General features: G+C 39.4%; 3 protein-coding genes across 3 annotated transcripts; all 3 read left to right on the top strand.

Moving 5' to 3' along the window:
- The first annotated feature begins 26,462 nt into the window (after window positions 1–26,462).
- Window positions 26,463–39,114, top strand: LOC127788116 (uncharacterized). The gene is made up of 3 exons (XM_052316228.1): window positions 26,463–27,827; window positions 28,176–28,274; window positions 38,524–39,114. Exons 1-3 carry the CDS (start codon window positions 26,463–26,465, stop codon window positions 39,112–39,114), a joined length of 2,055 nt encoding a protein of 684 aa, XP_052172188.1.
- Window positions 39,115–40,182: 1,068 nt separating this feature from the next.
- On the top strand, window positions 40,183–40,569 carry LOC127788115 (uncharacterized). The gene is made up of 2 exons (XM_052316227.1): window positions 40,183–40,378; window positions 40,442–40,569. Exons 1-2 carry the CDS (start codon window positions 40,183–40,185, stop codon window positions 40,567–40,569), a joined length of 324 nt encoding a protein of 107 aa, XP_052172187.1.
- Window positions 40,570–56,352: 15,783 nt separating this feature from the next.
- Window positions 56,353–63,400, top strand: LOC127788114 (receptor-like protein 19). Its single transcript, XM_052316226.1, has 2 exons — window positions 56,353–60,116; window positions 63,198–63,400. The coding sequence occupies exons 1-2, from the start codon at window positions 56,353–56,355 to the stop codon at window positions 63,250–63,252; spliced, it is 3,819 nt and encodes a 1,272-aa protein (XP_052172186.1). The 3' UTR covers window positions 63,253–63,400.
- The last annotated feature ends 8,689 nt before the right edge of the window (window positions 63,401–72,089 follow it).

Genomic DNA, 72,089 nt, shown 5'->3' with positions numbered 1-72,089 from the left:
TCAGGGTCTTTCAGGGTACAATGAGGAGATAGAGAGATCATCGTCATGGATCAAAGTATTTGGTCAACGTCAATTGACGTGTCTCAATTGCTGCTTAGTAGTGAACCTATAAGGTCTCACGCATATTCAGCTGTAGTGGTTGACTAAGCGATGAAAGCTGTAATCATCATTAAGAGTTGATGATGCCACCATTAAAAGTTAACTAAATGAATTAGAGCAATTGTTAAGAGTTGAGAGGCATGTCGTTAGGAGTTAACAAGGGCCTCACTTTCATCATGAGATGATGAAAGGGTCATTAAGAGTTAATGGCAAGCCTAAATGAAATTGTAGAAACTTAACAAAACTTATCAACAGGTTAAAGAACCAGTTGACCAGTTAGTGCAAAGCAGTCGATAGTTTTAAGCCATTTCTATTATAGAGGGTCATGAATCTCATGACCCATTTTGTTGCTTCTGCTTTGAAAGGAAAAGAAGGACGGTGGGAAAATTATTAAGCAGATGGAGTGCGTTCTTTATGATGTGGGCTTGTCTCCCACTTGTCCCCTTTCTTTCTCCTTGGCTATTAACCGTTCATTGAGAATTTAGGATTTCTAGGGCTTCATATATAAAGGAATGAGAAAGAAGAAGGAAAGAGGCTTGGTTGCATTTGATGCTTAGCCATTTTCTTGGCCAGAGCTTCTTCTCTTCCTTCTTCTAGAGCCTACAACCCTTCCTATTGCTCCCCTTCTTGCTCCACTCATCTCTTGATTGCTAGAGTAGCAATTCCATCCAAATAGATTGTCCATTGGATTGGGTATTCTTTCTTTGAACCCATTTCTAGCTTGAATCACCAACAAGAATCTTGGCTAGCACATAGGTATCCTTGTTGGTTTCATCCTCTACTTGGAGCATTGGCTAACTAGGTCCCTTGTACTTTCGGGGATTGAGTAGTCATCTGATTTTCTATTCGAAGCAGTAGGTGATAGCTTGGTGAAGTTGTTCGAGAGTTGTTGGTGCGCAAGTGTTATTGTCTTGGGAGAAGTTTCAGCTTCCACATCAGATTTAAAATTTTCAAAGGTATATTGCTGAACGGCTTATGGAATGGTTTCATTTATAATGCATATGATCACTTGATGTCTTGCAAGGTGATTCTCGCTTTTATTTCCACTACGTTTATATGATTTTTTGAAAAAAAAAATTGAAAACCTATAAAACCCTTACATTGATACACCAAATGTTGGCATAACCCTTCATCAAAGAGTAGAAACCGTACCCTATTGGATATGGTATGCTTTATGACTGGTCATATCGATCTGCCCATTTCACTGTGTCATGCTCTCTCTATTTCCATGGGACACTGACTAAATCTGTCAAGATAATGCCACATGAGATATGAGTTGGGTAATGACCTAGTCTTAAGTATGTTAAGATTTGGGGTCATGTCGCTCTTTTCGAAAAGCTCATAATAGATAAGTTAGAGTCCATATTAGTAACAGGTAGATTTATGAGGTATTTTAAAGGCTATTTAGGATACCATTTCTACTTTCCCACTGATCATAGAGTTTTAATTAGTTGAGATGCTGCAGTCTTGGTAAAGGTGTTTACTTAGGAAGGTGGTGTTGAATAGAAAATGGAATTAGAGGAGGTGTCCTCAGAACCATAAATCAATCCTAGTTAAGAAGTCGATCATAATCCTGTTGGTTCTAGTAATGTCATCACACAAGGACTTCATAGATCAGGTAGAGTATCTCGTACTCCAGAACGATTTTAATCTATTATGGATGAAATATAAGAAATGTTCTTGTATGGAGATAGTGATCAATTTGACTAATTCTACTAGCTATGAGAGGGAATATTTGTTTTGACAATTATTTCAAAGATTTTGATTTAATTGGAAATTCGGATAGACCTTGTGTATACAAAAGATAAGTGGGAGTGCGTGAGCATTTCTTATCTTGTATGTGGATGACGTTCTCGTTATGGGGAACAATGTTGGCATGGTGATGTCAATCAGATTGTGGTTGTCTAATAAATTCTCCATACAAGATTTGGGAGAGGTAACCTACGTATTGGGAATCTGCTTCTATAGAGATAGAGTGAAGAGATTAATAGGTTCTTCCCAAAGCTAGTACATAGAGAATATGCTAACATAGTGTAGTATGGGGAATTCCAAGAAGGGTCTCGTGCTAATTTTGGATGGAATTCCACTCTCCAAATGGAATGTTTCTCAAGGCTTTGCTATGTATTGTGCCTGATATCACATATACTGTAAGTGTTACTAGAAAATATCAGTCTAATCCAGGTTTGAAACATGTCCTAAAGTACCTGTGAAGCACTAAGGATGTGATTTTAGCATATGGAAAAGATGAGCTCTGTATTGACAAGTTCATAGATTCATACTTCTAATCTGATGTGGATGATAGAGAGTCTACTGTTAGTGTTAGTGCCTTAATGCTAGTTTACATGACGCCTAGCAATTGTAATAATGAGACTAATGATGTAATTATTACAAATATAATAAAATATATTTTCATATTTTAAGGTTATATCTTCATTCATAGCTCTCCAATCAATTCATATGAATAAGCCCTTAGATTTCCTGACGATAGTCTTATTCTTAAGTGTTAAGAATATGTGACAAGGACATTCGGGTTAAGGATTTCTTAAAAGTATTCATAGTTCTTAGATTTCTCAAAAGTGTGTTATGATTAATTGATTATGGATTGGTACATGAGTTACTACCTTTGATTAGAATGAGATACTAATAATAAAGGATGGTGAGTTGCATGCAATAATCTATGAGATGAATATAGTAAACATGTGGGTAAATGTTAGTGGAACATCTGCTGAATGTGACGCACGTAATAGATCACATGGTTGAGAGGATCTATGATCCATCATAAGTTTCGATTGCATTACTGGTCCTTAGACTAGATGTAACATAGTTGTCTTGTATATCGGTGTAAAGGATTTGCCATTGCTAAGAACCATCAGATTACCAGGTGGGAGATGCATTATGGGGTCCATATGCAGTGGTGTATAGAGGCAGATGATTACTAATGGGATCTGTTGACCTCCGACTTGAGGTAAACATCATATGTGATTAGCGGTGATTTTGATTTAAGAAACCCCTAGGCAGAGTACACATGATTGGAAAGTGTTTCCAATGTCGGAAAGAATTCCAATGTATCATCTCAATCTCACCACACTGATCTTGGCAAGTTGTCGAGTTAGTGATTTTCTTCAGTCTATGACTCTCACTCCATCAGGATGTCAGTTAATGGAGGGATTAATGTAATTTTATACTCGAGTGAAAACTCCTTTTAGTCGAGTAAAGATAGGTTGGATGCTAGCTAAGTTTGTGGTCTTAAGATAATCAAGTATCAAGTGTTTGTACTCGAGTCAAGATGTATATTAGTCGAGTCGTCTTAACCCTATAATCGAGTAAGTAATGCAAGTTTCTCTGGCTTTTGTGGTAATTGGGTAATGTCTTGAATATACTCGAGTAAGCCTTTCATATAACTGATTACATAGTATATCCAATCAAGTAAAGTGCTATACGAGCCGAGTATCAATTGACAGATCTTGAAAAATCTAGTTGTTAAACACATTAAATGTTGCCAATTTCATCTTTTCAATGCATTAATTGCATTTAAGACAACATAAACGTACTTTTGTGAATTTATATCTATTGTTTAATGCTATTAGAGACAAAGGTTGTAGTTGTGAGACAATTGATTCATTCCAATTGTCATTTGTCATGTTAGTTAACATTCAATGCAAGAAATCTATAAATATGAAATGAAGTTACATGAAGGACGTTAGAAGAATTGAACACAAACTCAAGAACTATCTTTGAAGGCTTCTTGATGTGTAATTTATGCACAATTAATTCGGGTAAGTGTACCCTAGTCAAATATGCATATAGTGATGAAAAGAGTGTCGATCTCACGAGCACTAGAACACAATACCAAAACAATTTTAATTAGCCTAAGTTGAACTAATTAATTAATTGGATAAATAAAAAGAAAAAATAAATGAAAAACTAATTTTTTTATGAGAAAAATTAATTAATGAATGCACTAGGGTTTAGATTTTATTTAATCTTGGTTATGTAATTATTTATTCAAGCCGATTCAAAACCACAAATACCCTTATAGTATTTTATAATTATTTGCATGTGATTGTGGATTTCCCTCAATTAATTAATAAACTTTTTCAAGTTATATTAATCATTTATTAATTTAATTTCACTGTCATATTTCTGAACAGATATCAACGAAATAAATAAGCATTAAGTTTTTTGGAAACCTCTAATCTTGGAAGGGGATTTGACTCACTAAGCTTCCTCGATTCCCACATATGAGCTAATCATCTTTCGATCTCATAGTTTACCATGTGATTTATATTGCCTATAAATCTAATTTATAACAATCCTTTAGTCAGTCATGCATAAATTATTAAAAGGTGGCCAATCTTTTAAAACATTAAACACAACAATGTAAATTCCTCACGCAAATAATAATTGGGTTTTAAATCGAACTAAACAAATAATCACATAATCTCAAAATAAAAATCCATCAAAATCCTAGCTAAAATAATTTATCTAAACATTATTAAAATAAAAATAAAAAAAACTAAAATTTAAATGGAGAAGAAAGAAGTTGTCTGCCTAGATCTGAAACAGATCTAGGTGCGGCTATTGCTGGGTGCGAAGTGGGCTCGTGCGGCCGTGTTGTCTTCTCTTCAGTTTCTCCCTCACTGTGCGTTTCAGAAGCTACCCCTTCTCTTCTTCTTCACTGCGTCGCGGAAAAGTCCCCTGATCCTCAATTCCTTGTCCTTTCTTGGCGCCGCTTTCTTTCCCCCTCCTTTCTCCCTTTTATCTTATAATATATATATATGGGCATGGACTTAGCCTAGCTTGAGTCCTCCAATTTCACGCCACTGCCATAGACTTATTTAATAATATATATATATATATATTAGTGTATACCCGTGCCTGAAGGCACGGTGTAAATAATATTAAGATTAAAATATAATAATGTTCATTAATATAGCAAAAAAAATTGTAAATACTGAATAAAAAACATAAATTAAAGTTATTATAGAGTTGTTAACATTTTATAATAAATTTTTTTTATTACATCTATATAATAAAGCACATTAGTAAGTGTTCTACAATTTGAATACATTAAATTAAAAATTAAATATCAAACAATACATACCAATCATCATCAAGGACCTTTGGAGCCCCCGACAGCGGCCGGTCGGGGACCCGTGGGTCATCTTGAACCTCCATCGCCCCCTGCCAAACCTCGCAACGCCTCGCCCCCATTCGTCGGCCCCCCACGGGCCGTAGACCCCCCTTCCCCCCCTCATGTTGTCGTACCCATCGATAATATGGGTGGGTGGGTTTGTGAGAAGAAAAGAAAAAAAAGAAGGAGAGGGAGTCAGGCAGTCAGTGAGGGAATGGGAGAAAGGGTGCAATAGATGGGGGGAAAGAGGTAATGAAAGAGGGAGTGAGTGGCCGTCGCACCCGTCGGCCCCCCACATGTTGTCGTCCCTCCCGCCTCTCTTACCACCATCACATTCGTCGGCCCCCCACCCACCGTCGACCCTCCCTTACCCCACTACCGTCGCACTTGCTGATGGCATAGATAGGTGGGTCTATGAGAGAGAGAAAGGGAGAGGGAGAGAGAGTGAGGCAATAAGTGAGGGAGTGAGTGATTGTCGCACTCGCCGGCCCCCCCACCCACAGTCGGCCCTCCTTTCCCCCCCACCGTCATTGCACTTGTCGATGGCATGGGTGGGTGGGTTTGTGACAGAGAGAAAAAGAGAGAAAGTGAGTGAGGGGTGGGGTAAGTGGATTTGGGAGAGAGAGAAGAAATACAAAGGGAAGTAGAGACAGTGAGTGAGGGAGTGAATGGATGGGAACATCATTCATCTCAGCCAGTCTCAACCATTGATATATATTTAAAATTCATCTCAGCCATTGAAATGTGTCTTTAAAATATTTTACATATTTTTATATATTCTTCTGCTTTACAATATAGATGATAATTATAATAATAATGTTATTTTTAACATAAAATAGTGATATTTTAAATTTGAAATAAGAAATCAAAAAATAGAGGAATCGTCCTATAGAAATTATGAGGGTTTTTTTATATTTAATTTTATCTTTATTTTATGAAAAGATTGTTTTTAGTTATTTACAATCATTTTATATGATAAATTTAATTTTTTATTAAACAGTAAATCATAATTGAACTCAATGTCATACTTATTTTCTTTGCTTCATCACTAACGTATTCTATCATAAAATTTGATTGATTGCGTGATACATTTTAGTTACATAATAAATTAAATATTTTTTTATTGGGTTAAGAGGGCTTTTGGGCAAAGGATTTGTTTGGTTTTGTCTTTGAAGTTTTTAAGATATATGATAATAGATAATTACGAAAAATTCCATAAAATATAGTGATATTTTAAAATAAAAAATCAAAAAATAGAAAAATCGTCCTATAGAAATAAAAAAATAAGATTATTTTTAGTTATTTATAATTGTCCTAAATAATAAATTTAATTTTTTATTAATTAATAAATCATAATTAACATATTCTATCATAAAATTTGATTGACAGTTTACGTGATACATACACAAAAAAAAAGAGTTACACGAAATATATGAAATAGAGTTACACACGAAGAATATATATACATACACAGAATACATAAATATACACACACACACACAAAATATATTTAATTAATCCAATACATTAACATACATACACAAAGGGAATACAACTATAAATATACATACACATAAAAAATACATTTAATTAATGGAACATGCAACTATAAAAATACACATAAAAAATACATTTCGTGCACAGCAACGCAACGCAATGCATGTATTAATTAATTTGGAGTCTGTAAACAGCAATGTATTAATTAAAAAAATACATATTTCTTTTATTTTTTTCTCCTTTACTGTTCATCTTCTTCCTCCCGATTCTTCTTCCTGCAACGCAACGCATAGCACCGGCCATCGCCCGCGCAACCTCCGTCGTGGCCAATGCCATCTCCGCTAGTCGTCCTCAGTCGTCGCCCCACCGCAGCCATTAGTCGTTCGCTGCTGCGGGCTACCATCGCCGTTCGACCCTGCTGCTGCATCGTCCGACCACCATCGGCCGCGCCTCCGATCGCCGCACCTAGCCGCTGCATCGTCCGGCACCGGCCACTGTTCAGCCTTCAACTCCCTCGCCTACTACTTGCTCTCTGTATATATATATATAGAGAAAGAGAGTCGGTTGTGTGTGGGCGGTTGCGTTGTGAGTGTGTATATAGATGTATGTGAGTGTGTGCCTGTGTATATAACCGAGTGTATATAGATGTGAGTGTGTATATATATATGTGTGTGTGTGGGTGGGTGGCTGCACTGTGATGTGAATGTGTATATATATATGCGTGTGTGTGGGTGGCTACGCTGTGGGTGGAAGATGGCTACGTGACTTTGGGCGGGAAAACTTTTAATCCCAGCCATCAAATCTTCACAAATTGATCCAAGCCATTAAAATGTCTTCCTCTTTAGACATTTTCAAAAACTGTTGTGTTTTATTATATAGATATATATATATATAAATATGCACATGGCGATTCACGCCATTTATTTAGTATAATATATAATAGTTATATGTAAATATTATAATTTAATATATAATATAATATATATTTAATTATTAATAAATAAATATTTTTTAATTATATTATAATATTAATTATATTATAATATTAACTTTACTAATTACTTTATAATATTTGCTTTTTTCTTTCATTTTACGTCCAAATCTTCAAAATAATATCCTTTGCTGGGTTCCTACAAAAAGAGATTAAAATAATGTAAAATCTATATAAACATACATTTGTGTAGAAAAAATAGCACAAGATTAAGATAAAAATTAAATAAAAATATGTATACAATTAACCCCTATCAAATACCCCCACACTTAACCTTTTGCTTGTACTCAAGCAAAGCAAATAAAAAATTAAAAAATAAACATTTCATTTTCTTGCATGGCTAAAATCAAGGAATCCAATAACATATCAATGCACAATTAATCAAAAAATTGGTTACCATCCATATGATCATTTCAACTCTAAATCCAAAAGCATTAATTGAAAGAATTAGTCATGCAAAATCATCACTTTTGACTCCATGCATACTTCAAAATTAATTCATGAAACCTTGCAACTAACACAATTAAATCATATAATAGCTTTCTTGCAATCACTTCTCTCCACTACGACAAACATAAGGAGTAACATGGATGATTTTTTTTTTGAATCAATCTTTCCTAAGCATTACTGTCAACCCCCAGTTACTACTTAGCAGCTCAAAACATTGGAGTAGATAAATAGCAATAACAATTTTTTTTTATTTTTGTTTTACTCTTTTTTTTTTTTCATCATCCCATTTTACTTCAACTTTATTTAGGCTTAGTTTCGAGAAATAATCACAATATTATTCTCACATAATCAATCATGCATAATCACAAAATCCCATGAATTTTGTTAAGAAGCATATATTTCAACAATCATAATAATCCGGTATAATCAATTCATTTTCCTTAACACTGTTAAACCTAGAATCGATAATCAAATCGAACAATTCCCAATCTTGAATTAACTATGCATTGAACCAAACTTAATATAGAAAGCATGAAATCTCCCTAAACATGAAAATAAAACATTTTTTTAAAGAAAATCATCATTCATGCACATTATATATTTCTTCTTCTTTTTTTAAAAAAAATCAAAAAATTGAGGATTATTGAATTTCCCACCCCCACACTTAAATTAAACATTGTCCCCAATGTTTAAAAATAAGAAAAGTGGAAAAGAAAAGCAATACTCCCTTGATGTAGGCCTTCTTGAAATGCTTAAAAGTAATACCCCGAGAGCCCAAAGGAGGATAGTATATATCTAGGATAAGTAAGGAATGAAACAATACCAGCTGGATACCTTCTGGGCTGAATGTAGGCAAATAACTCCAGGGTTAAGCGTGCTTGACCTGGAAAACTTCAAGGATGGGTGACCCCCCTGGGAAGTTCGCGTAGGCCCATCAGGGTAAGTTGTTATGGTCATTCTTATCGCTCGATGCGGGATGTTACATTGAAAATTGTCGGCCTTATTCCTTTGAAGAAGAAGGGCTGGATTTCTTTATTCAACACGTCCTAAAAGGAAGAAAAAGAAAAATGAAATAAGAAATCAATTCAAGAATATTCTAAAAATAAGAGAAATAAAAAGAAAAATAAATAATATTTCGAATGGGTTGCCTCCCATCAAGCGCTTCTTTATGGTCATTAGCTTGACTACATCTCCATCTTCAAGGAGGCTTAAATTCAGCCAACCTTTTCTTCTTTGCCATTATTTCCTTCAATACTTTGTCATAATAAGGCATTAGAGAAATAACATCAAGCAAAGGAATCTTAATATGAAACTTTTTAAACCTCTTTAAAAATTTAATAGCTTGTTGAACCAAATTAGCCGTAAAAAATATTTCTGAAAAAGGAAGAGGGGTTTCAAAAGATTTTAAATTAAGAATAGAAGAACTTCCCTTGTTATTCATTGATAACCCATGGTCTTCTTCTTTGGTTTCAAGATCTTGGCTTTCTTCCTCTTTTATATGCTCTTTACTTTTTTCTTCTTTTTCAAGTTCTTTTTCACTTTGCAAAGTGACGACTTGTACTTATTCCCTTGGATTCTCCTCAATATTGTTAGGCGCTCCTCTTTGTGGCTTTTCCAGAATTGTTTGAGCAAGTTGTCCAATTTGAGTTTCCATACTTTGAAGTCTTGCCTTGGTACTATTGATAAATTTTTCCATCATGTCCTCCAAATTTGACTTTTCTTCTTGTGGATTTTGATGTTGTTGTTGAAAGCTAGAAGGTGCTTGTAGATCATTACTCCAAAAAAAATTAGGATAGCTCCACCATTCAAGATTGTAAGTGTCAGAGTAAGGATTGAAATTAGACCTATTACCACAATAAGAAATAGAATCAGCTTGTTTAGAGGAAGAACAAAAAGGATTTTCTACTTAACAATTAACACTAATGTGTCCCCTTGCCCACAAAGCTCACAAGAAAAAAAAATAAGGAGAAATATTCATTGTTGAAACTCCCAAATTTTCTAAATTCTTATTTAATGTAGCTATTTGAACAGATAAAGTAGTGATAGGATCAAAATTATAAATGTCAACTCCCTTTGTATTTACTCTCTCATTGCCTAATTGATAATTGTTGCCCGCCATCTCTTGAAAAAGTTAAGAATTAAAAATTAAAAATAAAAAATTTCTTAAAAGGCGAAGTAAAATAAAAATAATCATAAGTAAATGAAATAAAAAAATTAAATCCAAAAAAGAAAACCTATAAAGAAAGAGAAAAGAAGTAAAATAAAATTAAAATATTTAAATCCTGAAGTAAAATATATAAATGTTCAATCTAAGACTAACTTATGTAATTTTGATATGCAATAAACTAGTCCCCGGCAACGACGCAAAAAACTTGATGTGTGATTTATGCATAATTAATTCAGATAAGTGTACCATAGTCAAATATGCATATAGTGATGAAAAGAGTGTTAATCCCACGAGCACTAGAACACAATACCAAAACAATTTTAATTAACCTAAGTTGAACTAATTAATTAATTAGATAAATAAAAAGAAAATATAAATGAAAAACTAAATTTTTTATGAGAAAAATTAATTAATGAATGCACTAGGGTTTATGTTTCATTTAATCTGGGTTATGTAATTATTTATTCAAGCCGACTCAAAACCACAAATACCCTTACAGTATTTTATAATTATTTGCATGTGATGGTGGATTTCCCTAAATTAATTAATAAGCTTTCTCAAGTCATATTAACCCTTTATTAATTCAATTTCACTATCAAATTTCTGAACAGATATCAATGAAATAAATAAGCATTAAGTTATTTGAAAACCTCTAATCTCGGAAGGGAATTTGACTCACTAAGCTTCCTCGAGTCCCACACATGAGCTAATCATCTTTCGATCTCATAGTGTAGCATGTGATTTATATTGCCTATGAATCTAATTTATAACAATCCTTTAGTTAGTCATGCATAAATCATTAAATCATTAAGAAGTGACAAATCTTTTAAAGTATTAAACACAACAATATAAATTTCTCACGCAAATAATAATCAGGTTTTAAATCGAATTAAACAAATAATCACATAATCTCAAAATCAAAATCCATCCAAACCCTAGCTAAAATAATTTAGCTAAACATTATTAAAATAAAAAAATAAAACTAAAAATTAAATGGAGAAAAAAAAGTTGCCTGCCTAGATCTGAAATAGATCTGGGTGCGGCTATTGTTGGGTGCGAAGCGTGCTCGTGCGGCCGCGCTGTTTTCTCTTCAATTTCTCCCTCACTGTGCGCGTCAGAAACTACCCCTTCTTTTCTCTTTCACTGCGCCGCGGAGAAGTCCCCAGATCTTCAATTCCTTGTCCTTTTTGTGCGCCGCTTTCTTTCCCCCTCATTTCTCCCTTTTATCTTATAATGTATATATATGGGCATGGACTTAGCCTAGCTTGAGTCCTCCAATTTCTAGCCACTGCCATGGACTTATTTAATACTATGTATATATATATATATAAATATGCACATGGCCATTCATGCCATTTATTTAGTATAGTATATAATAGTCATATATAAATATTATAATTTAATATATAATATAATATAATATATATTTTATTTTTAATAAATATTTAATTAATTATAATATAATATATAGATAAAATACTATAATATATATTTAATTATTAATAAATAAATATTTTTTAATTATATTGTAATATTAATTTAATATAATATTAACTTTACTAATTAATTTATAATATTTTCTTTTTTCTTTCATTTTACGTCCAAATCTTTGAAATAATATCCTTTGCTAGGTTCCAACAATAAAAGATTAAAATAATATAAAATCTATATAAACACACATTTATGTAAAAAAATAACACAAGCTTAAAATTAAAATTAGATAAAAATATGTATACAATTAAACCCTATCACTTCTAGCAATCATTTTCAAAATCTTCCTACTTCTCATGAGCTAATTTTCTAAATCTTTATGTGAGATTATTAAGAGAGAAATTTTCATTCAAATCTTGAAGCTCTCTCTTTCAAGAGAAAGCTTAAGTGCTTATTGTTTCATTTCATATTTTTCTCTTGAGAAATTATTTCACAATATTTGTGAAACTTGTAAAAGGTTACGCCTGATTCTTTGAAATGTTGTGTTGTAACGACCTACATCACTAAATTGCGTGTCGTTAATTCAAGATCTTTTTTCTTTTTCAGGAACCTCTATAATCCAAGATCAAAATCCCCATACATATATGCATACATTTAGCATACCAAACAATAAAATAAGGGTAAATTCTATACTCATGGAAGCAAGAATCATAACTTGATAGATAATAAAATTTTCAATAAATCCAAATTGCATCACACTGTCTTCTAGTAATCATAAATTACATAGTCTGACAAATACATTAACATGGAAATAATATAGCAGGCTACAATATAGCCAAAACTCCCACATCTTGGCCTAACATTTGTGCAAAATAAAAAATTATGACTTAGCAACTTTTTTCCCTTTTCCCCTACTCGCTCCACACAGAATGTTGAATATTACAAGGATAATGTCTGTATTAGAAGATGAATCTTCTAAGTAAGGGTTTTAAAAATATTTTTTTTTTTCATGAATGAATGATACAAAGACATGTACGAAATGACACCCTATAGTAGTTTCAGTTAGCATTCTAGGCCCGGCATGAAACCCTAGACAATCATCCCGGCAAGCACATATGGCACGGGATACCATTGAAAGTAAAGCAAGATCACTACGGGGCAAGCAGTGTAGTTCAAAATTTTTGAACCTTACCCCGATCCCAGTGATTGGATCAACGTCGAAATCAAATCATTCACATACAAAATAAAATAAATCTAACATTTAGATTTTCGAGTCGTTTGCAGATCCGAACTGTCCAAGCGTCTGGCCTCTAACTCGTGATACGTGGCACGCGTCTGTTAGCGAGGAAAGTGGAATAGGAGTGCTAGCTCCTTCTCCTTTTCGCGGTTTGTGTATGGACGGAAAGAATCTCCCGTTTCAAATCAATGCGGAAGCGAAACAGGAGAGAGTGTATAACAAATTTTCAACTCTTGAAAAACTACATAACTATTAATTCTTTTGGGAAACCCATAAAGGAATATTTATAGAAAAACTCTAGGGTTTCTTCAACCCTACTGGATTGGGCCGGCCCATTTATCCTAGTCCAACTAGGAACTTAATAAATTTATTCTAGTCCAACTAGAAACTTAATTAAGTGCCCCAAATCCAATTATATGATTAAATAAAATATTCGGCCAAATTCTAATTTAGTCCAAATATAATATTTAATTTAATATTTGACTCAAATCTAATTTAGTCCAAATATTAATTTAAGCCCAAGTATATTTTATTTCCTATTTGTCACTTTAACAAATAGAAAATTATAAAATTAGAAACTCCTTCCTAATTTAATCAATTTCCATTTTAGAAAACTTTTTCCTTTATAACGACCCTTTGACATATCGACGTCATTACGTCTATTTGTTCTTTCTCCATGAGAACCCACGACGGCACAACTTCTTGCCGAAGTGTCCCACTTAACCATACGTCCGCTCTCCTGGTTTAAGCCAAGGACCGTGCCTATTGCATATGACTCATTAGGCTTCCGAATATGTTGGCAATGTGTCGATACAAACACATAAGACAAGATTGGCCTCTAGCAAGGCATCATGTCTATCCAATTATTCAGAATGATTCATAATCCGCAAATAACCTTTCACGAGCATGGTTACCGTGTAATTCGATCCTCTCATCAATGTATCTTATATGATCTCAAGTATGGGGATATGTTGTTTGATTCGATCACATGAGTTTTCTTCGATCTTTCGGATATCTTCACTTAATAGAAAGCGAATCAATAACTCCTTATTGATCTCTTTCACCATAGCTATGGATTTAAAGTGAATATCCACCGAAAGTGCCTTAGATACATCATCCTCTATCAAGGGATGAACGAGTCCTATCTTGGTTATGCACCCATCTCCATAAGACTCACGATATGCCTAATGATCGCCCACGTGCTGCCTTTGTCTAGGCCCATCGAAATGATGTCAAAGCATACCGATCTTCTTATGAGATGACCGTGACAACCTCAGGTCCAAGGATTAGTTACACCCATCTCATATGAGAATTCCATCAACATATAACCAAAACGGATTCATATGGCGAGTCATGTCCAATGACACGTTCTCCAATATTGGTCACCTATGTACTTGTCTAGGCATCCCCGTGCCTATGGGTGTGAGACCCCCATTGCTATTACATAGCAAAAAAATAGAAAATAGAAGTCTTATCTCAATTGTTAATGTTCATTCTTGACATTGCTATGACTTGTGACATTTAATGATGTCTAGAAACTGTGATGCATCATTTCACATCTTTATAGATTAATCACAGTATACATCATATGAACTTTTATCTAGTTTCATCGGGTCATTACAATAAAAACAAGAAAGTAATTGAATGAGTTCTTATGAAATTGAATAACTCCTTATTCAATAATAAATATGATTGCAATTGTCAGTGTATAACATGCCCAATCTGATTAGGTCTAGAGCACCAACACTAACAACCCTTATGATCATTCTGGCAACAACACTTGAGGAAATGCAAGTCAAACTACTAGGGAAACGTCCCACCTCATCATGGACGACACAATTATCAATGTGCCAATAATTCCATGCCTAATGCATAAACATGTTTAACGAGACAACTTAGTATGCACATGTATGACATGATGCTCATAAATAACACATAATTTGGAAAATCCTCATAAATACCATGCTTAATTAGACAAATTATTTCATGTATAATTTTTTGAGAAACCACTTACCTTGATTTTAGCTTCTAAAGCCTTCTCGATATGTGTGCCCACCCTCGAGACACATGCCCAGATATTTTCCTGACCAATATTTTAGAAAAAAATAATTTCCTAATTTTCTAGAATTTTTCCCATTTTTCCTATATTTTTCCCCTTTTCCGTATTTTTTTTATTTTTCCTTACCTCACGCCCCCGCATCCACTTGCATCGAGCGTGTGCTTCACGCACTCAATCTGTCGGTCATCTTTTCAACCTTCTCCTGGCCTCGTGGCGACTGGTTTTTCTATTTTTTCTTTGTTTTTCCTCCTCTTCCTTGCTTTATACTTCCTTTCGATCATGATAAAACAAGCCTTAGCTAGAAAATTCAAGCAAAATGTCATTAAATCGATCGATTACTTCTCGACTCCAATGACCCATGATTTTTCGATGAAGCTTCATAACCACTTCAAAACAACACCAACACACCATCAAATTCTCTATAAATTCACCCTTCACTTTGGAGATCAAAAGCCCCCTAACAAAACCTTCCAATTTTTGCCCCAACACTTGGATTCCTTGACAAAATTTTTTGATGAAACCCTCGGCCAAAAACCCCTTATTGATAGTTGACCGTCTAGGCCCAATCTCAGCCTATCTCTCACGGCCCAATCTGACTCATCCCTCATAGCCCAATCTCGGCCCCATCTTGGCCCTACGCCAGCCTGCAACAACATCATTGCAACTGTAATACCCAAAATTTTATATCAAAAGTATTTTAATCTTTTGTGTCTAAATGTAGTTTATCATACTTTCGGGCCAATGTGTAAATTTTAAAACATGAACGAAAAGGTAGGTGACCATACCAAAATGAAACTTGGAGGGTAAAAATGTTCAAAGTGTCATGGGTTTTCTAAAACCAAGAGATTCGAGGAAATTTAGGAACAAATACGCGATTAAGGGCATTCGGGCCAAAGTGAAAAATCTAAAATTTGATCGAGGGTGATCATAACGAGGGTTTTATAAAGTTTTGGGGCTGTATTATGACATCCTAAACTTGTGGGGTCAAATGGAATAAGTGGAAAACCCAGGCTTTGAGAGATAAGGGCAGAAATGCAAAACACTAAAAGTTGTGGGGTAAAAGCGCAAAAATCAAAAAATAGGTGTGAAACCTGCAAATCACCGGCCAACTCTGCGGTGACCGTCAGCGAGACTTCCAAGGGGTGTAAGGATGCTCTCCAGGCCATGGTGATTCTAATGGGCATGGTTATTAGCCAAGATCGACGGTGATAAGACCAAAAGCTTATGTATGGTAAAAAATTCAGTGGAAATCGGGTATAAATAGGGTTCATAAGGCCGAGGGTTTCATTCAAAATTGAAGGCAAATCGAGGAGTTTTAGCAAGAATCAAATATTGAGAGCATAGGGATTTTGTTCCTTGAGTTCTAAGGAGTGATTCTGGAGAATTTGAGAGGTTTTGGTATAGGTTTCAAGGGGTTTTAGTGAGTTGGCTGGAAAATCGAGCTTCGCCAAAGCCGATCCTGTAATTGGCCGTTTGAAGCTTTTCCGGTGTAGTTTTCAGGAAACCCAAGGTACCCCTAGGACTAACTTGAGAAGGGCTACAAGGTGGTAGGATCAGATTGGTCATCGGAGCTAGTTGCAATCACCGTCGCCAGAGAAGACAACCCGTATTTGATATTTATTACACATTTTCAAAGAGAAGGGAAATTAAGGAAAATAGAAAAAAATAAGGAAAATTGAGGAAATTATGGAGGAAATTAGGAAAACCATAAATATTTATTTCCTTGGAAAATTATTAGCCAGGAAAGGATTGTTAAAAGTGTTAAGGTTTTACACACTATTCGAGGTCAACACATTTTCAAGGAACACGTCGAATTAATGTCCAAGGTGAGTGAGCAGTCTCTTCAAAACCTAGTGTGATTTATGTGGCTGGTTCAGCCCAAGGTTCCCTTTATGATTTCACCTAGGGCTGGTTGATTTCATGTGGTTGTGCTGCATATTTGTTTATAAGCATATGGTGCATTTTAAGTTATTTTCACATGATGCATTAACTAGATATGATTTGTGAAAATGCATGGCAGGTGATTTTCATTGCATTGCTATATTTGAATCATGTCATAGTCCGGTGGGACGGGTTGGGGTCTTCTTGAGAATGGGGCAAGGTTAATCTCTGTTGATCGGGTAACGATGATGTGCACCCTGAGATTAAGTATGTTGCGGTAAGGTCAATCCCAACTATAGGATGTGGAATGGATTTTCCACGAGAGATTGAGTATGCTAGGGAGATTTCTCATGGTTGATGTGTCATGTTGTTTTGTACATGCAATGCTTATGTTCATACATGCATTTTATAAAATTGTTTATGTGTCATCACTTAGATGATTTAGCATCTAATTTGGGTTATGCCTCTAGAACATTCAAATGTTCCAGATGAGGGTCGCAACAAGGATGAGGACGTGGTCGGATAGAGTCGATGAAGTACGAGCATTATAGATGTTGTTTATGTTTTCTTAAATTATGTAATTCTTATTTTGTTTGGAAGATGGTTTGTATGAACGGTTGTAGTATCCTAGGATATCAAGTTATGTTATTTTCACTACGTAAAATTATGCCTTGTTTAGTCTAGATTTATTGATCTTGAGAAATTAAAAGGGAAAGACTAGGGTTCTGGGATTTTGTTAACATGTGAAGATTGTTCTTTTGGTTACACTGCATGTACAAGGATTTTATGTATCGCAGAAATCCCGATAACTCCTTATAGTGACACACCGAACAAGGCGAGGTGTTACAGCAGCCTCGATTGGGTATTTGCGCATCTGCCCCAAATCCCATCCTTATTAATGGTGGATCCCATCCACATTAATGAGAGTCCCATCGACACCATGCTATCACTTGGGAACCCCCACCAGTGTCGAATACTCAATTCCATCACCTGCAAACGCACGACACATGCATGCAAGAGAACATCTCCTCCACCTCTATCAACTAGCTCTTTTCAAAGCCAAGATATGTTCTGCTTTCCAACCTACCGATGCACTGTCATTTCTTTACTCTCTCACTCACTCGAGCGTCGGAGTGCTTGCAGGTGCCAGCTGCCCCCCGGATGAACCCGTCGTCGGAGCCCACTCCCTGCCATTGTGATCCAGTCTCTGACCACTCCCTTTGGTCAAGAAAGAACATCTGGCGCCCACCGTGGGGCTTGGTAAAACTTACCTACCCCATAATCTCAATAGAGCCTTTCAAGCCAACCCCATCACCTTACCATGGTGCGAACCAGAAGCGCCCCTACCCAAGAGCCAAACAACACACCACTATCCAGCCACCCATGCCCCTACTCACACCGGCCTACCCCAATCCAATCAAATAGCTGGGGTCATTGACACCATTTCTGGAGGTTTTATGGGTGGAGAGTTGAGCTCGACGAAAGAATGACACCTCCGCACGGTAATGTCAATAGACAATACCGAGAAAAAGGCGAGAAGAATGGCCTGATACCCTGTGATTTGCTTCACTGACAAGGACTTCAAGGCATTGATTAGAACCTTGACGATCCCGTGGTAATCACGATCATCGGCCGAAATATCGAAGTCTACGTAGATGACATGGTGGCAAAGACTTCAGAAAAATAAGACAATTGCATTGTGACACCCCGCCTTGCCAAGCATGTCACTATAAGGGAATTCCCGGGAATCTTTTTTTTTTCCAAGTTCATCACACGCGGTGCATCAAAAACAATCTTCACATGCTTTAACATGCCCGACACATACGACAATTCAAAGAACAATTTTCACATGCTCACACAAACCGACACCCACAGTGACTCCAAGAACAATCTTCACATGCACACAAGATCCTGAAAACCCTAGCCTCGCTCTTTTAACTAACAAGATCAATAGTCTTAAACTAAATGAGTCATAATATTATGCAGAAAATATAATAACATTAAAATATCGTGGCCTACCACGAGGTTCGTACATAGCATTTCCACATCAAAACAAGTATTACAACGTTACAAAACGATAACAACACTATCATGCGATCGTTCATACATATAACAAAATAAGTACTACCAATTCAAAATGATACAACAACTCTCACACTAAACACTGTTGGCCCTCAATTGGCCACATCCTCATTTTCGCAGCAGTCCCTGGCTGGAACGTTGAATGTGTTGAGTGTAGATTTTGATGATTGATGATTGTCATGTGTGAATGTGAATTTATATTTTATGTTCTAACAAAGCATGAAGCCTTCATAAGGCTTACAAAGCTATTCTTTAGTGATTTCATGACACAGGTTATATATGGAAACTTCTTATTCTTATATAGAGATTTCATTATATATGGAAACAAGTTTTTAGAGAGCTTTCTAGAAATTTGAGTATTTGAGCTATGAATGGAAAGTTCTTCTTAGAATGGAAAGTCTAGAAGATATATTGAATCCTTGTTCATATATGGGAAGTTCAAAAGATATATATGGAAGTTTTTGAGGAGATTGGAGTAGTCCACTATATGGAGTTGCCATATATGTAACTTGGCGACATGGCATTGTTAATGTGGCATTTTGATGACATGGCAGCCACATGGAGCACACTCATCAAGGTTACATCTTCTCGTTGGTCTAAATATGGTAAGAGAATCATGGAGTAAATTTAAAGGTTCTTAGAAGCTTCTTTACTTAGTTAAATATGGAAGAATTTTTGAATTGCATTCAAATGGAGAAGTTAAAGATTCAGCATTATTGTTCATCATTAACGGAGGAAATTAAGGTTTGAAAGTTAAACCTTGATTGATATTACTTTCCTTTATTGTTGATTCTATCTCATTAAAAGGATCCTCTACTCAAATCATGGAATCAATTATCCTACTCATTATGACTAATTGATATCCTCATTATAGCTAATTGATATCTTCATTATGGGAGAATATTCTAAGGATATCTTGCATATATTCAGCTACACAAATTGATTCTCTTCTTGTTGTCAACATTTTTAGTATGGAAACTTGATCAATTAAGGGCTTTTGAAGTTATGATTGATATCTTCATTGTTCGACAAATTTGCTTCATTATTTGAGAATATTTGGATGGATTTTCCACCATTTGGAGGTTTAAATTCAAATTTCAAATTAGCTATACTTGTTATGGAAGCTAAGGAGCCAATTACACAATCAAAGGTGATTGAAGATTCAACTAGAAGTCAGAATTTATTATTTCTTATTTATGGTCGATTTTGCAAGAATTATGAAGGATTTTGTTGATATTTTAATCCTTAAAGTCAACCATGCATTATTGGAATTGATTTGCTCATTCAAGGCTGATTGGAGATCAACAAAAGTCAAAGATCTTGATGATCAATCAAGTTAGCTGATTATAGAAGGTAAATCAAGAATTCAAATGAAGGGCTGAGATTGGCTTGAAGACTTGACACATGGAGGGCTGAGATTGATCAAGGAAAGCCTTCTCTAGCACTATATAAAAGGGTCTCTTGAAGGCTTTGGAATAACTTTTGGAAGCCCTATCATTTTCTACATCATTAGCCAAGATTCTCATTCTCTCCAAGTCTTTCTTTTCCTCTATCTTCTTGAGAGAAAACTAAGAGAGTTCTCTACACTTCATTGTATTATTTTTGAGAGAACCCTATTTTTCAATCTCTACTATCTTGTAAAGAGCGTACAAAATCCAAACTAGTGAGTGTGAGACTCCAGAAATAGTTTGGTGGTGGTGAAGCCAAGTGAAGGCTTTGGTGGTTGTAAGAAAAGTTTTATATAGTGGATTTGATTGAAAATCCTAAGGAAGGGAATCCTTAGGTAGTGGATGTAAGCCATAAGGGCCGAACCACTATAAATCGCTGTGTCCTTCTTCTCTTCACTCTTTACTTATTCTTGCTTGATTATACTTGTTTGTTTTTGTTTTTTGTGTGGCCAAATCCTAAGGCCTACATTCTTGTTGGCTATTATATTCTGATTTGCTTTAATTGATCATTCTTTGTACTCATTCAATATTCCATTTGGTTTATTTAAAGTCTTGTTATTGTGTGCATTCAAATCACATGTTTTTCACCAAGTTGTAATTTGAAGAGTATATTGGATCTAAGCACATACTAGCACAGCTGGCGGATATCATATTATCCAACTAGTATTTAAGTGCTCCCGTACTCTCAACTACAATTTTGGTTTATATTAAATTTGTTTTCTCATACATATACGTGCATAAGTTTTGCATTAAAGTTTTTAAAAGGTGTCAATTCACCCCCCCTCTTGACTAGGTTAGAACTCAACAGAATGTTCTAGGGGTACAACCCAGATTAGATGATAAAACATCTAAGTGATGGCATGATACAGTTACCGAATGCATGAATGATTACAAGTATGGTATATACAGATAATGACAATATGCAACACGTCCAACTTGAGAAATCTCCCTAGCATACTCAATCTCCAGTGGAAAATCCATTCCACACACCGTTGGGATTGACCTTGTTGCAACATACTTAAACCTCGGGTTCCCATCCACGTCACCGGACCACTAGGATTAACCTTTCCCCGTTCTCAAGCAGACCCCATCCCATCCCCACGGACATAACAACGACATGAACTCAGCCCACAATGATATGAAAATCATATGCCATACGCCAACTCTTTCATAAGTAAAATAGTTGATGCAATATACCACATGTTCAATATGCATACTATGCCACAAATACTTTAAGTAAACGCTTACACGATACATCCCAAGTTTTGGAGGGTATAACCGCTCGCTGGAACTAGTCCAAACACATGCAACCCAAGCTCGGGAGGGTAGAACCACTGACCTAAATCCACTACATGCACACCAAAGTACTTTCAAGACAAAGGGTAAGACTGGAATCAAACAACTCACCTTATCTCTAAAAAGTTAATTTTTGCCTCGTAAAACATGTCAAACCTCGAAAGTAGTGCAATCTCTTTTTCTAACAATCAAAGCGTCTCCTGTTTATCGTCGTGACTATAGAAATCAATATTTCCATTTTTCTCATAATTTTCTCAATTTTTCTTATTTTTCTCTATTTTTCAAAACCTTTATTTCTTTAGAAAATCCATAAAAAATACCTATCTCCTCGTTTCACCAAATATTTTTATACAAAAATATCTAAAATAATTTTACAAAAAATCTAAAATTAATTTCAGGGTCAACCTGTACGTCGCGCTGGGTGAGTGGCTGAAGGTGGAGTCTGTGCATGCACACGCGTAGGGTGTCTTCTCCGGTCGTCTTCTCCGATGATAGCCGGCTGCAATGGTCTCCGATGGCCGATCTAACTACACGGCCTTGAAGCTCTCCTTGAGGCGATCCCGATAGTGCCCCTAAATGTTGGAAACAATCACTGGAAGGGCCTCTAACGGCCGATTGTAGGTCTCGATCCGACGACTCTCAATTTTTTGGCCAACTTCTTAAAACCCCACGAAACCTATGCCATTCTTCTCCAAATTCTCCAGTATTTCTTCCCATACCTAAGGCTCGATTCAAGCTAAAACAAGAGTAATTTTTCCCGATTTTACTTTTAAACTCTTGGCCTTTAACCCCTATTTATACCTATTCTTGATGCTAAAATCCACCAAATCGTAGAAATTCTTATCCCTTAAGCACTAGATCTAGCTTCCAAATGATTCAAATAGCCCTAAATCATCCCAAAAATCCCTCAAAATTCTCGGCCAAATCGCCGATCACCTCCACCATTAAACACGATCACATCACCATCGTTCTCGACCAATAGCCTTCCCCAATGCAACCATCATCACCTGGAGGCTATTTTGGAGCCTCCATGCGACCTTCCCCATGCCTAGAGGCAGCTGGCTGGTGGCCGATCGGTTTCCCATTGCTTTTTGCAAATTTTTCATTTTCACCCCCCAAATAATTTCCAAATGCATTTTGCCCCCATTCCTTAATACCCCTGAACTTTCCATCTATTCCACTATGGCCCTCAAGTTCCAAACTTTTCATTTCCCTCAGGAATTTCCAAAAAATTCATCGTTTCGACCTCCTTCGAGCAGTTTACATTTTCTGCACTTTGGTCTGGGTGCCCATAATCACGTGTTTTCGACCTCAGACCTTTGTGAATCTCTTGGTTTTGTCAAATCCTACTTATTTGGGTAATTTTACCTCTTCACTTGCTTTGAGATGGACACTTGCCTTCATGTTCATGTTTTGGATATTACATATTAGCCCGAAACTATGATAAATTTCATTTAACCCATAACTTTCAAAATATCTTTGATATAAAATACAAGGTATTACATGCATGGACCTAACCAAAATTTTTAGCCCAGTTTGGTAGCATAACATGAGGCTTAACCTTGAAAAATGCACTTTTGGGGTGCAAGCCGACAAGATCCTGGGCTTCATGTTAACTAGTCAGACAATTGAGGCCAACCCAAACAGATGTGAAGCCATCCTCGCGATGCGTAGCCCCGCCAACATAAAGGAGGTCCAGTAACTAACAAACCGGATAACAACTTTATCCTGTTTCCTCCCAAAATCGACAGACCAAGAAAAGGCATTCTTCCAATGCCTACAAAAGTTACTTGAATTCCAGTGGACGGAAGAGTGCGAAGCCTCTTTCCAAGAGTTGAAGACCTTCTTAGCAGCACCCCCCTTTTCCTTTAAGGCCGGAGCCCTGATAGCACGCATATTTTATATTATTTATCCTTCTTATTCCATCTTCATTGCACTCTATTTAGGTTATTTCATGTGTCTTGTGTTTATTTTATTTTATTGGGCTTCACACTATTTTTATTCTTATTTGGCAGATTTGGGCTGCAGATTTGAGCCATTTCGATAGAGGCGCAAGTGGGCTTCGCAAAGTGGACGGACATCAAGTTTGAAAGAGGTAACCATACTTCATTATGGGTTATGGGTAAATTTAGAATCCATTGGGCCCTTTTTAATTAATTAAATTATGGGCCATATGTAATAAACAATCCCTAAGCCCATTTAGCCTAGGTTTTTCTTTTCCAAAACCCTATAAATAAGAGCTAGCAAAGAGGTAGTAGGGTGGCCGATTTTGGAGGATTTTCACCGCTTCTATGGAAGGCTAATTCGCTTGTAATCTGCTACATTCCCGTTCCCCTTGCCCGGTTTGAGTCTCGGTCATGTAGTCGAATCCGGTTTGGAACTCGATTCTCATGTTTTTGTTGATGATTTCGTTTCTTTTCCTTCTATAATTTTATGTATGTTTCTTTTATGCGGTTGTGTGAATGCATGCATGATCTTTTGATAGGTTTAATTGACGTGCTCGGTTGAGGCTTTGATTAGAAAGAAACGACATATTATTGTATGAGCGATTGCTCGTTTAGATTTAATCTTTTACGGTTGTAGAAGAGTAGAATCAAACCAAACAGATTATTTTCATAACTGAGATGGGGATTACCACGGTAAGGAGGTAGGGTTTGTAGCGGGTTACGTTTTAGTTGGTCGAGAATCCATCTTTGTTTCATTCTGAGCGTTTTTAAGTTCGGTTTTCATCAACCCCCCCCCCCCCCCCCCGTTTAATCTTGTTTTGACAGTTGTTGACAGTTCGTTAGGAGACGACCTGGGGAGCATCCTAGCTGCAAACCAGTCCTAATACATACACTAATCTAGTCGATTCGACAGCCTCGATCAAGATTTTGGCGCTGTTGCTGGGGAACCGTCAATCTGTTCTGCCATAACAAGATTTGTTTATGTTCTATTCTTTTGTTTCTTTGTTCATTCTTTCTGTTTTTCTTTTCTATTTTTTTTTTTTGCCATAACCAGCACTGTTCACCACCATCGACTATCTCGGAATGCCCTAATTTTTGGTGTCCAAAGGAATGGGGGTGTGAGGATAAATAATCACTGCTATGCAGTGTGAAGGGTGTTTTTTTTGCCAAATTCCAACGTTTAGACCATTTTTTAGGCCATTTTGTGTGTTCTTGGTGTGTTTATGTGATCTTTCCTTGTGTGTTTTTGTTCTATTTTTGTTCTTGTTGATATTTGGTGCATGACCAGATCATCTAAGGGTGAACTAATTGATTTAGATCCAGAAATTGAGAGGACCCTTAGGCGACAAGTAAGAGAACTTAGGTCTCAAGATAGGGTAGTGACTAATAGTGTCTTTCCCATTGTCTTTGATACTGTGTCTAAGTTCCAACCTAAATTGATCAATATGGCCGCCAATGAAAACAATGGCAATGAGAATAGGAATAATGGGAATGATGCTAACAGAACTATTAAAGAATTGGCTGCCCCTGATGTGCATTATCAACCCTTGTGTATTCACTATCCTCAATTGGAGGCAAACTTTGAACTAAAATCTGGATTGATACATTTGCTTCCCAAGTTTCATGGTCTTGCAAGTGAAGATCCACACAAGCATCTGAAGGAGTTTCATGTGGTATGCTCCACCATGAGGCCGCAAGGGGTTGATGAAGAACAAATACAGCTAAGGGCATTCCCTTTCTCCCTTGATGGAGCTTCCAAAGACTGGCTGTATTACTTGCCACCGGCTGCCATTACCGATTGGGATGGCCTGAGGAGAATATTTCTGGAGAAGTTCTTCCCTGCTTCTAGAACAGCAGCCATCTGGAAGGACATTTGTGGCATCCGACAGATAGGTGGAGAAAGCTTGCATGAGTATTGGGAGAGATTCAAGAAGTTGTGTGCTAGCTGTCCTCATCACCAGATAAGTGACCAGCTCCTCATTCAATATTTTTATGAAGGCTTACTCCCCATGGACAGGTACTTAGTGGATGCTGCATCTGGAGGAGCCTTAGTGGAAAAGACACCAGCTGCAGCCCGAGACTTAATTTCAAAGATGGCTCAAAATGCACAACAATTTGGTACCAGGTTGAACACTCCCATGAAGACTGTCAATGAGGTTGGTTGTGCTGCACCTATGGGCCAAAGGAATAGAAAATAGGCTGGAGGAACTAACTTCAATGGTTCGCCAGTTAACCTTTGATCGAAACCAGCCCCCGCAGGTATGTGGCATTGTTCATTATCTTCACATGTAACTGATCAGTGCCCACAATTGCAGGATAACACAACAAAATCATGTAATAGGATCTTCCCTGGAAGACTGTTTCAGCAACAGCCACAACATAATAGGTATGATCCCTATGCTCCCACCTACAATTCGGGCTGGAGAGACCATCCCAACTTCAGATATGGGGGTGCTTCAACTCAACCAATCCAACAGAGGTTCAATGCACCGGGTCAAAGTAATGCCACACCAATGAAGCAACAAGCACAAATAGTACCCAAGGCCGAACCGAGCTTGGATGACATAGTGCAACAATTGGCTGCCAATACTCTCAAATTCCAACAACGGACTGACACCACCATATAGAATTTAGAGACACAGATTGGGCAGTTAACAACTAACATAAATGAGCTAAGGAGTCAAGGCTCGGGTCAGCTACCTTCACAGCTAGTATCCAATTAAAAGGGAAATGTGAGTGCGATCATGCTGTGTAGTGGTAAAGAAGTGAATGTTCCAGAGAAGGCACAAGAAAACACAGGTAGAAAAGAAGAGGCGCAGCCCCTCTCAATTCAAAGGGCCAAGCAGCACATCAATAATGATCAGGTCAAGGGAGAGAACCCCTACACCAATCCATTGCCTTTTCCCCATAGAGCCACTCAAAACAAGAAGAGGGCTGAAGCTGAGTTGGATAAGGAGATCATGGAGACTTTCCAGAAGGTCGAAGTCAATATACCACTCTTGGAGGCCATCAGACAGATTCCCAAGTATGCTAAGTTTCTCAAAGACTTGTGCACCCACAAGAGGAAGCTGAAGGGAAATGAGCAGGTCAACCTTGGAAGGAATGTCTCAACCCTAATCCAGCCCACCATGCCTTTGAAATGCAAAGATCCAGCGACATTTACCATTCCTTGCACCATAGGAGAGCTGCAATTCACAAATGCTTTGCTAGATTTGGGTGCTTCCATTAATGTAATGCCTAAGTCTGTTTATGCATCCTTGCAGGTTGGCCCATTGAAATCCACAAGAGTGGTAATCCAGCTAGCTAACAGGAGCATGGCCTATCCCACGGGAGTCTTGGAGGACGTGCTGGTTAAGGTTAAGGATCTTATCTTCCCAGCTGACTTTTATGTTTTAAATATGGAAGATGATAACAAACTTGGACATGCACCATTGATACTAGGCAGACTTTTCTTGAAAACTGCTAGGACAATAATTAATGTGCATGAGGGTACCTTGTCTATGGAATTTGTTGTTAATACTATCCATTTCAACATTCTTGATTCCATGAAGTATCCTTCAGAAGATCATTCCTCCTGGCATGTTAATTCTATTGACTTGATGGTTGATGTTGCATGTGCTGATCTTGCTGACTTTGTTTCTGAGTTCCCCACCATCCATGACTTTCTTGATAGTGTGCATTGCCTTGATTATCATGATGGGTTTAGTAAGTGTGTTGCTTGTTCTGAGATAGATGAGTTTTTAAATCTTTCTGAATCTGACATGAGTTTTCAGCATGCGCACCCCGTTGAGAATGTTTCCCTTGCTAAGAATGTCATGCAAGCAGATGGTTCTCTTGACTTAAACACAAATAGGTTGCTTCCTTCAATTCAACAGCCACTTGCCTTAGAGTGCAAACCCTTATCCGACAACCTCAAGTATGCTTACTTGGAGGAGGGAGAGAAGTTGCCAGTGCTCATAGCCAACAACCTCTGCCCTGACCAAGAGCAGAGATTGCTGGACCTACTCAGGAGGAACAAACGAGTAATAGGCTGGACCTTGGCAGACATACTAGGTATTAGTCCTTCTTTGTGCATGCACAGGATTCATTTAGAGGAAGGAGCCCGACCAGTGAGGCAGCCACAGAGGAGACTCAATCCCACCATCCTAGATGTGGTCAAGAAAGAGGTAAGTAAGTTACTTTCGGCTGGTATCATCTATCCTATATCTGATAGCAAGTGGGTGAGTCTAGTGCAGGTTGTCCCCAAGAAGACAGGTTTCACAGTGGTGGCTAATGAAAGAAATGAGCTAGTGCCCATGAGAGTGCAGAACAGCTAGAGGGTCTGCATTGACTATAGGAAGCTCAACCAAGCAACCAGAAAATATCACTTTCCCCTTCCATTCATCGACCAAATGTTGGAAAGGTTAGTAGGTAAATCGCATTATTGTTTTCTTGATGGCTTTTCTGGTTATTTTCAGATATGCATAGCATCAAAGGATCAGGAGAAGACCACCTTCACTTGTCCTTTCGGCACTTTTGCCTACCGAAGGATTCATTTGGCTTATGTAATGCTCCAGGTACGTTCCAGCAGTGCATGATGAGTTTATTTTCTGACTTTCTTGAGCATTGTATGGAAGTATTCATGGATGACTTTTCCGTAGGGCTGGCAATTCGGGTTGGCGGGTCGTAATCGTGTTGTGTCGAGACACACATATAACACGCATCAGGCTAACCCGAACACGACCCGTTTAATAATCGTGTCAAATTCCTTAAACCCGAACACGACACGTTTATTAAACGTGTAACACGACATGACCCGTTTAACCCGTTTAATTAAACGGGTAGTGTCGTGTCACCTGTTTAACCCGTTTAATTTAAACGGGTCGTTTTGTGTCACCTACTAACCCGTCCAACCCTTTTACCTGTAACATGTAAAAACTTATTGAATACATAAAAAAACCAACTCAATACACATATAAAATCCCACATTTTATCATCCATGCAATAAAAAATTTAATCCAAATCTCCGAATACAATCATCCAAATCCCAAAGCTCAAATACAATCATCCAAATCTCAAGATTATCACATCAAATAGAATCAAGAAGAGAAATGAAATGACTGAGGATGGAGGTAGAGCCGGAGGCCGAGAGCGGAGGCAGACGCCGAGGCTGAGGGAACTTGAGCTTGAGCTTTTGAAACCTGATTTTGTCGGATCTGAAATGACCGAGGGCGGAGGCGAACACCGAGGGCGGAGGTGAGGTGTAACACCCCCTCTCCTAGAACTGACCGAGAAGAGGTGCTACTGGAGATAATAAAATAAAACTAACTGATAATCTAAAATCTGATACCATGACTGAACATCTCAATCAACTGAAATAAAAACTCTGAGACATTACAAACCGAAAAGCACAAACTCTGTCTAAGGGACAATCCCTCAATTGAAATATAAAATAGATCTAAACTGAGAAAACACTATAAAACTTAACAGACTCCCAGACATCTTTTATCTTGAGCAGCTCCACGTACACACACTACTGAACACTACTGCTAGGCCCCACATCTAATACTCCCCTGCTAGAACTTGGAGGGGTGAAGAGTACAAGGTGAGCTACAAAAGCTCAGCAAGTAATAAGCTGGAAAGAATACTGAAGCTGAATCGAATAATATCGATACTGATAAATAGATAACTGAACTTATACTGGATAATCACTGTCTGATTGCATTCATAAAAATGTAATGCACATAAACTGTAAACTAAATGCAGGTATGCAACTTCGGCTCATAGGCCCACATAATCTGATAATACATACATGTCTGAACTGAAACCTGCATACATAAAAACTGTAAGCACATACTGTGGGCAAAGCCCCTAGCCCCCTGGTTGCCACCAGGCGAGCAACTCATAAACTGAGCTGAAACTGAAACTAATGGGATCCCCGCGGACAAGCCACCTAGCGCGCATAATGCAATGCAATGCTCACATAAATGCTAGCACACGATATGTAGTGCTCCATATAAAGTCATGCTCAATGCTCATACCAAAATGTATGCACATAATCTCACAAAGTAATGCTGATCATGTTATAATAATGCTGAACATGATATGATCTTCATCTATATATTAGAATACAAAGATTCAATGAACTATGAGTTAGGGTATGGGTATGATTAACTTGTCATGTTCTGGCTTATGAATTCAATGTTGAAAGGTATTGAATACATTAATTGAATTAAACTTGAATTAGGACTCACTGGAAGCAAAATTGGATTTCTGGAAAAGTCATCCGGATATCAGGAAGGATATCCGGATATGAAGAAGGCTCATCCGGATACACTGACATTCAAAGCAGAAGCTATTCGGATATGCTGGGAAGTATTCGAATATGAACTAGGACATCTGGATATGATTCTGGTCATCTAGATATCTCACTGATGCATTCGGATATAACTGGGGACAATTCGAATGAAAAATTTAACTTTTGAGGGAGGCATCCGGATATCATGGGAGACATCCGGATATTATCTTGACCTTTCCGGATGTATAAACAAACCATCCGGATATCATACTCGAAGAACTTTAGATACATCCCGATACGATACAAGGTATCCGAATATTAGAACTTAGAGTAATAGAACTTGCAATCCAAAATGGTTAAGGATTAATAGAACTTGTAATTCAAAATGGATAAGGATTAATGGAACTTGCAATCCAAAATGGATAAGGATTAATGGAACTTGCAATCCAAAATGGATGAGGATTAATAGAACTTGCAATCCAAAATGGATGAGGATTAATAGAACTTGCAATCCAAAATGGATGAGGATTAATTGAACTTGCAATCCAAAATGGATGAGGATTAATGGAACTAGCAATCCAAAATGGATGAGGATTAATAGAACTTACTCATAACTTCACTGTTATACGCATATATATATATATACGTCTCTGCTTACTGATATAAATCTGAAAACTACAACTAAGAACTGGAATAATCTGAAATCAAAACTGATATGAACCTGTAATGGAAGGGATTACAAGAAGAATACTTGCCTGATAGAACTCTTTGATCGAACCCTGGAGCAATCCTGAAGACTCTAGCAAGCCTCTGCTATCTCTTACCCTTTCTATTCTTCACACGGCGTGAAGAAAAGCTAAGCTAATGGGCTCTATATATAAGCATAAAGTCCTAGATCTCTTTCCTTTTATAACTTGGAATCCATCTCCCAATTGAACTTGGAGACTCTCAAAACCTTCTCCTATTGGGACTAGGAGACTCTTAGTCCAAATCCATCTCATACATGGATTCTCATTCTTCTTTAAATACATAGTCCCACTTAATTAATAATAATACAAAAATTATTATTAAAACTCTCCAATAATAATAAAACTCCAAAATTACCTTCATGTCCTTGCATTTAATCCACAAAATAAATGTCATTTAAATGCTATTTAAATATTATTCTCTCAATTAAAAATTACTAGATTGCCACATTGGCAAATTCTTTTAACTCCAAAATTAAATAAAATTAAATGCTACTATTTTCCTTCAAAATCTCTGAATTGCCACATTAAATAATTAATTGACAAAATCTCTTAATCAAAACTTCAACAATTAATTAAATAATTATTGAATAAATACTGGGCCCTCTAATGGGTCGTTACAATTTCTTCCCTCCTTAAAAGAATTTGGTACTCTAAATTCGTATCTGGTTACTCAAACAATGAGGGGTAAAGACGCCTTATCTCTTCTTCTAATTCTCACGTTAGCTCTTCTGACAAGTGACGCTTCCAATTAACCTTAACAAGAGGAATTGATCGGTTCCTCAAAATCTTTTCTTTTCGCTCTAGAATACTGGTAAGCATCTCTTCATAAGACACATCTTCTCTAACTTCAAGAGTCTGAAAATCAATTACTTGCTGAGGATCTGGAACATACTTCCTCAACATCAAAACATGAAACACGTTATGCACATGGGACAACTAAGGTGCAAAGCTAACTCATATGCCAAAGTCCCTATGCGTCTCAAAATTTCAAACGAACCAATGTAACGGGGATAAATCTACAAACTCCTTTAATAGGCATGACCCTCAACCAAACATTGTCACCTACCTCAAACTTGAGGTCTCGACGTCGCTTATCTGCATAACTTTTTTGTCTGTCTTGGGTTATTTTCATTCTAGCTTTGATAACTTGAATCTTTTCTGACGTCTGCTCAACAATTTTAGGACCTAATAAATCCCTATCTCCAATCTCTTCCCAACATATTAGCGATCGACACAGTCGTCCATACAAAGCCTCATACGGACATTCCAATACTTGAATGGAAACTATTATTATAGGAAAATTCTACCAAAGGTAGATGCTCATCCCAACTACCTTGGAAATCTAGAACATAAGCTCTCAACATGTTCTCGAGAGTCCTAATAGTCCTTTCTGACTGACCATCTGTCTAATGATGAAATGTTGTACTATACTTCAACTGAGATCCTAATGCATCATGCAAAACTCCCCAAAAATGAGAAGTGAAACGAGGATCTCGATCTGATACAATGCTGGATGGAACACCGTGTAACTTCACAATCTCCTCAATATAAATTCTGAAAAATCTATTCAATGGGTAAGTCTTCTTAATAGGCAAAAAATGGGCTGATTTAATCAAATAATCAATAATCACCCATATAACCTCATAGCCTCTAGTCATCCTGGGTAAACCCATCACAAAATCCATAGCAACATTATCCCATTTCCACTCTGGAATAGGTAATGGAACTAATAAACCTGCGAGTTTCTGATGTTCCGCTTTAATTTGCTGACATACTGAACACTGCCAAACATATTTAGTTACATATTTCTTCGTACCACTCCACCAATACTGTCGCTTAAGGTCGTGGTCCATCTTCGCAACACCTGGATGAATAGTGTAATGACTCCTGTGTGCTTCATTCAAAATCCCTTGTTTAAAATTTTCATCATCGGGCATACAAATTCGTCCTTGAAATGAAAGTATACCATCACTCCATATAGTATATCCAAAGGAGAAAACTTCTTGATTTCTATTAAAATCTGTGCTAACTTCTCATCTTTTAATTGCTGGTCCTTGATTAAATCAAACAACTCGGGTTGTATTCTCATGTAAGCACAACTCACAATTGATCTATCCTCTGGAGCTGAAATAGATAAGGTACTTAATTGCTTTAATAACTTTTATTCTTGAACCATCATTGTAGCCATAGAAGCTCCTCGCCAACTCAAAGCATCGGCTACTACTTTAGCCTTTCCTGGATGATATAGAATCTCACAGTTGAAGTCCTTAAATAACTCGACCCAACGTCTTTGCCTCATGCTCAATTCTTTCTATGATAGAACATAATGTAGGCTCTTATGATCTATATAAATTTCAACTTCCTCACCATATAAATATTGTCTCCATATCTTTAATGCAAATACTATCGCTGCCAACTACAAATCATGAGTAGGGTAGTTCACCTCGTGTTTCTTCAATTGTCTGGAAGCATAAGCATTAACTCAACCCTCTTACATCAATACGCATCCCAATCCTAATGGAAAGCATTACTGTAAATGGAATATTTCTCTTCACTTCTTGGTATAGCTAAGACTAGTGCGGTGGTCAACTTTTGCTTTAATTCTTGGGAATCACGTTTATTCGCGACATTCCATTCAAACTTCTCTCATTTTCTTGTTAACTTAGTCTTAGGGGAGGATAAACAAGCAAATCCCTCAATGAATCGCCTATAATAGCCTACAAGGCCTAGAAAACTAGATATCTCTTTCACTGTCATCGGCCTCAGCCAATCCATAACTGCTTTAGTCTTGTCTGGATCCACTGAAATATCATCTCCAGACACCACATGACCTAGAAATCCAATCTGAGTGAGCCAAAGTCATACTTGCTGAACTTGACGTACAATTGCTCTTCTCTGAGCCTCTATAGTACCAAAGTAAGATGCTCTATATGCTCCTTTACATTAGGTGAGCAACTAAAATATCATCTATGAAGACAATAATGAAGCAATCTCGGTACTCCCGTAGAACTCGATTCATCAAATCCATGAAAATAGCTAGAGCATTCATTAACCCAAATGGCATTACCACAAACTCATAGTGTCCTTAGTGAGTCCTGAAAGCAATCTTCTGAATATCATCTCTGACTCGCACCTGATGGTAACCTGATCTTAAGTCTATCTTTGAAACACTTTAGCTCCTCGCAACTGGTCTAATAAGTCATCCACTTGAGGTAAGAGGTACTTGTTCTTCACTATCACCTGATTTAATTAGACATATTCTATGCACAACCTCAAAGATCCATCTTTCTTCCTCACGAACAATACTGGTGCGCCCCATAGGGATGAACTAGGTTAGATAAAACCCTTTTCTATTAATTCTTCTAACTAGGCCTTCAACTCGTTTAGCTTATTAGGTGCCATTCGATACGGAGCCTTAGAAATAGGCTATGTACCAGACAATAACTCAATAGTAAACTCTGCTCCTCTCAGAGGAAGTAATCCTGGTAATTCATCAAGGAAAGCATATGAGAAATCTCGTACTACTGGCACCTTAAACAACTTCTTCTTGCTTCCCTCATCTGAGGAAACAAAAACTAGGTAAACTTTACTTCCATCACGCATCAACTTCTCTAATTTCATCACTAAGATAATTGGAATCATAGCCATAGGCTTGACTCCTCTATATATCTGAACCGGCTATCGAGGTAGATCAAAGTCTATAATCTTCCATCGACGGTCAACTCTTGCATAATGTCGTGACAACCAATCCATGTCAAGGATCAAATCAAAATCCCTAACATCAAGAATTTCTAAGTCTCCAAATAGCTTCTTATCTTGTACCTCGATCTCGCAATTCTCAAACATTTCTCTTGATAGCATAGTCTTGCTAAACTACCGTGGCATAATCCACACTCTGAGCTCTTCCAAAAGCGTGGAAAATATCAACACACAATCCTCTCTGGAATTTAACAACCTTTTTAGCTTCAGTGGACACCAACTTTGAGGCCTATATAGTCAAGACTATAAACTCTGCTTCACCTTGGGCCACTGTCTTGATACCTTATTCCAACTCAAAAACTTTCTGGTCCTTGACCCATGCTGAATAATAAGCGTCATTTAACACTTGCTAAAACTCGACCCATGCGGGTTGTTGATTACTAATCTCTAACGGACAGTCTTCCACCATCTCTCGGCATCACCTCTGCATAAAAATGTGCTAAGTCGCACTCGGTGATCGTCTGTACAATCGATAGCATCTAATTTTCAACTGTTGTTGCATATGTGCCTCTATAGAATGCTGATGGTCAGAAGGCCATGAAATCCTTTAATAACTAACTCCCTGTATCTACCTCCACAACTAGAGCTATTGGAGTGACTGGCTTACCACCACTACTACCTCCTACTTCTTGGGGAACTTGACTTTGCCTAATTAATAACTAGGGTATCTACCACCCTCATCAATCCTACTAACATACCTCGCATCTCGGCCAATCTTGCCGTAGATTGCGATTGACTCTCCTGGTGAGCCTAGCGTGGATACTAGAACCTCATCTGGAATAGAAGTAGCCTCACTGTGGGTACGGGGTCGTCCACCTCTATTACTCATCTTTCTGCATCACCACTTAGGGTTAGAATACTGCTAATTAGGCCAACATGTCTAACTGACGAACACAAGTCCTAACTCTACCCAACATCCTATGTGTGTACGGGAGACTCCTCAAAACACTGCTTTGATACCAATACTGTAACACCCCCTCTCCTAGAATTGACCGAGAAGAGGTGCTACTGGAGATAATAAAATAAAACTAACTGATAATCTGAAATCTAATACCATGACTGAACATCTCAATCAACTGAAATAAAAACTCTGAGACATTACAAACTGAAAAGCACAAACTCTGTCTAAGGGCCAATCCCTTAACTGAAATATAAAATAGATCTAAACTGAGAAAACACTATAAACCTCAACAGACTCCCAGACATCTTTTATCTTGAGCGGCTCCACGTACACACACTACTGAACACTACTGCTAGGCCCCACATCTGATACTCCCCTGCTAGAACCTGGAGGGGTGAAGAGTACAAGGTGAGCTACAAAAGCTCAGCAAGTAATAAGCTGGAAAGAATACTGAAGCTGAATCGAAGAATATCGATACTGATAAATAGATAACTGAACTTATACTGGATAATCACTGTCTGATTGCATTCATAAAAATGTAATGCACATAAACTGTAAACTAAATGCAGGTATGCAACTTCGGCTCATAGGCCCACATAATCTGATAATACATACATGTCTGAACTGAAACCTGCATACATAAAAACTGTAAGCACATACTGTGGGCAAAGCCCCTAGCCCCCTAGTTGCCACCAGGCGATCAACTCATAAACTGAGCTGAAACTGAAACTGATGGGATCCCCGCGGACAAGCCGCCTAGCGCGCATAATGCAATGCAATGCTCACATAAATGCTAGCACACGATATGTAGTGCTCCATATAAAGTCATGCTCAATGCTCATACCAAAATGTATGCACATAATCTCACAAAGTAATGCTGATCATGTTATAATAATGCTGAACATGATATGATCTTCATCTATATATTAGAATACAAAGATTCAATGAACTATGAGTTAGGGTATGGGTATGATTAACTTGTCATGTTCTGGCTTATGAATTTAATGTTGGAAGGTATTGAATACATTAATTGAATTAAACTTGAATTAGGACTCACTGGAAGCAAAATTGGATTTCTGAAAAAGTCATCCGGATATCAGGAAGGATATCCGGATATGAAGAAGGCTCATCCGGATACACTAACATTCAAAGCAGAAGCTATTCGGATATGCTGGGAAGTATTCGAATATGAACTAGGACATCCGGATATGATTCTGGTCATCTAGATATCTCACTAATGCATTCGGATATAATTGGGGACAATTCGAATGAAAAATTTAACTTTTGAGGGAGGCATCCGGATATCATGCGAGACATCCGGATATTATCTTGACCTTTCCGGATGTATAAACAAACCATCCGGATATCATACTCGAAGAACTTTAGATACATCCCGATACGATACAAGGTATCCGGATATTAGAACTTAGAGTAATAGAACTTGCAATCCAAAATGGTTAAGGATTAATAGAACTTGTAATTCAAAATGGATAAGGATTAATGGAACTTGCAATCCAAAATGGATAAGGATTAATGGAACTTGCAATCCAAAATGGATAAGGATTAATAGAACTTGCAATCCAAAATGGATGAGGATTAATAGAACTTGCAATCCAAAATAGATAAGGATTAATAGAACTTGCAATCCAAAATGGATGAGGATTAATGGAACTTGCAATCCAAAATAGATGAGGATTAATGGAACTTGCAATCCAAAATGGATGAGGATTAATAGAACTTACTCATAACTTCACTGTTATACGCATATATATATATATATGTCTCCGCTTACTGATATAAATCTGAAAACTACAACTAAGAACTAGAATAATCTGAAATCAAAACTGATATGAACCTGTAATGGAAGGGATTACAAGAAGAATACTTGCCTGATAGAACTCTTTGATCGAACCCTGGAGCAATCCTGAAGACTCTAGCAAGCCTCTGCTATCTCTTACCCTTTGTATTCTTCACACGGCGTGAAGAAAAGCTAAGCTAATGGGCTCTATATATAGACATAAAGTCCTAGATCTCTTTCCTTTTATAACTTGGAATCCGTCTCCCAATTGAACTTAGAGACTCTCAAAACCTTCTCCTATTGGGACTAGGAGACTCTTAGTCCAAATCCATCTCATACATGGATTCTCATTCTTCTTTAAATACATAGTCCCACTTAATTAATAATAATACAAAAATTATTATTAAAACTCTCTAATAATAATAAAACTCCAAAATTACCTTCATGTCCTTGCATTTAATCCACAAAATAAATGTCATTTAAATGCTATTTAAATATTATTCTCTCAATTAAAAATTACTAGATTGCCACCTTGGCAAATTCTTTTAACTCCAAAATTAAATAAAATTAAATGCTACTATTTTCCTTCAAAATCTCTGAATTGCCACATTAAATAATTAATTGACAAAATCTCTTAATCAAAACTTCAACAATTAATTAAATAATTATTGAATAAATACTGGGCCCTCTAATGGGTCGTTACATGAGGGGCCAAAGGCAGAGGCGAGGGGCCAAGGGTAGAGGCGATCTGAAATGATCGAGGGCGGAGGCAGACGCCTAGGGCGGAGGCGGATGCTGAGGGCAGAGGCAAGGGCGAAGGCGGAGGCGAGGGGCGGAGGCGAGAATTTAGAGAGTGAGAGAGAGAGAGAGCTTGAGGGGGGGGGGGAAAGAATGAGAGAGGAGTAGGGGAGTTTAGGGTTTCAGACGCGCGGGGGGTGGGGTGGGGGGATATTTTGAGATTTTAAAATATTTTTTGAATTTTATAATTATTTTTAATTTATTTTATAAATAAGTTTTAAACGAGTCATTGCGTGTCTAAACGGGTTAGATGGGTTAACCCGCCTAAGACACGAAAATAATTGTGTCATAAACGGGTTGACCCGTTTATGACCCGAACCCGATTAGCCTAAACCTAAACCCGCTTAACTTCGTGTCGTGTCATGTCGTATAATCGGGTCGTGTCAAAAATTGCCAGCCCTACTTTTTCGTTTATGGCACCTCATTTGATGACTGCTTGGTTAGCTTGGGTAAAGTTTTGGAAAGGTGTGTTGAAAAAAACCTTGTTTTAAATTATGAAAAATGTCACTTCATGGTTGAGCAGGGCATAGTCTTAGGTCATGTTATCTCCAGACAAGGTATCGCGGTCGATAGTTCCAAGGTGGATGTCATTGCTTCTTTACCTTACCTCGCGTCTGTGCGGGAAGTACGCTCTTTCCTTGGCCATGCAGGGTTTTACAGGAGGTTCATCCAAGATTTCAGTAAGATTGTCATTCCATTATCCCACCTCCTCCAAAAGGATGTGGATTTCAAGTTTGATGAACAATGCAAGCAAGCCTTCAAGGAACTTAAGAGGCGATTGACTTCTCCACCGATCATCCAGCCACCCAACTGGGAGTTGCCCTTCGAGCTCATGTGTGATGTTTCAAACCTTGCAGTAGGCGTCGTTCTCTCTCAACGGGTGAATAAGAAGTCGCATGTCATTGCCTATGCCTCACGTACCCTGGACAGTGCTCAAGCCAATTACACCATGACTGAAAAAGAGCTCTTAGCCATTGTCTTTGCTTTAGATAAATTTCGATCATACTTATTGGGATCTAAAGTTATTGTGTTTTCTGATCATGCAGCCCTGAAGTTCCTTCTGAAGAAGCAGGATGCAAAACCTAGGCTTATCCGGTGGATGCTGCTACTCTAGGAATTTGATATTGAGATCAAAGACAAAAGTGGAGCTGAAAACTCGGTAGCCGACCACCTGAGTCGGATACCTGCTTCTCCCGACTCGTCTGACATGGATCATCCGCCTATCAGAGATAATTTTCAAGATGAGTTGCTTTATCACTTACATGGTACTGAACCTTGGTATGCTGACATGGTAAATTTCCTAGTTGCTTCTGAATTACCTGCACATTTTAAGAAAGCACAATTACATAAATTTAAAAGCGAAGCTAAGTACTATGTATGGGATGATCCATATTTGTGGCACTTGTGTAGTGACCAAGTCCTTAGGAGGTGTGTCCCTGATCATGAATTTGCATCTGTCCTACATTTCTGTCACACTCTTGCATGTGGTGGTCATTTTGGTCCGCAACGTACTGCTAGAAATGTCTTAAATGTAGGGTTATATTGGCCATCCCTTTTCAGAGATGCATATGGATTCTGTAAGAACTGTACACATTGCCAACACACAGGTTCAATTTCACGCAGAAATGAAATGCCTCAGAAACCTTTATTATTCTGTGAGATATTTGATGTATGGGGCATTAATTTCATGGGTCCTTTTCCTGTCTCTTTTGGTTTTGTGTACATTCTTTTGGCTGTGGATTATGTTTCGAAATGGGTGGAAGCTAAAGCCACCCGGGCTGATGATTCTTCTATGGTTGTAGATTTTGTTAAATCTCATATTTTCTGCAGGTTTGGCATTCCCAGGGCCATCATTAGTGATCAAGGATCCCACTTCTACAACAGAAAGATGCAATCCATGCTCCGAAAGTATGGAGTTTTACATAAAGTGGCGACGCCCTACCATCCACAGACCAATGGGCAGGCTGAGGTTTCAAAAAGAGAGATCAAGCACATTCTAGAGAAGACAGTCCAGCCCAACAGGAAAGACTAGAGCCAAAGGTTGGAAGATGCACTTTGGGCCTACCGCACGGCCTACAAGACTCCGATCGGCATGTCCCCATATCGAATGGTCTTTGGAAAAGCATGTCATCTGCCGGTAGAGATCGAGCATAAGGCCTATTGGGCGGTGAAGCAATGCAACATGGACATGACAGAAGATGGTTCCAAACGAAAGCTTCAATTGCAAGAGCTTGAGGAATTGAGGTTAGCGGCATATGAGAACTCCAGGATATACAAGGAAAAGACCAAAGTTGCACACGACAAATTGATTGCCAAGAAGGAGTTCAACGTTGGCAATAAAGTCCTCCTCTACAATTCACGCCTAAAGCTGATGCCTGGTAAGTTGTGTTCTAGATGGGTTGGTCCTTTTGTGGTTACTCATGTTTTTCCTTATGGTGCAGTTGAGATTATGGATGAGTCGACTACGAAGAAATTCACAGTTAATGGGCAGAGGCTTAAACATTTCTATGAGGGCTTTATAGAACACACAGTGGAGGAGCTATCTCTCTTAGACCTTCCCCCGACCTGATACCACCAGGCTGTTTCTTTCTCCTTACTTTTCTTACTTGTCTTATACCTGATTCTTGCTGCATGCTTACATTGAGGACAATGTAATGTTTGAGTGTGTGTGTGGGGGGGGGGGAGTTTTAGAATAGAAGTACAAAAAAAAAAAAAAAAAAAAATTTGCAAAATGAGGCAAATTGAGTTGAAAGAATTTGGCATGTTTAGAAAGTCGATCTTATCTTTTTTGGGCTTTCAAGTAAATTGGAAATGAGTTTGGCTTGGTGGGTTGATTGAGGTAGTCTTTGTGAGAATATTTGTGCCTGTTCTTTCTTATGCTATGCGTGCATTCACTAATTATGGGTATCATTCTAGAGCTTGTTTTGAATCTTTATTGAAGCTATCAATGCTCATGCATGTGAAAAGATGATTAAGGCATTCTTTCATTTTACTCGCCATACCCAAAAAAAAAAAAAAGAAAAGGATCTTTTCCCTTCTTTAGGTTGAAGAACATTCATTGCATCCCTTGATTATGGCAAAATATTAAGCAAGTCCTTTGGAATCAAAAGAAAAATAGATAGAAAGGCCAAAGGCCAAGGTGAGATGGAGCGTAAAACGCACTCACCAAGGTTGGGATGGAGCGTAAAACGCACCCACCATTCAAAAAAAACAGGTTCTATTTTCTGCTTGCTTAATAGTTCTTCATTGATCTTGGATTGTCTTGAATTTTTTCTTTCTTCCTAAGGTTTACTTTTCATTGTTATCTTCCTATCCCTTTCACCTTACCATATTAAAGCCATGAATAAAAGTCCTTTTGATTTGCATGCAAAAAGCATTGAGAGTGGAGATTTAGAAGATGAGCATATCTGGTAGTGGAATTATGATTGGGTGGAGTTAGACATAGCATTTGAGAAACTTGAGAGCATATTCTTATTCTATGAGGGTCTGCTTATTTTGACTCGTCTTGCCAAGTAAAATTGCCGTGCTACTTGTTTATCTGGGAAGTGTAAGAAAGATGATCTTTGAGTGTTGAATTCCTATAAAACTTGCCATGCCTCTCATTTTGCATTCTTCACATCCTTTTTGTTTGAAAGAGTGAATGTTAGCGTTTAGTGTTTTGCCCAGGAGTGCAAAAGTCTAAGTGTGGGGGAATTTGATAGCGCGCATATTTTATATTATTTATCCTTCTTATTCCATCTTCATTGCACTCTATTTAGGTTATTTCATGTGTCTTGTGTTTATTTTATTTTATTGGGCTTCACATTATTTTTATTCTTATTTGGCAGATTTGGGCCGCAGATTTGAGCTATTTCGATAGAGGCGCAAGTGGGCTTCGCAAAGTGGACAGACATCGAGTTTGAAAGAGGCAACCATACTTCATTATGGATTATGGGTGAATTTAGAATCCATTGGGCCCTTTTTAATTAATTAAATTATGGGCCATATGTAATAAACAATCCCTAAGCCCATTTAGCCTACGTTTTTCTTTTCGAAAACCCTATAAATAAGAGCTAGCAAAGAGACATGAGCGTGGCCGATTTTGGAGGATTTTCACCGCTTCTATGGAAGGCTAATTCGCTTGTAATCTGCTACATTCCCGTTCCCCTTGCCCGGTTTGAGTCTCGGTCATGTAGTCGAATCCGGTTTGGAACTCGATTCTCATGTTTTTGTTGATGATTTCGTTTCTTTTCCTTCTATAATTTTATGTATGTTTCTTTTACACGGTTGTGTGAATGCATGCATGATCTTTTGATAGGTTTAATTGACGTGCTCGGCTGAGGCTTTGATTAGAAAGAAACAGCATATTATTGTATGAGCGATTGCTCGTTTGGATTTAATCTTTTACGGTTGTAGAAGAGTAGAATCAAAACAAACAGATTATTTTCATAACTGAGACGGGGATTACCGCGGTAAGGAGGTAGGGTTTGTAGCGGGTTACGTTTTAGTTGGTCGAGAATCCATCTTTGTTTCATTCTTGAGCGTTTTTAAGTTCGATTTTCATCAACCCCCCCCCCTCGTTTAATCTTGTTTTGACAGTCGTTGACAGTTCATTGGGAGACGACCTGGGGAGCATCCTAGCTGCAAACCAGTCCTAATACATACACTAATCTGGTCGGTTCGACAGCCTCGATCAAGCCCGAGGAGGAACTCTCACTTTACCTCTCTGTCACCAATAACGCCCTCAATGCAGTATTGGTCAGGGAGGAAGGCAATTCTCAACGCCCGATGTACTTCATTAGCAAAACCTTTCAAGAAGTCGAGTTACGCTACCCAGAAGATCAAAAAGCCAACACTAGCAATGGTACCGATAGCTCGAAAACTCAAGCCATACTTCCAAAGCCATCAGATCATGGTCCAGACCGATCAGTCGATCTGGCAGGTGCTTCAGAAGCCAGAACTTTCAGGAAGAATGATCATATGGTAGGTCGAACTCTCCAAGTTCAGCATACAGTACCAACCCCACAAGCACATCAAGTCCCATATACTATCCGATTTTTGTGCTGACCTCTCTCCCTCTAATCCAAGCTCAAAACCCAACCCCTGGATATTGTTCATCGACGGAGCCTCTAACATTAAGGGAAGCAGGGCCGGGATCATTCTAGAAGGACCCAGCGGGCTGACACTTGAACAGTCTCTTCACTTCAACTTCAAGGAAACCAACAACCAAGCGAAGTATGAGGCCCTCATAGTCGGGTTAAACTTAGCAAAGGAAATGGGAGAGTCCCGGCTGATCGCCAAGAGCGACTCCTAGCTGGTAACCAACCAAGTCAAGGGCGAATTCCAGACAAAAGAGCTGCAACTTGGCCAATCCCTCAACAAGGTCAGAGCCTTAGCTGGATCCTTTGACTATTTCCAAATTGAATATATCCCCAGGGAAAAAAATGCTCGAGCATATCTTCTCTCAAAGCTCGCCAGCACCAAGAAACCTGGGAACAACCAGTCAGTTATACAGGAGGCCTTGGACTTACCCACTATCGACCTTCTCGATATACAAGAGGTGGAAGCAACAACTGAATTGTGGGGACCACCATTATCCAATTCCTACAAGAAAGGACGCTTCCTGCCAATGACTAGGAGGCCAAGAAACTCAAAAGGTCAGCTTGCTACTTTACCTTACTTGTGAACCAACTGTATAGAAGAGGTTATTCCACACTGCTCCTCAAGTGTGTCAACTTCGATTAGTCCACATACATCATGACTGAGGTACACGAAAGGGTATGTTAAGGCCATCTCGGTGGACAATCCCTAGCAGCAAAGGTACCAAGAGCTAGATACTATTGGCCAACAATGAGGACCGACTGTCTAGCCCACGTAAAATGCTGCAATAAGTTCCAGAGGTTCGCAAGCACACATCATTCCCCACCAGATGAGCTCCACAATCTCGGCAGCCCTTGGCCATTTTACAAATGGTGAATAGACATCCTCGGGCCTTTCCCGATCGTAGCAAGACAACTCAAGTTTATGGTGGTAGCAGTCGATTACTTCACCAAGTGGATCGAGGCTGAACCCCTAACTACTATCACCATCGAAAGAATTTGGAGATTCATTTGGAAGAATATTGTTTGCTGATACAGCCTCTTTAAAATGCTAAGTTCAGACAATGGCACTCAATTCACCAACAACAAGCTCTAAGACTTTTGCCAAGAGCTTAGCATCCACCAAGTCTTCACCTCAGTCGAGCATCCTTAGGCCAACGACCAAGTAGAAGCTGCCAATAAGGTCATCTTGGCCGGCCTAAAAAAGTGACTTAATGGTGCCAAGGGCGCATGGACAAAAGAACTTCTCATGGTGTTGTGGTCATACCACATTACAACCCAGACCTCAACCATGGAAATGCCCTTTTGACTCACTTAGGAGTCAGAGGCCATGATCCCGATCGAGATTGAAGAACCCAGTCCTAGGCGACAGCATTTTCGAGAAGACACCAACAACAAAGAACAACAGGTCAGCCTCAATCTTATCCAGGAAATTCGAGACTAAGCTAAAATTCATGAACAGATTGCCAAGCAAAGAGCGGTTCGAAAATACAACAAAAAGGTTAAGCCTAGACGATTTCAAGAAGGGGACCTGGTCCTATGGAAGATTGAAGGCCCAAGAAAATAACCCACACAAGGAAAACTCGATGCCAACTGGGAAGGCCCTTACCCAGTCACCAACAACCTTGGCGAAGGAGCTTACCACTTGGCCAAGCTCTTAGGAAGACCCCTGACAAGATCATGGAATACGGCCAGCCTGCGAAAATATTTTAGCTAAGCAACTCTTTCCTTGTATCATTCAGATAAATATGCTTCCTTTAAAAGACAGATGTTCCTTCCTTCTATTACTTATTATGTCCTTATACAGGTCTAGGCCCAAGCTCCTTTTCTTTTATCATAGATCTCGAGTTATCTCGGTCTGCTGCATTTGGCCTCGAGTAATCTCGGCCTCTCCAACAAAGCTTTGTAACAAACAAGCACCGGCGAACCTCTAGTTACCTCAGTCTACTGCCTTTGGCCTCGAGTAACCTCATACTCTCTCCAACAAAGTTTTGTAACAAACAAGCATCGACGAACCTCGAGTTACCTCGGTCTGCTGCCTTTAGCCTCGAGTAACCTTGACCTTTCTCCAACGAAGCTTTGTAACAAACAAGCACTGGTCAATCCGCCCTAAAGCGCCCGGGTCTACCCTAGCAGGCGGACCTCAGAGAATTCCCCTATCCAAGCTATGCCTTGAAAGTAAAGCAAGATCGCTACGGGGCAAGCAACGTAGTTCAAAATTTTGAACCTTACCCCGATCCCGGCGATTGGATCAACGTCGAAATCAAACAATCACATACATAATAAAGTAAATCTAACCTTTAGATTTTTAAGTCGTTTGCGGATTCAAGCCGTCCAAGTGTCCGGCCTCTAACTTGTGATACGCGGCTCGCGTCCGTTGGCGAGGAGAGCGGAATGAGAGTGCTAGCTCCTTCTCCTAACAAGGCTTATGAATGGACGGAAAAATAATTAATTTTTAACTCTTGAAAACCAACAAAATAAGAGGCATAATTTGGGCATCCCATAAAGGGCTATTTATAAAGAAGCAACCTTCTAGGGTTTTCCCAAACCCTAGGGGACATGGATTGGGCTAACCCATTAATCCTAGTCCAACTAGAAATTAAAGTGACCCAAATTCATTTATAAATATGTGACCCAAATCTAATTCAAGCCCAAATAATTAATATTTAATATTTGGCCCAAATCTTATTTAGCCCAAATATAATATTTATTATTTAATATTTGACCCAAATCTAATTTAGCTCAAATATTTAATTTAATTTAATATTTGGCCCAAATACTTTATTTGGCCCAAGTATTAAATTAAGCCCAAATTAGTAAATTAGAAACTTCTTTCTAATTTAATCATTAAGTTAGAAACTACTTTCTAATTTAATCAATTTGCTATTTTAGGAAATCTTTTCCTTTATGACGACCCCTCGTCATATCGACGTCATTACGTTTGTTTGTTCTTTCCCCGTGAGAACCTACGACGGCACAACTTCTTGCCAAAGTGTCCCAATTAACCATACGTCCGCTTTCCTAGTTTAAGCCAGGGATCGTGCCTATTGCGTATAACTCATTAGGCTCCCGAATATGTTGGCAATGTGTCGGTACGAACACATAAAACAAGATTGGCCTCTAGCAAGGCATCATGCCTACCCAATTATTCAGAAGGATTCATAATCCGCAAATAACCTTTCACGAGCATGGTTACCATGTAATTCGATCCTCTCGTCAATGTATCCTATGTGATCTCAAGTTGGCAATGTGTTGCTTGATTATGATCACATAAGTCTTTCTTCGGTTATCCGGATATCTTCACTTAATAGAAAGTGAATCAATAACTCCTTATTGATCTCTTTCACCATGGCTATGGATTTAAAGTGAATATCCACCGAATGTGCCTTAGATACATCATCCTCTATCAAGGGATAGACGAGTTCCATCTTGGTTATACACCCATCTCCATAAGCCTCACGATATACCCAACGATCGCCCATGTGCAGCCTTTGTCTAGACCCATCGAAACGATGTCAAAGCATACCGGTCTTCTTATGAGATGACCGTGACAACCTCAGGTCCAAGGATTAGTTACACCCATCTCATATGAGAATTCCATCAACATTTAACCAAAATGGATTCTCATGGCGAGTCATGTCCAGTGACATGTTCTCCAACATTGGTCACCTATGTACTTGTCTAGGCATCCCCATGCCTATGGGTGTGAGTCCCCCATTGCTATCACATAGCAAAAACATAACACATACAAGTCTTACCGCAATTGTCAATGTCCATTCTTGACATTGCTACGACTTGGGACATTTAATGATGTCGAGAAACTGTGATGCATCATCTCACATCTTTATAGATTAATCACAGTATACATCATATGGACTTCTATCTAGTTTCATCCTATCATTACATTAATAACAAGAAACTAATAGAACGACTTCTTGTAGAATTAAATAACTCTTTATTCAATATGAAATATGATTAAAAATGTCAGTGTACAATTTGCCCAATCTAATTGGGTCTAGAGCACCTATACTAACATGCCTTGTATCAAATAGCATCAGCAGTCCTCGAGTCTTCTCAATCTTGCCCTAACGGACCTCAAGTCATCTCGGTCCAATCCCAATAAAGGACGCTCCAAGGTACTTGAGTATTTTCCCCTTCTTATTACTTAAAAGGCCCTAGGTATATACAAATGTTAGCTGAGCAGGAGCCTTCTCGGTCTTACCGAGCCATGCCCTAAAATAGGTAGGTCCAACAACCTCGATTTATTCGGTACTCACCACAACCAAAGCGCCCAAACGCAAAATAAAGAAAGCACAAGTTATAAGGTACTAAGAAGAAATTCTCTTTTTATTATTTCATTTCATTACAGCATACAATGACGATACGTTTTCGATGGTCAAGTTACAATACTACAAAAAACAAGTCTTAACACAACAAGACTAACACACCCAATCAAGTTTTAGCACAATGAGGCCTACATAGTGGGGAACATTTAGCGTCATCCACCCCTACCTAGGGTAGTGCCACCTGTCCCGGCATTAAGGTCCCATATCTGGCAGCCGAAAAGCCACTACTAAAATAAGGCCACGTACCCAAGAAGTTAATACCCTGCCCTAGGAAAGTAGCACACCTCACATGGGAAAACATCCCCTCACCTTTGTGGACACACCCCTTGCGAAGGTGGCATGTCCTTGTTTCACCTTCATAACCACGCGCTCCCAACTCCGTGTCACACAAACCCTTAAAACACGGTACCTGGACCACCGTATTTAGATATCCCAGGAAGAACTGAGGATAGGGTGCCACCACCTCACACCTCATTAACCCATTAACGCCAATCAACCTTGGCACCCCGACTCTGGGCCTATCTCAACCTAAGTAAGTTAACAGCAAGGAAAAACAAGACAGAAGGAAAGAGATACAAAGCCAAACCATGTCCAGAAATTTCTCTTTTATTAAAAAAGTAGGGTCAGGGTCATGGTGGCAACCATTTACATCACATGAAAAGCTAAAGAAACAAGGGTCGCACTAAGGATCGGTGACAGGTTAATCTGACTAGGTGGAAACCAGTGCCCCATTAAGTTGATCAGCACCTTTCCTCGACTGACCGGTCGCCTCTTGGACCCCTTCTAAGGATTTTTCATTCAACGACAGGGTTCGTTAAACCCAGGCCTACAAGCTGACCACCCACTACCTTATTGGAAGGGTCACAACCAGTAAGATTCGCCCCTGGACAGAGTGGCCGGCTGTCGAACCACTCCAGAATTAGAGATCTATGTTTGCATCTCTTCTCTAGTTTGCAGCAAAGTGCACCCTAGGTCATCTCTCACAAGGAGCCTCACTTTCTTCTACCAACAAAGGAGAACCAACATAACCAACGGTTTGTTTAGGGGGGGGTTTTTGATAGAAAACTAATTGGCAAAACAGAAAGATAAAGATGGATGAAAAATCAGTAAAAGATATGCAACCGGCTGTGTATTTGTCTCCTATGTGAAATCTTCCTTGTCCAACCTATATACCTTGGCTTGCTAGATGTTTTGATGTCCGGATAACAAACTCAAAGCATCCCCAACAACCGTCCAAGGATTAGACTGATTGGAACAACAAAATGAATACAGAAATCTCTTGTAAACAAAATGCAGCCATTCACTCTCTATTCAACCTATCCGAACCTATGCAAGAACAACCGTTCAAGCACATAATATTCATTTCCTAGATGTTATACCAACCGGCTATAACATTCTGCTCTCTTAAGCATTTAACAGAAAATGAAACCATGCAAATTCACACAAACCTGCCATGAACTCCATGCATTCATAAATCTGCCCAAACTAAACCAAATAGAAATGAATAAGAAACAAACAACAAACCAGATTCTTGTAGCTCATCCGGGACTCAAATTCCACATGGATTCAAGACACACAACCGGTTACAAATGCTCTAGCCTATCATTATAGCAAGGAAAACAAAATGGAACAAAAGATGTAGAAAACAGAAAAATGCTACAACAACAAAAACGGGCAGAATCCTCTCTATTTTCTCCTCTCTTTCTCTCTCATGATATTCTGAAAATTAATGCTAAGAGGCCTTAAATACATGGCCAAGAAAGGAAAGGCTAGGGAGGCTAGGGTTGGGCCTAGCCCAACAGAAAACAAGTGAGCCCAAAACAGCACAATGAGTAGCCCAAGTCTGCTCCTTGAAAGTAGGCCCAAGCTCCTTGAAAGTAGGCCCAAGCTCATCCAATATTCCCTAAAGCCTGGATCCATAGAGTAGAGGTAAGATAGAAAATAGTGCAAGGACAATTTGAAGCATAATAAAATAGAAACAATGAAATATCAGCAAAAATTGCTTCAAATGGCCTAATAAGAATGAGGTGAAATGCCAAAATATGGTATAAATATGCATGCTATCACAGAGTAATGAAGCTTGCGCCAACGCCATGTTAAAACCTTCAAGATATTATAGAGGCCTCCAAGCAGGAAACTTCTTAGTGAGAAGCATCTTGTTCTGCCTCCAACTCTTTAACCCTTTTGCCCATCTCAACCAATTTCTGCCGAGCCTTGTCCCTCTAGTCGACCACTCTCAAATAACCAGACACTAGCCTCTTTGTCTCCATCTTGGCTAATGTAACTTACCTATAAAGGCCATCCGACTCAGCCTTTAACTGTGCCTCAACTCACTCCTCGACGACCTCCATAACCTTATCGGCCCGCTACCTCTCCACAAAGCGAGGAAACCTTTTCCCAAAAGGGATATTTATAAGGATCGCTGAACAACGCTTACGGCATATCCAAAGGTCTAAAGCCACTCGCCACTGATTTATCGCCATAAACCTGCCACCTGTCACACGTTTAAAAATTATTAGGTCACCCGTCTATGGTACCTCACCTCCCAAGCATAACGCCCCGAACCTCGAAACCATGCGCGCTACGTGCACCACGAATCAAACCATAAAGAGAAATGCTTCGTAGTAGAAAGTCAAATGAGTTCCAAATGCCTTTAGAACCAACATCTATTCAAACGAGACCATGCGTCAACTCGACCATCCATCTCAACCAGGTCCTAATGACAATCCAACTCTCTAAAACTGGCATATGCAACAAATCACCTAGACTTCCCTTCTTTAGCTCAAATGCTCGTTTCTTGAGCATCCAACCTAGGGGGTTGTGGATCGACTCGGCCCAATCTGGCCCATCCCTCATGGCCTATTCTCGTCCCCATCTTGGCTTTGCACGAGTCTACAACAATATCATTGCAACCTCTACTAGGTATTCGCGCATCCGCCCCAGATCCCATCCTCATTAATGGTGGATCCCATCCACATTAATAAGGGTCCCGTCGACACCATGCTATCACTTGGGAACCTGTAACAACCCGCTCCCACTTACGGGCGCCACCGATAAATAATTGACCGGATTACTTACCAGATGAACCACAACTGATGGGTTGGACTATGTTTCAACAGGAAAGCCCTAGGTGGGAACTAGGTTTTGTCCTTCCCTTCGCTCCACTCAGGAATCGGTCCCGACTCAAACAAGAAAATACAGGCATAAAGATGACCTAGGCACAAAGCTAGCATAACAAACACTTCGCTGAGTATTGGGGATTTATGAGAACATACGTCGCTGATCTTTACTCGGTCCGAACTTGGCTTTAACAACTAAAGCTACATATACATCACGCAGACTCACAACCATCTATCACCCTATTATGATTACAACAACTAGATAACTCTAGTGCTCAATACGCTTACATTCAAACACATGAATACATATAAGAAAATAAAGGAGAATGCACATCCACGCATCTCAAGCAACGACGCTAATTGCCACAACTACCTCCCGGCACCATCCCTGCTTGCATTTGGTCTTGCATCATCTACAACATGAGGTAAAACCTTATGAGTCATAAAAACTCAATAAGGGTGTAATGCATGTAAATATGAATATAACCATGTTCATGTATGTCAAATGCATGCAAATGAGGCTAGGAGCATTCATCCTCACAACCCACCAAGGTTGAGGCATCAACCTATTAGCCCTCATAATACCAGTCCTCCATATGGCCATAGGTCCACTAGTTCTCGTATCACGCAAGTGTTAACCACTACATGCAAATGCAACATAAAAACATTATCGAACATATTTACCAACTTGCAAAGCCACCTCCACATGGGGCTATCCTTTACCTGGCTCAAAGCCTCATCTCTGCCTCGGCACGACTCTATCCAAAACCTCAAGTTCCTCTAGGATCACGACCTTCCCGATCGAACCTAGAGGCAAACACACAAAACCCTAATTCTATTAACATTACATTAGGGCCTACGCGTTTATTATTCACTGCAAGAACCACACGCCAACATCTACAAACAACCCTGACCATGGGTTTAAATCCAACCAATTCTTCACATTCTAATATTCCACAACATCTCACATAAGCAAATAATTCAAAAGAAATAATTAATTACCTCATCCAATTTAAAAGGAAAAATTGGCCAATCGCCCACGCCGGTGTTGCCTCATTGACTGCCATCTCATGCCCGAAATCCCATTCTCGAGCTTCCAGTATGCTCTACGAGTCTCGAAATAATTTCCAAAACTTTTTTGGAATTTTCTGAAATTTTCTATCATTTTCCCTTTATTTTCTTCCTTTTCTTTTTCCTTTCTATTTTTCTTTTCTTTTTCTCTTTATTTTTCTTTTTCCTCCTTGTTTCTTCCTTCTTCAGCGCCTTCTTCTTCTTCCCTTCTCTTCTCCCGCGCGACCATCCTCACCCAACCTGCGCACACAGCGCGCCTACGAGCATGGCGGCCAACCGCGGCCATTGGCTCTGCCAGACTCTGCTACGAGTAGCTTCACTATCGTCGGTCACCTCGGACTGCATCGCGGGCATCATCGTCGACCGCCTCCGTTGCAGCAACCCACGGCCTACAGCTCTCCTGCACGCTGCAACCGCCATTGATGGATGACGAGCTTCTGGCCACCGCACGCCACCGCGAACCAGCTCCACCTCTAGCCTCTATCGCGGCTGCTTCAAGCTGTTGCCATTGCTGCCATAACACCATCCACCGCTATCGACGCTGCCTCCTCAAGCGGCTGCAATCAGCCTCCGCCTCCCTCTCTCGATTTCACTCTTTCTCTCAAGCTCTCTCTCGATCTCTCGGCCCGACTCCCTCTCTCTCCCATTGCTCTGCCTCCGCTTCTCCATCTCCCACTCTCTACTTCGGCCATTTCAAATTACAAATAGGAAGCTTCCTCACACGTACACGGCCTCTATATATATATTTAAGTAATTTACACATTTATCCTCCTAACTTCTCACAATTTCACTTGGGAAAATTTATAATTTCACTTTAACCCTTTCAAGGCTTTAATTAATTGCCCTCCAGCCCACAAAAACTTATTTTTTCAAAATTAATATTCGGTATTTACTCAAAAATGTTGATTTTGTCCCTGTGCTTGCACGGAACCTTTATTCCACCCGAAAACACTTAAGGGTTGCCTTATTCTCAAAATCGGACTACCCCTAGGGTCCCCTAAGCTTCGCGGATGTCCCCTAAGAACATTTGGTACTCACACCCATTTAGGCTCATACAGAATTTATTCCAGAAATTATTCCCGATCGGACTGCTTCCAACGTCATAAATCTCGCCTTGAGACGCTCACCAATCTCAGGCCCTCTTCCCTGGACATCCAAGTCCCGGGGCACTCCTTGCTGCCAATTCGACAACTTTTATTAATTAATTACTCGAAATCGACTATTGGGCTTTTCGGACCACTCGAGCTCCTTTCAAAATAATCAAAAATTATTTATTTTTCAATACCATGTAATATGGGGTATTACAGAACCCCCACCGACACTGGATACTCAGTCCCATCACCTGCAAACACACGACGCATGCTTGTATGAGGACGTCTCCTCCTCCTATATCAACCAGCTCTTTTTAGAGGCAAAGTATGTTCTGTTCTCTCACCTATCAATATACTATCTTTTGTTTACTCTCTCACTCACTCAAGCGTTGGAATGTTTGTAGGTGCCAGCCGCCCCCCAAACAGACCTGTCGCCGGAGCCCGCTCCTTGCAGTAGCAATCCCATCTTCAACCACTCCCTTTGGTCAGGAAGGAACATATAGCATTTTCAGTCGACTTTCTGGCCAATCTGGTTTCTCTTTGCCCTGGGTCTCATCCCGTAGGCCATGATGGCTCTAGCCTTTGCCTGAAACGACGATTTGACGTCGATAGACGGTGATTTGACACCGATGGCTGGCAATCATAGTGTAGTCATTGACTTGTTGAGATGGCAATCATAGTGTAGTCGTTGGGTATATCGTGAGGTTTATGGAGATGGGTGTATAACCAAGATGGGACTCGTCGATCCCTTGATAGAGGATGATGTATCTAAGGCGCCTTCGGTGTATATTCACTTTAAATCCATAGCCATGGTGAAAGAGATCAATAAGGAGTTATTGATTCACTTTCTATTAAGTGAAGATATCCGGATAATCGAAGAAATACTTATGTGATCATAATCAAGCAACACATTGCTAACTTGAGATCACATAGGATACATTGATGAGAGGATCGAATTACACGGTAACCATGCTCGTGAAAGGTTATTTACGGATTATGAATCCTTCTGAATAATTGGGTAGGTATGATGCCTTGCTAGAGGCCAATCTTGTCTTATGTGTTCGTATCGACACATTGCCAACATATTCGGGAGTCTAATGAGTCAAACGCAATAGGCACGGTCCCTGGCTTAAACCAGGAAAGCGGACATATGGTTAAGTGGGACACTTCGGCAAGAAGTTGTGCCGTCGTAGGTTCTCACGGGAAAAGAACAAACAGACGTAATGACGTCGATATGACGAGGGGTCGTTATAAAGGAAAACGTTTCCTAAAATAACAATTGATTAAATTAGAAAGAAGTTTCTAATTTAATAATTTGGGCTTAATTTAATATTTGGGCTAAATAAAGTATTTGGGCCAAATATTAAATTAAATTAAATATTTGGCCTAAATTAGATTTGGGTCAAATATTAAATAATAAATATTATATTTGGGCTAAATAAAATTTGGGCCAAATATTTTATAAATGGATTTGGGCCACTTTAATTTCTAGTTGGACTAGGATTAATGGGCTAACCCAATCCATGTCCATTAGGGTTTGGGAAACCCTAGGAGGTTGCTTCTCTATAAATAGCTCTTTATGAGATGCCCAAATTAAGCCTTTTAATTTTTGTTGGTTTTCAAGAGTTGAAAATCGATTTTTTTCCCGTCCATTCATAAGCCTTGTTAGGAGAAGGAGCTAGCACTCCCATTCCGCTCTCCTCACCAACGGACGCGTGCCGTGTATCACAAGTTAGAGGCCGGACACTTGGACGGCTTGAATCCACAAACAACTTAAAAATCTAAAGGTTAGATTTACTTTATTATGTATGTGATTGTTTGTTTTCGACGTTGATCCAATCGTCGGGATCGGGATAAGGTTCAAAATTTTGAACTACGTTGCATGCCCCGTAGCGATCTTGCTTTACTTTCAAAAATACAGTTGACCCTCAAGCGGATTTGCAAGATGGCTTTTCGATTCTTTGGTTGTAAGAGCTCCAAGAACAGTTGAACAATGTAGATCCGTGAGCTTGAGTGCTTCTTGAGTGGGCTTTAAAGCTTTGAGCACTTGCTTACTTTTCTTGGAAGATAGATCTTGAGAGAGGACTTTTTTATATCTTCATTTCTCTGAAAGAAGCCATTTATATTGAGCAAGAAATGAGCAAAGATCGGGTAAAAAATCCGAATGTTGAACCAAGACAGTCGATTTTCTTATCCAATAGTCGATTATAACTTGAAAGGAGTCAACTCTAGGGAGACCCAGAGTCGACTTCCCTTCAAAGGGAGTTGACTGTTGAAAGATAGCTCTCGGCTATGTCAACTCTGCATAACCCGAGCTTCGGTTATATCGACTGTGGCTAAGCCCTAGTCGACTGGCACTAGAGAAGTTGACTTCTCCCATACAAAAGTCGACTTTTGGTCCAAAAATTTTGAAAGCACTTAAAGAAAAACTATACAAACTTTATAATACTACTATAATTTGAAAAACTATATTTAACATGAATATAACACTTAGATAAAATTTCATAATTCAATTGGATAACATTTAAGGGCCTCAAATAAAATATTTAATACATAAATGTGTTTTTGTTAATCATCAAAACTAATATTAGGTTGAATGGAGCAAGTTGGCTCAACAATCCACAACATCCAAATTCGTCAATCATTTCAAGGTTTCCTCAGCTATTTGAATAAGACTGCGAAAGACCAAAGAGTTTCTCCTGGCTATTAACTAGGATAGCAATAAGGCTCATAACACTGCCAACCTGTAACACTAAAATATGCAATTTCAAGCAGAAGCGAAATAAAAAACCCATGTGATAAAAGAGATTGGCATTAAGAAAGGGAAAAGTCTCCAAGAGAAAGCAGGTTGATAGTTACTCTTCCTTCTGGGTTTCTAGAAGAAAGAGTGGAAAACAATTGTTGTGTTTAAGAAAGTGGGCTCTTGCCCAAGGATAGGCCCAATCCCACAGAAAGAGGCCCAAAAGCCTATTGGAAAAGTACACCCACATAAACAATCCATAAGGTAAGAAGTCATCAGATGACCAAGAGTGAAGGACACCAGTCCAAGGACCAAGAGACCTAAATGGGATACTAAAGTTGGAGACTCGCAAGAGACTTGGTCGAAGGACTAAGTGTGGGCGAGAAGCTAGTGAGGTCACCTAGGACTAGTATGACTGAATGACCTTCAGCTCAAGTGATCCTTATCCTGAGTGACCTTTAGTCTAGTTGATTGAGACTGAGACCCAACAACCACACCCAAGAGCCCTTCTTGATGCTTTTGAGAGATCTTTTTAGGAATTCATGAGTAATTTGACAACTACTACTCGGAAGATTATCATGGACCAGCTATTTCGATATCCTTATCTACAAATTTGGAAGAGAGCCTGAAATTCCCGTTGAAGATTGTCTCCCTCCACTTATCAATCTCCTCTCCTTTTGTAAATATGAAACGACTCTAATAAAGATACAATCATTGCTCCACAGAAAACACAATTTCATTTCATTCTAAAGATTAACTTGAAGTATTAGAAGGTCTGTGGGTGAGTCTCACTTGCACTCCTAACCATTTTTTTCTGTACAAGTCACCTAGAACCTACATCCGAGACTATCTCTCAAATAAAAAAAAATTATTATTGTTTCTTGATAATAATATAGTAAAACTATGGATGCCAAACAATTCAGTTAAGAATGTTAGATTAAAAGAAGCCGACCTCTTTGAAAATGGCGAAGACGTCACAGTTGATTTTTCTTGCACATATCAACCCACAAAGAAGGCCCCTCCACCAAAACCGACCCAAAACAAGCACGCGTTTTCAGTTTTACTTTTCTCTCTGACCATCGCATCGTCCAATTCCCATCCCTTCTTCCTCTTCCACTGCCAGATTCATGGTTTTCCCATTGTCTTTGACGCCGCCAGTCGCCGCCGTGCCAAACCCAACACAGCCCTTGTCGGCCACTCCCCGCCCCAACCAAGAAATTCAAGTTCATGGGTGGTGCTGATTGCGGTTCTGCAGCTTCTCCGTTTCTTCATCTCGGTAGTTTTGCTGATTTTCTCACAGCTTTGGCCAATGAGAACCCCGCCGCTTTCATGGTTTTTCTTGGTGGTCTTATCCGGATTGTTGCTTGGCATTGACGTTGAACTGGTCTCCGGCCGATGTCTGGGCGATCAGAGATCATTGTTGCTCCAATTGAAGGATGCCCTTAAGTTAGGTCAAAAAGTTTCTATGAAATTGGCGAACTGGACAAGCACCGATTGCTGTGAATGGGGAGGCGTGGCCTGTGATGAGGAAGGTCGTGTTAAAGGTCTTGACCTCAGCAGTGAAGGGATCTCGGGTGGGATAAGCGAGCAAAATTGTAGTCTTTTCAGTCTAAACTTTCTTGAGAACCTGAATTTGGCCTACAACAAGTTCAACGTAACAATTCCATCGAGTTTCGGAAACCTCACCAATTTGAAGAATCTGAATTTGTCATTCGCTGGTTTCTTTGGGCAGATTCCAATTGCATTTTCGCAGCTGACAAGGTTGGTTATACTTGACCTATCCACTCTTTTCTTTGTTGGAATTTCTACACTGCAGCTTCAGAACCCAAATTTAGCAATGCTTTTTCACAACCTTACGAATCTTAGAGAGCTCTATCTTGATGGGGTGAATGTGTCTTCACCGGGGACTGAATGGGCTCAGGCTATTTCATCGTCAGTGCCGAATCTGCAAGTTTTGAGCATGTCCAATTGTTATCTTTCTGGCCCTATAGATTCTTCCCTGTTCAACCTTCGCTATCTGTCAAAAATCAATCTGGGTTCAAACAATCTTTCTATTCCAGTTCCGCCGTCGTTTGCAAATTTCAAAAATTTGACCAGTTTGAGTCTTAGTTCCTCCAACTTGCATGGATTCTTTCCGAAAAAGATTTTGCAGGTTCAAACATTGCAGACTCTGCATTTGGAAAACAATAGATTCCTCAACGGTTCTCTGCCAGTGTTCCCAGAAAATGCACTTCTTCAGAACCTGGTGCTCAGGGGGACAACATTTTCAGGCTCATTACCAGATTCCATTGGTAATCTGAAGAAATTATCCAAAATAGACCTTGGAGGTTGCAATTTCAGCGGACCAATTCCACATTCAATGGCAAGGCTTGAGGAACTCGTTTATTTGGACCTGTCAACCAATTCGTTCACTGGTCAAATTCCCTCTTTCAATATGTCCAAGAATCTCACCTACGTGGACTTCTCTCATAATGCTTTAACAGGTCCAGTTCCGTCGGCTCACTTTGAAGACCTTTCAAAACTTGTAAGCATCAATATAGGACATAATTCACTGAATGGGACTATTCCCTCGTTTCTGTTTTCTCTTCCATCACTAAATAAAATTCTTCTTTCCAACAACCAATTTGGTGGTCCAGTTACTGAGCTTTCTAACAAGCACCTGTCTCCACTGGATACGTTGGATTTGAGTAGTAACAAACTAGAAGGAACTGTTCCACCATTCTTCTTTGACTTTCGAAGGCTTAATATCCTCTTGCTTGGTTTCAACAGCTTCAATGGTACAGTACATCTAGAAAAGATTCAGGGGCTACGAAATCTTACGAAACTTGAGCTCTCATACAATAATTTATCCATTAATGCCGGTGACAGTAAGTCTACCTTCTCTTCCTTTCCTCAGCTCAGCACATTAAAATTGGCTTCCTGCAACCTGCAAAAATTCCCGGAACTTGTGAACCAGTCAAAGTTGACTCAGCTTGACCTTTCGGACAACCAAATCTCAGGGGAAATACCTACTTGGATTTGGCAGGTGGGGAATGGAACTCTACAATATCTGAATCTTTCCTGTAATTTACTAACTAGTTTGCAAAGGCCATACACTATTCCTACTCTTGCGGTCATTGACCTACATTTCAATAAGCTCTCTGGCGAACTGCCAGTGCCACCAGCATCAGCCATCTATGTCGACTTTTCAATCAACAATTTCAACTCTTCTATCCCTCCCGAAATTGGGCACAATCTGATTTTTGTTACTTTCTTCTCTCTTTCAAATAATAGACTCTCCGGATCCATCCCTCCATCAATGTGCAAAGCAGTCAATTTACAGGTTCTTGATCTGTCCAACAATAGATTCAATGGCACTATACCTCGATGTTTGATTGAAAGTAGTACGGATACTTGTGGGGTACTGAATTTGCGCGACAACAGTCTTACTGGTGCTATATCAGATACATTCCCACAAGGTTGTGTTTTGAAAACATTAGATTTGAATGGGAATCATTTGGAGGGGCGGGTCCCAGTGTCGTTGGCTAATTGTCTAATGTTAGAGGTTTTAAACCTTGGGGGCAACAACATATCTGATCAGTTCCCTTGCTTCTTGAAGAACTCATCTAGTTTGCGTGTGTTAGTTTTGCGGTCTAACAAGTTTCAAGGTGGCATTAGTTGTCCAGGAGAACAAAAAAATGTCTGGCCAAAGCTTCAGATCATTGACCTGGCTTCCAACAACTTTAGTGGTGTTCTACCACCAAATTGCTTCTTGAAATGGAAAGCAATGATAGTTGATGGGGATGATGCAAAACACGATCTCAATCACTTGCACTTTGAGTTCCTAACGCTTAGCCACTTCTACTATCAGGATACAGTGACAGTTACCATGAAGGGATTGGAAATGGAGCTGGAGAAAATTTTAACTTTATTCACCTCTATTGACTTCTCAAGCAACAATTTCCAAGGAGGGATACCAGAAACAGTTGGGACTTTGCAATCCCTCTATGTTCTCAACTTATCACACAATGACCTGACAGGTCAAATTCCACAATCACTTGGAAACTTGTCGCAGCTTGGATCATTAGACCTCTCGCATAACCACCTAAGTGGTAGTATCCCAGAGCAGCTTGCAGGACTCACATTTCTTTCATTCCTGAACTTGTCATTTAATCAACTGGTTGGAAAGATCCCAGTAGGGGCTCAAATTCAAACATTTTCAGAAAGTTCATTTGAAGGAAATGAAGGATTATGTGGGGCTCCTTTGAGATCATGCAATACCTCAAAGGTACCTCCAGATTCAGTCTCAAAGAATGAGTTTGATTGGCTATTCATATACACAGGCTTGGGATTCGGGATATCGGCAGGGTTTGTTGTTGGGCCACTAATGTTCTGGAAGCAAGGGAGCAAGTGGTGTGACAGGCACGTTGAGAAGTTCGTTTGGACAATTCTTCCACTTTTGGGCTTAAACTTTGCTTGCTGTAACAATGTGAAGGTTCAGTCAGAGGGAAACATTGATGAGCAACCCTTAGATGATGAAGATGAAGATGAAGAAGAAGATGAAATGGCAGATACAGCATACTGGGGACGGTATTGTGTGTTTTGTTCCAAACTTGATATCCATAGGAAGAAAGCTATACACAACCCAAAATGCAGTTGTCACGAATCACCACCCATTTCTTCTTCTTTGTGGTCGTCCTCTTCTTCTTAATTACAGATTGCCAAAATTCCAAAATTCTGAGTTCTGTTTTCTTTGTTCTTAATTTAATATTTTCTGATTTTTTCTGTACATATATGCACGCAGATATCAACAAGCCATCAAACCCCGAGTAGAAATGCGATGAAAGCAAATATTAAGATCTATTTGTTTTAAGAATTTTTTTACGTGTCTTTGGTTGGAGGGAGGGGTCGTAGTTTCAATCTGGATTAAGATTTTTCCTCAGTTGCTTCAGTCTGGGCCATGCTCATTTACAAATTTTATCAATCAATTGCACCTCATTGGATAGTTTATTAGGTAATTTAGACTTATCCAACATGTCTTATCAGGCAATTGGAACTCATGGAATAGTTCTCATTTAGAAATTTTACCAGGCTAGCTTGTAGAAACTGTTGACTTTGAATAATCTTGTTCAGGAATTTCATCGAATAACTGGGGAACTCCTCGTCGTAGAACACAGTTTTGGGTAATGCTCATGGAGAAATTTTATCAAACAAGTGGAGTGCATGGAGTTATCCAATTCAAGAGGCAAAATTAACAATAATTCTATTAGGCACAGTTTTGGATAATACCTACACATGGAGAAATTTTATCAAGAATGTGGAACGCATGAAGCTATCCAATTCAATAGCCAAATTAGCGATATTTCTAATAGGCACAGGATCCAAAACTTCAACATATATACATATCACAGCGGGGAATAGATATTAGTTCAAACTGATAATCATCAGGAATGAAAAGAATCATTTCAAAAGTAGAAGAAATGAAACATAAACATCATAAAATTTACTGAAGTGATGGTGTTATGATTCGAACAAAATAATAAATTTATTTATCAGGGAGAAATTCAAACTTCAAGTACTCTGTAAGGAAGAAAACTGTCAAAGAGCACAGCGTAAGAGATGGCCCCATGGGAGGGTTATAATACCCCAGAATTTGATGTAAAGCTTGAATATTACAATAAAGTGAATGGTATTTTGATTTAGGGGAATGAGATAGATCCTTAATTCTATTGAACTGCAAATGTGGAAAAGAGGTCGAAAGTACCTAGGAAAAGAATTAACAAGATAGGATCTTATGATTAAAGTATTTCAAATGGAAGTTTAGGGCCAAAGTGTAAACATAAATGGTTTCAGGGTATTAACGTAATAAGGAAAATGAGGAAATCGGACCTAGGTGCAAATGTCACAACTTGAAAAAAGGTTAGTTTGTTTCCAACTAAAGGGAAAGATTGTAATGATGATTCCTTATCCTAGAAGACATGATTTGGAGAGATAGGATTGGATTTGGGAATTTTACCCTAAAGTCTGAAGGAAGAATGATTGTAATGATTAATTTTACCCTAAAAGTCTAAGATGACATAACTTGGAAGACTAGGATTGGCTTGCAAAAGAAGAGATAATAGTGTTTATCCTAAAAGCCATGTGGGGGTGTATTTGGAGGCTTGTGATTGGAAGGAATGGAGACTTGCATTGAAAGATAGAATCAAAGAAGGAAAAATCAAAGATTGTAATGATGGCTTGGGAAGAAAATAGGGTGACTTAAGGGCTAAGAGAAATCTTGAGATTTGGGGGCTTGAGAGACTATAAAAGGGGAGGAGGAGAGACCCATATCAAGCTAAAAGCATAGGAAAAGAACAAGTGCAACAAGGAAGGAAAGAAAGCCAAGAAAACAAAGAGAATGAAAGATAGAGACACCTCGTCAGAAAGCCGCAAAAACAGAAGGGATGTCGATTTTCTTTCCGTAGGGTCGTAGAGCACGAAAAGGGGAGTCCATAGGATCAAACAGAAGGTGAATCGGGATTAAAATGAGCAAGATATAGCCGTTTTTATTTCTAGGTACAGAATCCATAACAGGGAAGGAGACGGCGCGTGCATCGCATGTGCCAGCTGCTGCTGCACGTGGCCGCGCGTGGCCACCCTTCTAGTGGCGCGCAAGGGCACATGACAGGGCCTCTTCCTCTGTAATTTTGTAGTTTTACTCCTTAAATCATTTCCTATGATTATATGTAAAAATATCTTGGATTGGTGACTCGAACTATATGAAACTGCAGTTAAATCGAGCTAAATTTCCTATAAACGATGTACCAGCAAGGCCAACAGCTAGAGTGAGTGGTTTCTTGCATTATTTGTGCTTCATATTGATCATTTCTTGAATCATTTGTGTTGAATGTGGACCTACTCACTTGCTCTCTTTGTTTAGCATGTTACTTTTTTTGTTTCATCATTTCATGGCATGTGGCTTTGTGGCAAGCTAGTGGCCGTCATAAGTGGCATTTGGAGTCACATATGTGTGTTTGAGGTAAGCATGGCGTGCGCGGGTGTGATTGCAACACCCTGGCATGGCTTCCACAAAAAAGGGTTTCATTTTGCATACTTGCATTTCATACATGATCTATTTCTTTCTTAAAACCATCTCACTTAGATTTATGTGATCTAACTTGGGTTGATGCCCCTGGAACGTTTCATGTATGTTTGATATGTCAGGAGCTAAGGAGGCGAGTGAGGCAAATGGGAAAAAAACTATGGCCGCTTAATACTTTTCTGTTACTTTATGTAATCTTATTCAGAAGTGTTGTAATAATTTGGAGATTATACTTCTTCTTTTTTTATGTTAGACTTGAACTCTATCGTAATGAAAGGCTTGTGCATGTTATGCTTGTATGGGAACCCTTTCAGACTTTCTGGCAGGTTCGATCAATGGTTTTCACTACTTAGGGTTTCCTAACATTTCTTGGGCAATTAGGTGTATACCTTCCTGTGATACTTGAGTCAAGGAGGTGTTACAGGGGTGGCCTTGCAATGTGTTATAAGTATGGTTCATAAATGTGTATGTTGCATGTTCTATTGTGTACATGAGACCTATGGCCATAGGTGAGATTGGGAACATGGTGGGAATGGCGGGTTGATGCCTCTAACCTTGGTGGGTTGTGAGGGCAAATAGACCTAGCCACACTTGCATGCATTTGGCATCATATAATCTTGTGATATTTATATTTACTTTGCATTGCACCCTTATTGAGTTTTGAGCTCATGAGATTTTTACCTCACATATAGGTTGCCAAGTAATGGGAAAGCGAGATTTTGGATGGAGAGCATGGAAGATGTATAGAGAGCGCTTCAAGAAATGTATTTTGTTAGTGGATGGCTTGATTGAAGCCTAGAATGTTAATGTATTCATATTTTTTATGTATGTCGTGTAATCATCAAGGTGGTTGTGTAAGCCTTATTTATAGAAAAATGGAGGCAAATTTGAATAATCGTGAGGTATATGTTTTGTATTTTTATTCTGAAAAATATGGGTTTAAAAGCCCAAAGGAAAAAAAAATTGAAGCAGCAAGTCTGGCAGCCGCGCGCGGGCGGCCGCACGCGAGCGGGTGTGGGCACACGCGGCCCGCGGCTAGCGCGCAGTTGGGCCCTGGGACGCGCCGTAGGTCCCGCCGGCTAATTATTTTTTTAAAACATTTGAAATTTTGGGGGATTTAGGGGCATTTCATAATTGATTTTGGGTTCTGGAGGAATTTTCAAAATAAAGAGATTTTTCGGGCATTTTTTTAAGATAAAGGCCAAATTTTGAAAAATGAAAATTTTGAGTTTTTTCTCGAAAAATGTGAAAAAATCAATGGGTTGATGAAATGGTGATTTTTATGGAGTCCGGTGGAATTCTTGGAAAGAAGAAGAATTAAAATAAATAAAAGTGGCAATTGGGGCAATCTTAGTGGAAATTAAATAGCCAAGTGTAGTATGGTTAAAGCCCAAATCATCTAGTGGATCCTGGGGGTGAGGGAAGGGAATGATGAAGCCTAGTTCCCACCTAGGGCGTTTCGTGTTAAAACATAGTGTACCATTCACGAATGGCTGGGCATGTGAGCAATTCAGTTGATTGTTCACGAGTTGCACCCGTAAGTGGGAACGGGGCGTCATAGTTGGTATAGGAGAAATGGTTGAAGTGCTGAGTGGAGGATGCTTGGCATGAAATGTCAAAGAAGGTTGATCTGAAGGGCTTGAAAGTAGGACCACATGTCTGAGAACCCTAGGAGTTGGGTCGAGACATTGAGGCTTATGGTGTTGTGAATGGAGTGCTCAGATATTCCTGTTATAAGAATATGAAAATATCATGGGTTGAGAGGATATTCTGTAAGAGGTATACGGGTCAAGCAAAGAAGAATCAAAAAGCCCAATTATGGGTGTTGGTGTCGAGAACCTGAATGTGGAAATTTGGGGGAATATAAAGCGTTCTAAGGACAAAAGTTCCTTGTGATTGAAGTGTGGAGGCTCGTCTGGGGGACACAAAGTTGAGTCATGATAAGAATCACGATGGGGAAAAGAGAGCCCGAGGTATAGCTAATCCAGGAAGGGGTTAGTGGAGCATCCCTATGTTGGGGAGATGGGCAAGTAGGTGTGACGCAATAGAGTTGTTCCCTTAGAGTGGTGCGATAAGGGTTGTGTGCTTGAGGTAGAGTGAGCTAAAGTGGAAATTAACTCAAACCTCAAGGAAAGGAGTCATCGACAGGCTATGTGACGAGCTCTGGAAAGGGAGTAAGATAATTTTGCTTACAGTGCAGCTCTAGGTGGAGCCAACAGGTGAAGCAAATGCATGTCATGTCTAGGGTAGGGATGACGTTAGTAGCTTTCGAAGGACTCTGGGAAGAGTCAAGTGTGAGGTATGCATGATAAATGTATATGGTACGAGGTGATCGTATGGCTATGGCGATCCCGGAGGGGATGTGCCAAGGGTATGGGTGGACCCTAGTTGGTTTCATGATGAAACAGGAGTTATCTTAAGGAAGGATAGGTGTGTGGCGAATGAACCCTAGCGGGTGTTTGTATGAGATGGAAAATCCCTAGTGGCTTGAGTTTGAATCTAGGGGAATCCAGATTTGGGGATAAAGGAGTTGGCCATGTGCTGATAAGCATGTGAGAGGCATCGGATTAGAAGTCCTGGTTGTAAAAGGCTAAGTGACCATTCACATGAGTGATGGATGAGGGGCTAATTAAACTCTCATTATGACGCTTGGGGTCAGGTTAGACACCTAAAGTCAGGAGATGAGAGGTGAATAGGCCCTCATTATGATGCTTGGGATCAGGGATGACGCCTAAGGTCACAAGACCCTTGTTAGGGAGACGAGGAGGTCACCCAATGAAGGGTATGAATGGGTGTGTGGGCCGAGGGCGATGAGTGTGTGGCAACAAGACATTCGTGGGCTATGCGCTTGCATGAAATGCCAATTTTGGATGCCAAGTGATCAGGGGCATGGTGAGTGATGTAGAGGCCCCAGATTTGAAATTCCAAGTCACGGAAGCCCAAGTGAGGCGTGCTGGAAGGCCAGGTTGGGTATTGTGACTGAACGCATTCCTGGGTGTGCAAGGAGAGACGGGAGGTCTCGATTTACCTAGAGGGTAATGGTAGGTGCTCTATGGTTATAGGTGCCGGAGCTTGACGTAGGCTCAGCTTGTCGGTTCTGAATTGAGAGATCGTTGATAATCAAGCTTTGGGATAAGCTGGGTGATGAAGTGAATCATGATGGACTCGGATCCATGGTTGTGGAAAGTTGGAACTTTCAAATATTGATTGAAAGCCGTGAGATATGATCTTATGGGGTAAGATCATGAGGCCTCAAGAGGTGGAGTGGTTTGAGATTCTCTTAGGAGGTAAGAGATGTAAAGTCTTGAGGAGCGAGGCTCATGGGATGAGCTTGAGGTTATTTTAGTCGAGGGTAGTGGAACCATCGTAGTTCGCAGAGGTTTTATAGTAGCAAAATGCTACGGGTGCAAGGCTCGCAGTGACGGATCTAATGCTATGGACCATGTGGCAGAGGACTAATGAGTTGGCTCGCAATGAGGGCAGGCGGCCCATAGGCCTGAGCAACTTAGTGAACTGCAGATGATTGTCAGATGCTGAAGATCTGGAGCAACACCTTAGGAAATTTGGTCAGGTGAAATCGATAGTCTCCTGTAAGGGATAGGACATTTAGAGTAGTCCTATGGAGGAATCGTGGACCGCGGTAACGTTCTGATGGTTTAGTAGCCGAGTAGGGAGCTTGGTGGGAAGAATGGTTGCGAGCGTAGCGGGGTAGCCATGCCGAGTTCGATATCAGAGGTGGGACTGGAAGGCTTGGAGTCACACTACGGGTGCGAAGCAAATCAGTGGTAGAACTGAGCTATGCTGTTGGGAACTGTTGTTGGGCCAGTGTAAGGAGCAACACGGTAGTGATGAATAGGTGTTGACTCTCCGAAGCACAGGGCAAGACGATGGGGAACCAGTGTTGGGTCAGTGTATGGGAGTGACACGGTAACGATGATTAGGTGTTGACTCTTCGAAGCACAGGGCAACACGATGGGGAACTAGTGTTGGGCCAGTGTAAGGGAGTGACACAGTAATGATGACCAGGTGTTGGCTTGCCTAAAGCACAGGGCAACATAGTGATTATGCAGATGGTCAGGGGCTGAAGATCTGTGAGACGCTTGGTAGGGGTGACGAAGTTGTAGTCAGTTCCACAACTCAGTTGCGAGTAATAAGAGATGTTAGGGCGTTGTACCCAAGTGGGGGGTTAAGCCCTTTATTTCAGTAAAGCGGTGTCGTAACGGTTTGGCGAATGTTCAGGTGTTGTAGCGTCTCGAGATGTTTGAGAAAGAAACCTGTGGAAAAGAAACGGGTCTAGCGTGGGAATAATGCTACGGTTGATGCCTATCGGTGACGGGTCTAATGTTAGGGACCACTGGATACAAACGGTTAGTTCACAAGAGGGACTGCAGCCCTCTATGTGGAGTAACCAGTCTGTGGTGGAGATGATTAGACGTCGAAGACCTGGGGTGTGCTGTAGGTTATGTCTGGGCTAGACCTAAAAATTTCGTAAGGGTTGAAGTAACGGGGTAGTGCCTTTAGTTGTCATGGCAGTTAGAAGGTTTGTGAATCGATTGGGTGATATCTTGTGGTGTGATAGCAAGATGCGTGGTGATGCTCCTTGCTAAAGGATGCTAATGCGGTTATGGTTAAATTTGATCAAAATGGATCGAGTAAATTGAGATGATGGACCCAGTGTGACCTTGCCATAATGCGGAAAGATGGGTCAATTGATGGAGTCGGTAAATGGCTCCAGAATGTAACGTAAGTGCCGTAGGGGGGGCGAGACTTATGAGATGAAAGCCAACCATGAGGTGGGAATATTGAAGTGTGCGAAAGTTTCAAGTATGGGGATCTCTAATCCTGTGATGTGAGTTGTGGAAGGCTGAACACGTGGCTAAGGCACGATTCGAAATCTGTAGGGTAACAGCCAAGCTAAGGCCTAGCATGGGACATGATTGTAAAAGCTGAAATGGGGTGAAGAATTGAAGGGGGGTTGTTCAATGAAGAGTTTCCTGATATGGGTATAAGACCCCTACTAGCGAGTAATATCGGCCAATAAGGAAGGCCAAAGTATCTCTGTGTGCTTATGCAAAGAACTCCTGGTTGGGAGAATATTGTGGCTCGAGCATGGTTAAACTCGAGGTGAGAATGTAATGATGCGTGCATCACCAAACTCGAGGTGGACTCGGGGAGTGCATGCATGGCTAAAAGGTGAAATTGCCTGGCATGGTGTTGGGTATGTCGATTATGCTTAATCAAATCAATAAATGAAGGTCAGTTGGTCAATGTAGTAGACTATGTTTGAAATGGTCGAAGTTGGCTTGGTGGGCCAAATGGTTGCTTCCCATGTAATGCTAGCATGGTTAGTTGATCGGTAATGAGAAGTTTCCATGAGGATCGACTCAAGCTATGCATGCATGTGATTAATGGCGGTATGCCATGGTGGAATGTGTAGTATCCCATTTTTCTATAAGGTTGTCACGTAATTTAAATGAGATTTGGATATCGAAAAATTGGTTTGATAGCGAAATAAATCATCGAATCGACTGTAGGGAATGCCTCGGAGTGTAATTGGCTATGAAAAATAGCATGGTCTCGATGAGCATTCCGAGATATGATTTATGGAAGTAAAAGAAATTGGAATTGAGATAATTTTTGGTAAAGCTAAAAATACAACTGTGATTAGAGTTGAGATACCGAATTGTCATAGGGGAATTCGGGGAAGTCAACGGAACCCTAGGGGGGCTCCGATTTTTCGTAAAGATCAACCCTTTAGTGGTTGTGGGATGAAGCAAGGGCCCGGTGAGGACCCGCGGGCGAAATCGTCTTTATCAAGTATATTTAAAGTTATTAATTGTGGATTTAAAGTATCGTAATGCGAATTAATTAGACGTCAAAGGGTGTGTTTGCAATTTAAGATATTTCTCAAGTGTATTAAGGATAAAATAAGGGATTAAATGTATATTTTTCATAATTATATTAGTGTAATATATTATATATATATATATATAGGTGCATGCGTAAGGCGTGGGGGGCGAATTCTGCAGCATGTTGGAATGTCCTTTAAGCGTGAGTTTTGGGCTAAGGAAATTGCAGAGGATTTGAGGTGAATGTTGAGAGGGAGAAGGAGTGTTGGCCAAGGCTGTCGGGGGGTGCTCGCCTATATATAGAGGAGAGATTTGAGAGAGTTGCAGAGAAAGAGAGAGAGATGGCCAATTAGGCCATGGCAGTGAGAAAAAATGGAAGAAGTAAGGAAGTTGTTGAGAGTTAATGGCAACAAGCTTTGGCAAAGCTACGGCCGAGAGTATCTGTGAGAGAGGGAAAGAAAGGTCAAGAGGGAGATGGCCGATTGTGGTGGCTGATGAAGCAACATGCGTAGGAGCAGCTGCCATGGCCGAAGCTCCAAATGGCCATGGCAGCTGGAGCGAAGCTCGAGCGAAGCAAAGTAGCAGCGAGCTAGTGGCGTGAGGTGGCGATCGAGGGTGGAGGTGGTTGCGGAGTAGCTGGAGCGACCGATCGTGGCAGGCTGGAGTCGAGCTGATGTGGCCATGGCCGCAACACTTGGGGAAGATGGACACGGGCGGCAAGCTGCAATGGTGATAGCAGCTCGGTGCGGCGGTCTAGGCGAAGCAGGTGGTGGCCGTTGGGACTACTAGTGGCGTGCGACGATGCTATTCGTAGGAGCTGGTACGCGCATGGCCGAGTTGCAGGTGTTGTGTGCTGGAGCAAGGGAGAAAGGAAGAAGAAGATGGAGAAGGAGAGAAGAGAAAGAAAAAAAAAAAAAGAAAAGGAAGAAAATAAAAAAATACGGAGAAAATATGAGGAAGCTCCCGAAAATTATAGATAAATGAGAAATGGAGATTTAGTAATATTTCGTATTTTTTGGCGAGAAAAATGGTTCAGGCACGCATTTAGAGGCATTGCACGAAAATCGAGACTGTTCACGAAAATTGAGATGTTGCACAAAAATTGAGGTAAATGGGCGAGAATCGAGGTAGTACACAAGAATTGAGGTGGTGTGCGAGAATTGAGGATTTGCATAGTAATCGAGGTCAGGCGCGTGTTTTGAGGTCAGGGCCTGCATACCGAAGAAGCCTAGAAGGTATGTTAAGATAAGTTAAAATTCCCTAGAAATTACAGTAAATTAGGAAATTTATTTTAGTAATTGCTATTGAGAAATATTTAGTTCAGATTTATTGAGGAAAAATAGGAATAAATAGAAAGAAATTATGAGAAAATTAGAAAAAATAAAATATTGATATTATTGAGTGAATATGATGGCCAGGGTATGTTGAGGATTTGAATTGAGTACGTTAGAAGCCTAGCACGAGAATCAAGATGTTATGATATGCGTATGAGGTAAGTGGTACTTCCCAAACTGGATTTAGTTCTATGAAAATGTTTGATTTGAAAGTGGTTTTCCCAAAACCTGATTTGATGTAAACGATTTTATCATGTCGTCATGTCTTAATGTGATTATGTCATGTAGATTGTATTTACATGTATTGATGATGAAATGTGCATACATTCACGATGATATTATTGATCATGCATCGCATAAAGGGTTTGGGATTATGGACTGGCGCCGTTGCTCTACCAAGGGTGCAACCATACACCTTGGTCCAGAAAAGGGGCTGTAAAAATGGGGAGCAATAGTTGGGTGCGATCGACTCAAATCCAAAATGACGAGGACATTTTGCATTTTGCATTCATGCACAAAAATGATTTTTTGTACCCTTACTTAGATGGTTCATCATCTAATTGGGCTTTGACCCTGAAATATTCAAACATTCCAGATGGAGATTGTAGCAGAAACGAGGATGAATGAGACATGAAATGGCACTTTTCAAGTGCATGATGAAATGAATGATGAGATGAATGATCTGATGTAGCCCATGTGTTTAAATTCTGCTACATTGAAATCTGAATGTTTTGAGGAATGATGATGTTTAATGTTATGGTTAATGATAATGTAGAACCCTAGTTAGGGTTGATGTTAATTAAGGACTTATGTTATGTATTAATGTTAAGTTGAGAACGTATGTTATGTTTAAGTCATGTTGAGGATTTTTGTTCCATTGATGAATAGCCTTGTATTAAGGATTAAGTTCGAGAAGTCATGATGTAAGATATGATTAACGTTGAGGAGTGATGATGTAGGAATTGATTTATGTTAAAGTAAGATGTCAGGTTCGATTCTAGCTTCCGCATTTGATGTATGTGATGATTCTCTCTTTTGAGATAAAATGATCGAAAATTCTGGGATGGATGCGAGAAATGATGTGATTTAGTATTAGTTTGAAAGGAAAAAAATTACTGTCCCAAAATTGTCCCAAGAGTTATGACGCGCTTGAAAAATGGGGCGTTACAGAATGGGTGTCATAATGTCTTGTGGGTGCTAGAAGTGACATTGCTGGGGATGATTAGTGCTAAGACATTGCTGGTTAAACCAGCGTAAAATCGTGGCCATGTGTGATTGGCAGTGGGGAAATGTTGCCGTGTGTGATCGGCGTAAAATCGTGGTAAACTGATCAATGATGCAATGTTAGCGCGTGTTTATTTTAGTAGATGGAAAAATGAGAAGTGGATTGCAAAACAATGTTTCGAGACAGAGGAAATCCATCAAGAGATGGACATCGTTACAATAAGCATGACTAGCTACTAGTGGTGCAGTTTGGCTGAGGCCAAAGCGGTATTCAGTTGATGAAGGTCCTAGAGAGTTAGAGGACCAAAGGCCTGAACGAAGCTTTGAGATAGGTATAGTCGAGCTAAAGGTGAGAAATGGTTAGGCTATGAGATTCTCGAGCATGGGAATTTGCCATGTAGCCCGAGAATGTGATGGTCTTGGGTAGGAGAGTATGGTAAAGTGAATTTTGAGGGCGAAATTCTTTTAAGGGGGTGGAATGTAACACTTGGTATTACTAGTGTTAAGAGAAGGATAAAGGAAATGAGAAACTTTAAAAAATGCCCTTGAGAATGTGAGAGATCTTGAGAATAAGGGTGCCATAGGAGAGGGGCATTTTGGTAATTTGGATAGTGAAGTTCAATAAAGGGTATTTTGGTAAATTGAAAATAATTCCTAGGTGGAATTAAGTATGTAAGTGAATTAACTTCCCATTTTTGTATTTATGTGGAGATAAATGGGATTAATAATTCCCAAAGGATTTTTTGGTAAATTTTGGAGTAAATTCCATGAGGGAATTTTATTATTAAAGAGGGAAATTAATTATAGTGTGTTAATATGTAAGAAGTAATTAATTTTTCCTAAATTGATGAACTAATGTGGTAATGCCACATGGATAGTTGAGATGGAAGCTTGGAAGCCAAGTATGGTGTCTTAGAGTGATACATGGCTTTATGTGGTCCAAGATAAATGAGAAGATTTAAATAAATGCAAAAGAATTGAGATTAGTCTTTCAAACATTTAATGAGAGGCATGATTATATGGATTAAAGAAAATCCAAAAGGAAAATGAAATTAGTCATGCATTAATGGTTGGAAAATGGCTAAATTAAATAAATAGAAAAGAAATTCTATTTTTGGGATTTGAAGACAAGATCAAGGGTGGAGGAATTGTCTTGAATTTTCAAGGGTTGAGATTA

Source organism: Diospyros lotus, chromosome 13 (assembly GCF_014633365.1).
Source record: "Diospyros lotus cultivar Yz01 chromosome 13, ASM1463336v1, whole genome shotgun sequence".
Taxonomy (NCBI): Eukaryota; Viridiplantae; Streptophyta; class Magnoliopsida; order Ericales; family Ebenaceae; genus Diospyros; species Diospyros lotus.
This window is presented reverse-complemented; position numbering and strand designations above follow the sequence as displayed.

Bases quoted from the DNA above. Each gene is read 5' to 3' on its own strand.
- LOC127788116 (XM_052316228.1), top strand. From the start codon at position 26,463: ATGCTGTGTAGTGGTAAAGAAGTGAATGTTCCAGAGAAGGCACAAGAA. The intron at 27,828-28,175 runs GTGAGGCAGCCA...GGTTATTTTCAG, and splicing joins TAGAGGAAGGAGCCCGACCA to ATATGCATAGCATCAAAGGA. The intron at 28,275-38,523 runs GTACGTTCCAGC...ATGGTTGAGCAG, and splicing joins TGGCTTATGTAATGCTCCAG to GGCATAGTCTTAGGTCATGT.
- LOC127788115 (XM_052316227.1), top strand. From the start codon at position 40,183: ATGGACATGACAGAAGATGGTTCCAAACGAAAGCTTCAATTGCAAGAG. The intron at 40,379-40,441 runs GTAAGTTGTGTT...CTTATGGTGCAG, and splicing joins ACGCCTAAAGCTGATGCCTG to TTGAGATTATGGATGAGTCG.
- LOC127788114 (XM_052316226.1), top strand. From the start codon at position 56,353: ATGCCAAACAATTCAGTTAAGAATGTTAGATTAAAAGAAGCCGACCTC. The intron at 60,117-63,197 runs GTCGTCCTCTTC...CCTCACATATAG, and splicing joins CCCATTTCTTCTTCTTTGTG to GTTGCCAAGTAATGGGAAAG.